The 72089-nt window shown below is 38.5% G+C and overlaps 1 protein-coding gene and 1 non-coding gene across 2 annotated transcripts; both read left to right on the top strand.

Moving 5' to 3' along the window:
- Positions 1-27629: 27629 nt before the first annotated feature.
- On the top strand, positions 27630-54491 carry LOC121986538. The gene is made up of 3 exons (XM_042540504.1): positions 27630-27845; positions 53339-54418; positions 54465-54491. Exons 1-3 carry the CDS (start codon positions 27630-27632, stop codon positions 54489-54491), a joined length of 1323 nt encoding a protein of 440 aa, XP_042396438.1.
- Positions 47296-47401, top strand: LOC121988196. The gene has a single exon (XR_006113933.1). It is a non-coding gene; the product is annotated as a small nucleolar RNA R71 (small nucleolar RNA).
- Positions 54492-72089: the final 17598 nt, after the last annotated feature.

The raw sequence follows: 72089 nt of genomic DNA, 5'->3' as shown, positions 1-72089 counted from the left end.
TTGCTCTGATACTAAATAAATTGGTATCAGATAAATCTCGAAAATCTTGAACACATAGCAAGTATCGTATACCTGCTCTGATACCACTTAAATTGTCACGCCCCGGAGGAGTCCCTGTCCGAAGAAATTTCAGCAGCATCTCCCCTGTATGGCGGACAATCTGAAACTTTCTACAATGCCCTCTGGGCCACACATACCTCGGCCAACACGACCGGAACAATAACAGATAATAAAATAATCACCCACGCAGTTAATAATTTAACAAACTGTAACAGTGATAATATGACTCAAAAACAACCCTACTCAACTACACCCATAAAGCTCAAAACATATTCCTACTCCACTACACTCATAAATCTCAAATCCGACGATAAGATCAACTTACCTCTTCTGCCGTCCAGGCAGGCATGTAGTAAAACAAATACAAATAAAAACTCATCGACAATGTCCATATAAGATCCAAGTGTATGAAAATAAAACAAGTCTCAACATAGTCTAATAAAAGACTCCAAAAGACAAATAAACATCCTCTTGGACTGCAGGGGACTAGTGACTGGAACTCTCTGGACAACATCAACCTGAAAATAACAACGGAGGAGGGTGTGAGTCCAACACTCAGCGGGTAACAACTGATATGCATAATAAAGAAAATAACATCCAACACTAATCATGCGTACAGTCTCCTGATACAAGAAGGATAAATGCAACTGAAACAAAATATGAGAAAACTGTACTAATCAGGACCAAGGTATAAGTACAATAGGTCGTCAGACCGATATTCTCATAAATCCTGTATGCTTGTCAATCATATGCATCCATATAAATGCAGCAAGTAAAAGCAGCAAACACAAGCAATAAATGCATTATGTATATGATGCAAATGTCATGGTCACCCCTGACGCCAGTCAGTCATCTCACACACAATGGTGAGACCGAGTGGGTAGGGCTGTGACAACCGTGTACTCTGACGTCACTGCTTCTGATGAGTGACCGAGTGGACGGGATGTTGTCGGAGTACACCTATCCTCCTACCCCAAATCATAAATGGGGGAGCTCAATGCTCTCATCTCCTGGTACACGATGACGGGGAGGAATCTCTACCGGCTACCACGCTCCGTCACACTACCCATGAGCGGACCAACGGAGCCAAACAAAGTCCACCGCCTGCCGGCTACCACGCTGCTACACTAAACCAGCCGAGCCAAACAGAGCAGAACTGTCTGCCGGCTACCACGCTGAGTCACCAGACCAACGGAGCCAAACAGCAGAACTGCCATACACTTTTCTGATCTACCACTAACCCATGAGTGGTGGTGTGTACAGATATATGTAACTGGCGATGTGCTCGACAATAACGGAGCAGACTATCGCACAGCATGCAATCATGCAAGATGATGCATGACACTAAACATGACAATATCATGAATAGCATAGCAAGATCCATATATAAATATAAAATGTGTACCACAGGACAATGTATCAAATGAATGGTACATAGATCAGATAGGGTATCAAATAAACCCTAGGTCCTGAACATAATATATAACATGGTTGTGTCACTACCTCTATAAGCATGTATGATCATGTAATACTAACATGATGTGCATAACAATAAACAAACAAGCATATAATAGGTCGGGTAGTGATCAACCGAAGCAAATGAGAAACATAATCATTGCTATATGTTAAAAATATTATTATGCATATCAAAAGACATAAAGTCAAAGTACCCGCCTCCAATCGAAAAGTCTAAACTGATCCAAATACGACGTCGAGATACTCGTCTCGTGTCAAAGTCCTGTGTCACGAATAAAAATACATTTTATTTAACTACAATTCTTCTAAATAGCTAAATAAAAATCTCAAACCTAAATTAGGGCAAAACCCTAATTAACACATGTACCTAGGTTAACGTTAATATTAACCTATCTATCAATCATCGACAACATGATCAAAACCCTATACCTTACCTCACTTCTCATAGCAAGGATGTTGCTGGAAATTATGGCCGAAAGAATCACAGCTGCAGTGGAAAAATAATGAAAGCACCACAGTGATCAGCCCCACAATTCAACACAAACATTCTAATCAAAATTCGAATACCCAAACTTGCCTTACCTTGATTCCTAGCACTGTTGTTGCTGGATGAATTTGCTGCCGTAACAAAAAGTCTACAGAACAGCCTTTCTTGGTGGAATCCTTCACCGAATAGAACTAGATGAGATCACAAATCACCACTGCAATCCAACAACAAAAATAGGTTCCCTTACCTCTCCAATCACTGCTAGGGCACGGTACAGCAAAACAGGACCACAGGAATGACTTCGATGCTCTTCTTCTGTCCACAACCCTAAGAGAAAGGATCGGTGGTTGTTAGCATCGGGTGTAGGGCGTTGGCTGAGGCTATGGCAATGGAAAGCAACGCAATGGCCGCCGGAGAGATCGAACCGTGGTCGTCGGCTTCAAGCTAGAGCACAGCAAGGACAGCAACGCCCTTGCTTCGGCATCGACAGTGGCACTAGGGCTTCGGCTGGTGATTCAGAGAAGGAGACGGGCTAAGTAGGAGTGGCACCGACAATCAGTGGCGTATGACTGGGGTGGTCGACAATCGGCTCACAGTGGTGCGGCCTCAAGTGGCGGCAACGACGTTAGCTATGATCGGCGTCGGCGCTGCTCCGTGCGACGGACTCTAGGGAGATTAGGGCAGAGCTCGGGAAGAAGAAATGAAGAGGAGGATAAGAAGTGGCCGAGGGATTTCAAGTTCGGCGAAGAGATGAAAATCGCATCGTAGCGGTTAGGGCAGATCGGTGTCGCGAGAAGGGCTCGGGACGAAAGGCACGGGGTGCGTGGGTTCGGCGGGGAAGGAAAGACCGAGAAAAGAAATGAGAAAAGGAAAATAAATAAAGAAAATCAACTTTCCTCGCTTAAATGGGTAGCCTAAACAGGTTTTTCCCGGGTCCCGTTTTTATCCACGTAAACTCGTCCATACGATCTCCGAAAAATTCCAGAAAAATTTCTAAAATTTTTGAAAAATTACCTTATCATTATTCACCATTTTTCAGTATTTTACATCTAGTCTGGTGAAGGATGGAGCATTCGAAGGACCGTGGACAAGGCAGCAAGTACAAGGGGCGAGGGAAACAACTTCGAGGCATATGCGAAGGATAACATTGGGGATGAGCCGCGCGCTTGGATGCATCCGAGGGACGAGAGCAAAAGGAAGTAGACTTGAAGGTAAGAGTTCAAGACTGCAATGAAGAAGAGTCAAGTGAGTCGTAAGGTTGAGGGTCCAAGTGCTGAGAGACTGTACTCGGCGTACTAGTCGACTGATGGAAATGGCAGTCTACTGGTATAGTCGATTGGGAGCAAACAGAATGCTTCTATTCACTCGGTCAGTGTAGAGCAGTCAATTGGTACTTTCACCAGTCGACTGGTATCGTGCCGTTGGGCTGTAACAATCTAATCTCCACAGAGAGCAGTCGACTGGCACTTTCACCAGTTAACTTGTAGGCAGGGTTTTCCAACCCGTGGCCTATATAACCAAGGCTTGGAAGCTTAGTTAAGGATGACAAAATTAGTGGTGATTAACCCTAATTAGTAGTCAACTAATGCCCTTGCAATCCGAGTGCTCTTGGTCGAATTGTGGTGATGTTTCTCCACCGACAAGGAGGATTGTGCTAGCTGGAGTTTCCGGGGATTAATCCATCGATGGATTGAGGGATCATCCACCTTACGGATAGTTGTGGATTAGGAGCAAGTTATTTCCGAACCACATAAATTGTATGTTAGCGGTTTGCTTGTTTTCTGTCTTTAGCTTTCTTTGTATTCATATTAGTTTGTATTTCTGCTGCTAGCCACACAAGATCCCCTACAAGTGGTATCAGAGCCAAGGTTGCATTTCATTGGACTAATTGCCGAGAAGAGCAACATTTAAAAAGATGACAGGCTTGATAGAACCGCCATAGTATTGATGTGCGTAGATTATATACTCTTTTATGCATGTTTTTACGCACATTTACATATTTTGAGCATGCGTGGTCTATGCATTTTTATACTTCCAGCTTTCCTTTCAGCATATTTACTCTTTTGGTTCGGAGATCTACTTTTTGTGCATTTTCTGTACACAGGAGTCGATTTGGTGAAGAATCTACATCTTTGGGCAAGCCTTGGAGGAAACGAAGGTAGAAAGCACCGGGCCGTGTACCCCACACGGCCCTGCACTGGTATGGAGCTCGGGCCGTGTGGAGTTTGGCACCAACAGAAGAGGAAGATGACATGGCCGTGTGAACCTCGCACGGCCGTGGCAAGATTTAAAGCCAACCAGAGCAGAAGCCTTACATGGCCGTGTGGATCTACACGGCCATGTGAGTTTTCCAGAGACCAAGCAGGCTGTGGCCGTGTGCACCACACGGCCGTGTAGTATTTCCAGTGAGCAGAAGGGTTCTGGCCGTGTGGAGTCACACGGCCGTGCAGCTTTGGCAGAGAAGGAACTGGACATGGCCGTGTGAATCTCACACGGCCGTGTCACGGGGCCGTGTGGCGCCCGATTCCCTCCTCTATTTAAACCCTCCTTCATGAATTGAAAGGGGATCTCTCCCCCTTTGGGAGAAGGCAAGATTTGGTGGTTTCCTCCCAATCTTGGGAGGATTTCTGGGCGATTCAAGGGGAGCTCTTGACGATTTCGGCTCCGGAGCGAGGATTGGATCCGAAGACGAAGCTTCTTCGTAGATAAGTTTTCTCTTTCCCCCTTTTCATGGTTTCTTGGATTGGGGATTTAAGAAATGCTTGTATTCTTTATTTCTTCGGGTTTTCTTCCTCGATTCATGGAGTAGATCTTGTATTCTAGGATGAAGGGAGTATTTGTATGATGGATTGATGTAATCTCTTATGAATTTGCCATTTTCTTGTTTCAATGACATTATCTTGCTTGTATCGATTAGATCTTGAATGATTAATGGTGATTCGTGCTGAATTCTCATTCTTGACTAATTGTTTGGATTTCTTATGGACTTTGTAAAGATAAACTCTCACTCGATCATCCGAGGGATCCACGTGACAGGTGCAAGCCCGTGTAAGGACGTTTGAGCGATAATCTTGAAGAGGAAATAGGAATATTCAAGAGAGTAGGATGGATTTTGTGATTAGTTTCTTGTATCTTGATAGATTAATAAGTCGTGGGCTTCTACGTTGATATTCGAGGAAGGCATAGTAATAGGTGCACTTCTGTGTAAGGACAACATAGGTTCATGTCTAATTAATCCTATTTAGATACATTTCTCAGTCCTTAGCCGGTTGTCTATTGCAAGAGAGAACCGGCAACTTTCTACATGTTAGGCAATTGAGGGATAAGAATTGGTGAACCATTTACATTCGAGAAATCCTACAAAGAAACCGAAACTCCTAGAATCTCCTTTTATCATAACCCAAAACACTAAATTCTTGTTTGTTGATCTTTAAGATTAGATTTGTTTACCTTTACTTTGCTTTTGAAACGGTTGGATAGTTGTTTAGCTAATTCGCATTGAGACATTTCTAGTACTTATTCCAGTCCCTGTGGATACGATAATCTTTTATATTACTTGCGACATTTCCGTACACTTGCGGAGAGCGAACAAGTTTTTGGCACCGTTGCCGGGGACTGCGCTATAACATTAGGAATTATCAATTGAGTTAGACTAAACATAACATTTGTTTTCCTTTCATATTGCATAGTTGTAACTAATCATTAGATTTCTATTTTTACTTTCTTGTATAACTTTCACTTCTTGTTAATTCTTTTTGTACAAATTCAATTCTGCATTTTTGATTCTTCTATTTTTCTTTTTCTGTCGAATTGCTATCTGCTATCTTGTTCTTGTGTATGCGAAGATCTAACTTTGCAGGGGAATTCTTTCCTTTTGACCCTGAGATTGATAAGACTTTCCATAAAAGAAAAATTCTGCAAAGGCGGATCAAAGAACAAGAATATCTAAACATGGTGTGCAAGTCACTAGGAGATTATGGAGCTCCGAAGTCTGCAAAACAAATGGGAGCAATTGTTTACCCTAACATACAAGCAAGAAGTTTTATACTCAAACCATCTTCTGTTTCCATGGTTCAGAAAACTCAGTTTGGAGGATTGGAGATTGAAAATCCTTATTCCCATTTGATGGAGTTTTATAGATATTGTTGTACTTTGAAATATGAAGAAGTTTCATCTGATATTATTCAGCTGCTTGCTTTTCCTTTTAGTCTGAAGGGTGCTGCAAAAAGATGGTACAATTCTCTAAAGTCTCAAAGTATCAGAACATGGGATGAGTTAGAGCAAAAATTCCTTGACCAATATTTCCCTCCAAGGAGAACTACTTATTTGAGAAGTCAAATTTTAAATTTTAAGCAATTGGATGGAGAAAAATTGTACCAAGCCTGGGAAAGATATTCTTCTCTTCTGCAGTTATGTCCACATCATGGAATTGAGAAATGGTTAATTATGCATTTGTTCTATGTTGGGCTTTCTTTCTCAAATAAGAATCAACTGGATTTAGCATCTGGAGGATCATTTTTGAAAAAAAGTCTAGAAGAAGCTTTTGAGATAGTTGGCAGAATTACGCAAAATTCCAATGATTGGGCAGAGCAAGATAGTTCATTCTTGACAATGGATATCATTAGAGAAAAGGATGATGTTGAAAAGGGGCTTATCTTGAATCAAAATGATTTCCAAACATTATTTCCTTGGTGTAGTGCATCATTATCAAAAATGTTTGGTAAAAAAGCATTTTCAACAGAAAAGGGGGTATGTCTTGGTGATCATAAGGAGGAAGATCTGTCTTTAGACAGTGAAGAGTTGTTAGAAGAAAGCTTGGCTGAGGAGGAGACTATGTTGATAGAACAAGAGCCAGTTTTTCCAGAAATAGTACCACCTCAACTTGAACTTAAACCATTACCCCCAAATCTTAAGTATGAATTTCTTGGACCGAATTCTACTTATCCAGTTATAATTAATGCTCAGTTAAATGAGTTTGAAACAAAGAGACTGTTGGATGAGTTAAGGTTGCATAGAAAGGCCATTGGATATACAATAGATGATATAAAAGGGATTAGTCCATCTCTCTGTATGCATAGAATTTTACTTGAAGAGGGGTACAAGAACTCAATTGAGCATCAAAGGAGACTAAATCCAAATTTAAAAGAGGTAGTAAAGAAGGAAGTGATCAAACTACTTGATGCAGGAATTATTTACCCAATTTCGGATAGTGAATGGGTGAGTCCAGTCCACGTGGTTCCAAAAAAAGAAGGAATGACTGTTATCAAGAATGAAGAAGATAAGCTAATTTCAACACGAACAGTGACGGGGTGGCGAATGTGCATTGAATATCGGAAGTTGAATAAAGAAACAAGGAAGGATCATTTCCCTTTACCATTTATTGATGAAATGCTTGAAAGATTGGCTAAACATTCTTACTTTTGTTACTTGGACGGATATTCTGGATTTTTTCAAATTTTGATTCATCCTCAAGACCAGGAGAAGACTACTTTTACTTGTCCTTATGGTACCTTTGCCTATCGTCGGATGCCATTTGGGCTTTGTAATGCTCCAGCCACTTTTCAGAGGTGCATGATGGCGGTTTTTTCAGATTTAATAGAAAAAATTATGGAGGTTTTCATGGATGACTTCTCCGTTTATGGGAATGACTTTGATTCTTGTTTGCCAAATCTTTCTACTGTTCTAAAAAGGTGTGAAGATACAAACCTAGTGTTGAACTGGGAAAAATGTCATTTTATGGTTAAGGAAGGAATAAGTTTGGGGCATAAAATTTCAGAGCGTGGTATTGAGGTAGATCCAGCAAAAGTGGAAGTAATAGACAAATTACTCCCACCCATCAATATAAAAGGAGTTAGGAGTTTTTTAGGACATGCTGGCTTTATAGACGCTTTATTAAGGACTTTTCAAAGATTTCCAAGCCATTAACTAATCTGTTGATTAAAGATGTTGAGTTTTGTTTTGATAGCAAATGTATTGAAGCCTTCAATAAAATCAAGAGTGCTCTTACAACAGCTCTAGTCATTTAAGCACCTGATTGAGATCTTCCTTTTGAAATAATGTGTGATGCTAGTGATTTCGCTGTAGGAGCAGTTTTGGGACAGCGAAGAAATAAGATTTTGCATGCGATCCATTATGCAAGTAAAACACTTGATGCAGCCCAAGTAAACTATTCCACTACAGAAAAAGAATTATTGGCAGTGGTATTTGCTATTGATAAATTTAGATCTTATCTAGTGGGATCAAGAGTAATAATATATACTGATCATGCAGCTATCCGGTATCTACTTGGAAAGAAGGACGCTAAACCTAGGTTAATCAAGTGGATTTTACTTTTGCAGGAGTTCAACCTTGAGATTAGGGATAAGAAAGGAGCTGAAAATGTAGTAGCGGATCATTTGTCTAGAATATCTCAAAAGTCAGAAAATGAGGTGGATGTTGATTTGCCTATTGATGACATATTTCCGGATGAACACTTACTAGCTTTATCGAGTGTGAAAACTCCTTGGTACGCAGATTTTGTGAATTTCCTTGCTAGTGGAGTGTTACCTCCGGATTTTTCTCATCAACAAAGGAAGAAGTTTTGTTCAGAAGTTAAGAATTATGTTTGGGATGAACCTCTCCTGTACAAGAAATGCAATGATGTGATTTATCGAAGATGTATACATGAAGAAGAGGTGAGAGATATCCTGTTTCATTGCCATTCTTCGTCCTATGGAGGACATTTGGGTAGTTCAAAAACGATTACGAAAATTCTTCAAGCAGGATTTTATTGGCCAACCTTATTCAAGGATGCTAAGTTGTTTGTTCAATCTTGTGACCAATGTTAGAGAACTGGGAATATAACTAGAAGAAATGAAACGATGTTAAATTACATTCTTGAGGTTGAGTTATTTGATGTTTGGGGAATTGATTTCATGGGACCTTTCCCTCTTTCATATGGGAATAGGTATATTCTTGTGGCAGTAGATTATGTGTCCAAATGGGTAGAAGCTGTGGCATCTCCTACGTGCGATGCGAGGACAGTTATCAAATTATTTAGGAGTATTATTTTTCCAAGATTTGGGGTGCCAAAGGCAGTCATTAGTGATGGAGGATCACATTTTATAGAGAAACAGTTTGAAAACTTACTTAGAAGATATGGAGTGAAGCATAAAGTAGCAACACCTTATCACCCTCAAACTAATGGGCAAGCTGAGATATCTAACCGGGAAATTAAGTCCATATTGGAAAAGACTGTATCTACTTCAAGGAAGGATTGAGCGTTGAAACTAGATGATGCTTTATGGGCATATCGAATTGCTTATAAAACTCCTATTGGGATGACCCCATTTCGATTAGTTTATGGTAAGCCTTGCCATCTTCCAGTTGAACTAGAACATAAGGCTTATTGGGCAATTGCAAATTTGAATATGGATTTAAAAGAAGCAGGGGAGAAAAGGAAGTTTCAGTTGAACGAACTTGATGAATTAAGGATGGATGCATATGAGCATGCTAAATCTTACAAAGAAAGGACAAAGAAATGGCACGATCAACACATTCTTCGTAAAGACTTTAATGTGGGAGATTTGGTTTTGTTGTTCAATTCAAAATTAAAACTTTTTCCTGGGAAGCTTAAGTCGAGGTGGACGGGTCCATATGAGGTAAAGAAGGTTTATCCTTTTGGAGCTGTAGATATTTGGAACAAAGATTTTGGGATAATTAAGGTAAATGGTCAATGACTGAAAAAATATATTCATGGCACGAAAATAGAAGAGGTACAAAAGTTGTATTTTTCTGAACCTCGCCCTCCAGATTGAATTCTTTTAGCTAGTATAAGTTCATTTTGTTGGTTTTTACTTGTTTTTGATTTTGTTTTCAGGATTAGGTGCAAAACAAAGCCCGACCGTGTTCTATACACGGCCAGGCAAAGGTTGCAGAGAAGGGAAGTGCTTGGGCCGTGCCACCCAAACACGGTCGTGTAAAGAATCCCGAGGAGAAAGATAAAGAGGCCGTGTCCCAGACACGGCCGTGCGAAGAAACCCGTGAAAGAAGAGGTTTAGGCCGTGTCTCAGACACGGCCCGTGTCTGGAATCCAGAGAAGAAAGGGAAGGGGGCCGTGTCACAGACACGGCCGTGCAATGAGAAATGATCATGGCCGTGTGATATCACACGGCCTGATCCACATCTTCTTAAGGAATTAGGGCATGGGGTGGGGGGCGGCACACGACCGTGTACCGCCGTGTGTTCCTTTTCCCTATCTCCCCATTTCTAAAGGATTGAATTACTTCTTCCAATTTTTCCTTCTCTTTCTTCTTTAGGAGATTTGATTTTCTTCCATGGAAAACGTGATTGAGGAGACTTCGGTCACAGGAAAAGGGAAGGAGAAGGTGGTTGCAAGAAAGGAGAGGAATGTTTGCTTTAAAGGTATTTCTAATGACTTTGGTATTGATTTCTCTAGTGATGAGCAACGGTATAGATATTCGTCTTTATGTAAACGACCTCTTTTAGGCACTAGGTTTCTTGATGTTGAAACTTTAGAAACTTTGGGGTTTAAGGATGATTTAGTTTGGCTATTTGAAAGGATAGGATGGAGTGGTTTAGTGAACATGAAATATCCTACTTATCCTAGAATTGTTTTTGAATTTTTAAGCTCAATAGAAGTTGATAATGTTCAAGGTGGGGGGAAGTGTAAATTTTGGTTGTTTAATGAAAATTATGAATGGACGTTGGGAGATTTTAATACTTGTTATGAGTTGCCAAAGAATGATGTGTGTGTGATTTTGCCCCAATTTGAGAATTCACATTTTTGGCAACAAATTTCTGAACAACCGTTATTTGATCCTCATAATTCCAGAGTTTTCCAAATTATCAATCCTATTTTTAAATATGCTTATTTGGTCATGAAAAACACTATATTTGGAAGGGAGGACAAAGAGGGATCGGTAAGACTTGTAGATTTGTATTGTTTGTGGGCAATGGTAAAAAATGTTCCAATTAATTCTGGATATTTCTTTCTTGGATATTTGGCAAAATTAGGGAAATCAAATTCTACCACACCTATTATTTTGGGGGGATTACTCACTCAATTGGCCTTAGTATTAGGATGTGATTTGAGTGAATTAGAGGTGGTGGAGAGTTCTTGTACGTTGGATTTCAATTCATGTTTAGCAATGAAGATGATTAAGCATGAAGAGCATGGATTTAGTTTAGTCATTAAAAATGGTTTCCCTTTAAAATTGCCCAATCATGATTTTACTACAATTCATAATAAAGAGAATTGGTGTTTAAAGTTAGCTAGGCAACAATCTAGAGCTTTGTCAACTTTTACTCCAAAAAATGTTTCTAAGGGTAACCAGGAGATTCATAGTTTTATGTTTCAAGAACTTAATTCTGCTTTAAAGAATATTCATAGTGATTTAGATTCAACTAATGAATTTCTTGAAGATAAGAAGCTTATGGAGGAGGAACTATTTAAAAAGCTGCAAGATTGTTTCAAGAGTGAAAGAGAATTGTGTGATAAGATTTCTAAAATGATGAATGCTTATAGGGCTAAAATGGAATTTCATGAAGATCTTAGAGGTTGTATGAGATTTGTGCAGGATGATATTGATAAATTGTTTGAATATCATAATTTTTTCAGAAACGAAGTTAGATGGTTTGTTGAAGATTTTGCATCTTCCTTCCCTGATTTTCCTGATCTTCCACCTCCTCCACCATACTGATTTCATCGGGACGATGAAAAGTTTAAGTCTGGGGGGGGGGGTGTCATGTATTGTTTAGTTTGGTTTTCAGTTTTTAGTTTTTGTTAGTTTTTCATGTTGGTTCTTATTTTCATTGCTTGTTGCTTTATTTTGCTTGTTTTTGAAATAATCATGGCAAACATTTTTTTTTTGAGAACATCAAATCTTCACTTATATGCTTTCTTGGATTCAAGTGAAATGTTAGCACGATTATTGTCTTGATCCATGATGTTCGAATGATGCTAGTAGTAAACTTTGTGTAGTTCTTTTTTCTATCTTAGGAAGCATTAATAAGCTAAGAATCTTATGGTGATGAGTTTTAGTTTTGGTTCAACCATAAGGATTTTATCTTCACTGCACTTGTGCTTGATGCTTGAATAGTTGATGTCATTGAAATAGTCATGATTCATCTTGTTTGCTTAGTACTTGGTTTCCATGGTGATTTCTCAACTTTCATTTTGGTTACTGGATGAGGCTCAAATCATTAAAGCTCATTTGGAAAAATCAAAATATCCCAACATGTGTGCTAAAAGTACATTTGTGAATAAGTTTTGCACAATGCAAACACGTAAAAAAAAAAAAAAAAAAGGGATATAAAAAATAGTTGTCATGAGTGGAATCTAGCAAGTCACCCCTTTGAGACCGAGTTAGGTTACTGGGGAAATGACTGCTTAGCTTCTCTTGAGATTGAGCACACCTTTGAGACCTTGGGTTAGTTGAGAAATATGAACCAAGTGAATGGTGAGTAAGTGCCTATCAATGGTTACTTGTCTTTCACTGGAAACATTAGGAATTCAAATTTGATGACGACTTGACTAGGACATGGATTGAAACTTGAAGGGTGTTGAGTTACTTTTACACTGTGCACAAGATTCTTATGCTTGAACCATACTATACTTGTTTCCATGATCATGCTTGTTAATGAAACTTTTTGATAGAGTTAGGAAAGTGCACTGGGTTTTATGAATGTGTTGTAGAACATATGAATTTAGACTGCAGCATTTTGCTTGAGGACAAGCAAAGGTTTAAGTCTGAGGGTGTGATGTGCGTAGATTATATACTCTTTTATGCATGATTTTACGCACATTTACATATTTTGAGCATGCGTGGTCTATGCATTTTTATACTTCCAGCTTTCCTTTCAGCATATTTACTCTTTTGGTTCGGAGATCTACTTTTTGTGCATTTTCTGTACACAGGAGTCGATTTGGTGAAGAATCTACATCTTTGGGCAAGCCTTGGAGGAAACGAAGGGAGAAAGCACCGGGCCGTGTACCCTGCACTGGTATGGAGCTCGGGCCGTGTGGAGTTTGGCACCAACAGAAGAGGAAGATGACATGGCCGTGTGAACCTCGCACGGCCGTGTCAAGATTTGAAGCCAACCAGAGCAGAAGCCTTACATGGCCGTGTGGATCTACACGGCCGTGTGGATCTACACGGCCATGTGAGTTTTCCAGAGACCAAGCAGGCTGTGGCCGTGTGCACCACACGGCCGTGTAGTATTTCCAGTGACTAGAAGGGTTCTGGCCATGTGGAGTCACACGGCCGTGCAACTTTGGCAGAGAAGGAACTGGGCATGGCCGTGTGAATCTCACACGGCCGTGTCACGGGGCCGTGTGGCGCCCGATTCCCTCCTCTATTTAAACCCTCCTTCATGAATTGAAAGGGGATCTCTCCCCCTTTGGGAGAAGGCAAGATTTGGTGGTTTCCTCCCAATCTTGGAAGGATTTCTGGGCGATTCAAGGGGAGCTCTTGACGATTTCGGCTCCGGAGCGAGGATTGGATCCGAAGACGAAGCTTCTTCGTAGATAAGTTTTCTCTTCCCCCTTTTCATGGTTTCTTGGATTGGGGATTTAAGAAATGCTTGTATTCTTTATTTCTTCGGGTTTTCTTCCTCGATTCATGGAGTAGATCTTGTATTCTAGGATGAAGGGAGTATTTGTATGATGGATTGATGTAATCTCTTATGGATTTGCCATTTTCTTGTTTCAATGACATTATCTTGCTTGTATCGATTAGATCTTGAATGATTAATGGTGATTCGTGCTTAATTCTCATTCTTGACTAATTGTTTGGATTTCTTATGGACTTTGTAAAGATAAACTCTCACTCGATCATCCGAGGGATCCACGTGATAGGTGCAAGCCCGTGTAAGGAGGTTTGAGAGATAATCTTGAAGAGGAAATAGGAATATTCAAGAGAGTAGGATGAATTTTGTGATTAGTTTCTTGTATCTTGATAGATAAATAAGTCGTGGGCTTCTACGTTGATATCCGAGGAAGGCATAGTAATAGGTGCACTTCTGTGCAAGGACAACATAGGTTCATGTCTAATTAATCCTATTTAGATACATTTCTCAGTCCTTAGCCGGTTGTCTATTGCAAGAGAGAACCGACAACTTTCTACATGTTAGGCAATTGAGGGATAAGAATTGGTGAACCATTTACATTCGAGAAATCATACAAAGAAACCGAAACTCCTAGAATCTCCTTTTATCATAACCCAAAATACTAAATTCTTGTTTGTTGATCTTTAAGATTAGATTTGTTTACCTTTACTTTGCTTTTGAAACGGTTGGATAGTTGTTTAGCTAATTCGCATTGAGACATTTCTAGTGCTTATTCCAGTTCCTGTGGATACGATAATCTTTTATATTACTTGCGACATTTCCATACACTTGCGGAGAGCGAACAAGTATGAAGGAGGAAGCCTAGGGGACATCACATTTTGGATGGTGAAAATGAAGAACTTTTTCGAGATAGATTGGGACACCATGTTGGTCGTCGAGGAACCATTTGAAGTCCCAAAAGATAAGAAAGGGATGAAACTCTAACCACGATATTGGACGGAAGGGAAACCTCATGATCAGAGGTAAACTCAAAGGTAATATGAGAATGCCCACGAGTTGTCAAGCAAGGTGAAGATGGTTTTATGAGAAGAACCTAAATCTACACAAGAAGAAGAAGAACCCAAGGAGATGGGTTTAATTGCTCAAGTAGAGGAGGAGCAAATGGAAGTTGAGCCATGCTCAACATCCGAGGAGGAAAAGAAGCTGCTCCTCCAAAAGTAGTAAGAAACATCCGACATTTGACTCCATCAGTGAATTATTAGAGAAGCGTCACATGCTTAAATTGAGAAGATGATCTTTGAGATCAGTTGTTCCCAAATACTCTCCAACATTTAAATTCTGATAATGCTTCGGCAATGGATCATCCAATACTCGTTGAGAGAATGGAGTAATAATTCTTTCCGGAGAACTATCACTAGCTACTAGCTTCCCCTTTCGTTCTCCCTTACAGGGGTTTCTCGAGAGGATTCCTGAAGGGTTGCTCTTCTACCCCCTTGTTCTAGAGGTGTTTGAAAATAGGCTTTAGGATGTCGAGTTGGAGAGAGAGGAGCAAAGAATAGATGAATCAGATCTCCTCCTTTGATATCCTTTTCTCGGTGATGAGAGGTTGCAGACATTGCCGGAGGTGACACTACTGGCAACGTACCACCAGTATTGACTTGTTGTTATTATTGTTGTAGTATCTTTTGTACTCTGGCATTGATAAGAAACTCCAGATCATCTTGTGAGATAGTGATGGTATTGAGTTTTCCAACTTCCTCCATCTTCGTAGTCTCAGATCCAGGTGAATAGTTACCACAGACAGTGCCAAATTTGATCCTGTATGAAATCTACGAAGATGAGCACTGGTTATGATGAATGATGATGACCTCCGATGAAGACCAACTCCATAGATCTGAAGAAACTCCTCAACGCTCTTGCGCAAAGTGAGACGAGCCAACAAAGCATTAGTGACCTAAGACCGGGGTGGGGATCCTTGGCTAGGTCCTCCGACGCTCAAGTCAGTTCCTCTCATAGATGGAAGAAGAAGAAGAAGCAAAGTAACTGAAATGAAAACAGAGTTTAGATGCTATAACTTGCGTACCTTGCCAACGGAGAAGATCCCCCTTTTTAAACCATCTCACGTGATCTCTGTAGTCATGAGGTGATCCCTGGTTCGTTAGAGTTTGTTAGGAGATGAAGTCATTTCCTATGCTTCATACAATAATCCTTTAAGGAGTCTTTTTAATACCCTAAATGTACCCATTTTGTCATTTATGACTTGTATTAATAATGGGGACATGTCATCATATTTGAAGAAGCTTATAGAAGATGTTTCCTGCCAAATATTCTGTTAAGCATGTTTCGACCGGTCGTTCGAGCCAGCTATATAGACTGTGGAGAATGCTTTCTGTTAAATATGTTTCAATCGGTCATTCAAGCTGGCCGTATATATTGTTCAAACCATCTCCTGTCAACCGGTCGTTCAAGCCGATCATATATGCTGTTAAGAATACCTCTTGCTGAATATGTCTCGACCTGTCATTCAAGCCGACCGTATATATTGTTAAGAGTGCTTCTTCTTAAATATGTCTCGGTCGGTCGTTCAAGCCGGTCATATATACTGTTAAGAATATCTCGTGTTGCATGTGTCTCGACCGATCGTTCAAGTCGGTCATATATACTGTTAAGAGTGCTTCCTACTGAATATATCTTAGCCGATCATTCAAGCCGGTCATATATACTATTAAGAGTATTTTCTGTTGAATATATCTCGGCCGGTTGTTCAAGACGGTCATATATACTATTACGACTGCCTCCTGTTAAATATGTGTTTATGCTCGAGCGGGCTTTGCCTGACCGAGCATATATGAGCACGTGGGTACTTGTTCAGCTTATGATCGGCCGATTATATGCTGAAAGTTGTGTATAAGGCTAAATGCTTTTATGTTCGGGTAGGCTTTGCTCGGTTGAGCATATATGAGCGCTGGGGCATTCACTTGGCCTGCGATAGACCGGTCGTATGTTAAGAATCTTATATAAGTCTAAATACCTTTATGCTCGGGCGGGTTTTGCTCAACCCAACATATATGAGCATGTGGGCACTCTCTCGGACTGCAGTCGGCTGATTATGTGCCGAGAATCTTATATAAGGCTAAATGCCTTTATGCTCGGGCGGGCTTTGCCCTGCTGAATATATATGAGCATGTGGGCACTCTATCGGCCTGCGGTCGGTCGGTTATAAGCTGAGAATCTTATATAAGGCTAAATGCCTTAATGCTCGGGCGGGCTTTGCCTGACCAATCATATATGAGCACGTGGGTGCTTTCTCATCCTGCGGTCGACCAGTTATATACTGAGAATTATACATAAGGCTAAATTCCTTTTTGCTCGAGCGGGCTTCACTTGACCGAGCATATATGAGCACGTGGATGCTCTCTCGGCTTGCGGTCGGCCGGTTATATGCTGAGAATTATACATAAGGCTAAATGCCATTATGCTCGGGTGGGCTTCACCTGACCAAGCATATATGAGCATGTGGATGCTCTCTCGGCCTTCAATCAATCGGTTATATGTTGAGAATCTTATATAAGGCTAGATGCCTTTATGCTCGGGCGGGCTTTGCCCGATAGAGCATATATGAGCACGTGGGTGCTCTCTCAACCTGCGATTGGCCGATTATATGTTGAGAATTATACATAAGTCTAAATGCCTTTACGCTCGAGCAGGCTTTAACCGGTCGAGCATATATGAGCATATGGGTGCTATCTCGGCCTGTGATCGGTCGGTTATATGCTAAGAATTATTGTAACACCCATGGAGTACTTAGAAAAATTTTAGATATTTTTATCATGAATAAAAATAGGCCTTATGTGGAATTTGCAAAAATAATAAAAAAATAAAAATAGAACCAAAAAGAGAGATGACCAAGCCTTGAACCTTGGATCTCCTACTAGATATATACATGTGTTAACCAATAGACCAAGAGAAATTATTGTTAAAGAAAGAAGTGACAATATAGTTAAGGGTAAGAAAAGAGATTTTGTTTCATTGAGAAGGAGAAGTTAGAGTTGCCCTCTCCCTCTCAAAAGAAAAGAGGATTTTTACTTCCTCTTTTCATTAAGGAAAAGTAAAAGAAAGGAGAAGGAAAAATACATTTTCCCTTCCTCCTCTCATGATGAATAAAAGGGGAAATTAAGAAGAAACTTCATTTTTTCTTCTCTTCCTCCTCCCTCCTCTTCCTCACCGTGACCAAGGAGCCTCCCCTACCTCTCCTTGCCGAAACCCAAAAACAAGGAAGACCCCTCTCTAGGAAGGCTCCACAAGCAAGATCTCTCTTTCCTTAAGCGAATAAGGATGTAAGTATTCCCTCACCTGTGGTACAAGTTGCTTACGATTTTCTCGAAAGACTCGAACTCTTAGAATTTGAAATAAAAGAAGAGAAGAAACCATGCTTATGAACTTGATAGGTTATGATATGATTTTAGTTAGAAAGGAAATTATGTGTGTGATGTTAAGCTTGATCTTCTTATTGAGATGTTTATTAACTTTTTCTCCTTTTTATAAGTTTCGGCCATGATAAAAAATATAGGGTTCATGAGGCTTAAAACCTAATCTAACTTGCTCTTAGATTTACTTATGATGTGTTATAAAAGTTGCTAGAGATTCATGTTCATATGTTATCTAGAGATTTTGTTCTTGCTTGAAGAAGGGTTCGGCCATGATAGAAATATAGGGTTCATGAGGCTTAAAACCTAATCTAACTTTCTCTTAGGTTTATTTATGATGTGTTATAAAAGTTGCTAGAGATTTATGTTCATATGTTATCTAGAGATTTTGTTCTTGTTGAAGAAGGGTTCGACCATAATAAAAAATATAGGGTTCATGAGGCTTAAAACCTAATCTAACTTGCTCTTAGATTTACTTATGATGTGTTATAAAAGTTGCTAGAGATTCATGTTCATATGTTATCTAGAGATTTTGTTCTTGTTGAAGAAGGGTTCGGCCATTATCAAAAATATAGGCTTCATGAGGCTTAAAACCTAATCTAACTTGCTCTTAGATTTACTTATGATGTGTTATAAAAGTTGCTAGAGATTCATGTTCATATGTTATCTAGAGATTTTGTTCTTGCTTGAAGAAGAGTTCGACCATGATAGAAATATAGGGTTCATGAGGCTTAAAACCTAATCTAACTTGCTCTTAGGTTTATTTATGATGTGTTATGAAAGTTGCTAGAGATTCATGTTCATATGTTATCTAGAGATTTTGTTCTTGTTGAAGAAGGGTTCGGCCATGTTAGTTAGAGCCCTAGAGCCAATCATTTGATGATTGTATGGACTCATGTATATCATATTCTTGTATATTAATAAAGGCATTTGTTTGGTTATTATACTTATTTGTATTAGTGCCAAATAGACTAAGTATAATAGCGTCCTTGAGTAGAGGGTTCATACCTATATCAATCGATTAGTTGAATCGATAGTGAGATGATATAGGGAACACTACTCTAAATCATTCCTAGTCGAGTATTAACATTCAGGGACAATGTTAATGCAATAAGACTAGCATGTAGGTCAGTTCGATGACTTGATCTCACAAGTCATGGATATAGAGATATCAAGCTGACACATGGGTATACATTGGAGAATGTATACTGAATGACCCGCCATGAGAAAGTATCATGGATCGTTATATGAGTGTCATATACTTTCTCATGTGGCTATTAGTATGACTATTAGTCCTTAGACCTGAAGTCACCATGGATCCTTACATAAGGAGTTATGTACTTTAGTTTCGTCAAACGTCACCCGTAACTGGGTGGACTATAAAGGTGATTACTGGGTATGTAACGAATTATGCAGAGGGATGTGAGTGATGTAGATGGGATCTATCCCTCCCATATGAAGGGAGCGACATCGCTATTCTTGATAGAGTGAGACCACTAAGTGCATGGCCATGCCCAAATGAGTCAACATTAGATGTTGAGCTCATTTGATCAAGTGAGTCTACTTGGAGTTCAAGATTTAGATTGATTAGAGGATGACACGGTCTATGCCTCACATTGATCAATCTAGATGTCTAGGATAGAAGGACAATGTCACATATTGTGAGGAGTCACAATTAGTAGTCACAAGGTAATGTCGGATCTTGACATTCTTGTAACTTGGGTAGTAATAATGTGTTGCTAGATACCGCTCATTACTTATGCTCCTAAATGGGTTTAGGGCATTGCCAACGTTACAAGAACCTATAGGGTCACACACTTAGGACAATTAGATGGAGATTAGGTTCATATGATGAACCAAGAGGATTAGATTCATTTGATGAATCAAATTGGATTAAGAGTAATCCTAATTGGGCTAACTTGAGTTCGACTCAAGTTGATTCATGTATTTAATGAGTCTAATTTAGATTATGACTTATTAAATCAATTTAATTTAATGAATTAGATTCATTATATTAAGTTGGCTCGAATCAAATGGTTGGATTAGATCAACCATGGTAGAGATTGGGTCAAGTTGGACTTGACTAGAGAAGGAAGACCAAAGGTCAATTTTGACTTGACCTTTTGCCACCTCATTGGTGAGTTGACATTAGGTGGACCAATGATGATGTTCCACATCATCATGGTGTGCCACCTCATGGAAGTTACAAAGCCATTTTCTTATTAACTCCACATTAATTGCATTTAATGGGGAGTTACTCTTGTGGAGAAAGTGGCCGGCCACTTTGTGAATGGATGTGAATTCATTTTCATTCAAGTGTGGTGTATCTTCCTCCTCCTTCCTCTCAAGCTCTCCCTCTTCCTCTCCTCCTTGCTTAGCCAAATCTCACCAAGGTGCTAGCACACCTTTGTGTGAGGTTTTCTCCACCTACGTGTCCGTGTGGATACTTCTAGAGGACCGGCGCTTGACCGTCTAGAGATCCGGCAACTCCTTGGACGAGCGGGATAAGCGAAAGGCACGCTTCGAAGGTATAACCCTTATCTAGTGTAGATCTAAAGGTTTTACAAACTCGTACAAGAAAAGGTTTTTCGAAAAGTTTTTGTTTACGAATCTTTGCACGGATCTACGGCTTTGGGTGACTCGGGGTTTCCGCGACGTGAAAAAGAGGTTTTCGCGGCCCGAAGAACCCAACAGGCCATAATAAAAAATATAGGGTTCATGAGGCTTAAAACCTAATCTAACTTGCTCTTAGATTTACTTATGATGTGTTATAAAAGTTGCTAGAGATTCATGTTCATATGTTATCTAGAGATTTTGTTCTTGCTTGAAGAAGGGTTCGGCCATGATAGAAATATAGGGTTCATGAGGCTTAAAACCTAATCTAACTTGCTCATAGATTTATTTATGATATGTTATGAAATTTGTTAGAGATTCATGTTCATATGTTGTTAGAAGCTATGTTTTGCTTGAAGAAGTTTCGGCCATGATGGAAACATTAGGGGTTATGAAACTCAAAACCTAATTTAGTATGATCATAGACCTCCATGTGATATGTTATGAAATTAACTAAAAAGATTTATGTCTACATGTTGTTCATAAGTTTATTTCCTAGTTGTGAAGTTTCGGCCAAGATAGTGATTTAGGGTTTCATAAAGCTCTAAACCTAATTTAGCATGTTTATAAGTTTCCTTGTGATATGTTATCAAATTGGCTAAGTATTCATGTTAAGAGATTTATTAGAAGTCCACTTCTTGTTGCATGATGTTTTGGCTATGATAATTTTTAGGGTTCATGAAGCCCAAAAACCTAAGTTAGTATGCTCATAGGTTCCTTGATGATATGTTATAAAATGGGATAGAAACTTGTACTTATATGTTGCTTAGGAGTTCATTTTCTACATGATGGAGTTTCGGCCATGATGAATCCTTAGGGTTCATGAAGCTCCAAAACCTAATTTAGTGTACTTATGGACTTCTTTATGATATATGATGGAATTAGCTAGGTGTTCATGCTACATGTTGTTTAGAAGTGTATATCCTTGGCTTATGAAGTTTCGGCCATGATAATAATGTAGGGTTTCACAAAGCTCAAAACCTAATCTAGCATGCTCATAGACTTCCTTATGATATGTTAACAATGTGGCTAAGTATTTATGTTCATGTGTTGCTTAGAAGTTTACTTCTTGTTACGATGTTTCGGCTATGATAAGGTGTTAGGGTTCATGAAACTCAAAACCAAACTTAGTATGTTCATAGACTCCTTATGATATGTTATAAGATTTGCTAAGTATTCATGTTGTATGTGGCTTTGGAGTATTCCTTTGTTATGAACTTTCGGCCATGACTATAACTTAGAATTCAAGAAAGTTTTTAACTTAAACTTAGCAAGCCATGAATTTGCTTATGATATGTTTTATGTCAAGTGTGCATGCTTTATGATAAGATCAGTAACATGTTGATTATGTAAGTTATAAATTATGCATGATATGATCCTTATGATGATTATGTGCTCAAGCATGTATGATTTCAACATGTTGCATGCTCATCTATGTAAGTTTATGAACCAAGCATGATAATGGTTTTATATGATGGCCATGTGCCAAGAATGCATGCCTTATGATATGATAAGAAAATGACAAAGAGTTGCTTCCCTTAAGTTGGGATTAAGAGCACTCTTCATGTTAAGACAAGAGCATGACCTTATGATGATATGATATGGCAATTATGATGATATGATATGCATGACATGTACTTTACTTTGTATGGCTTGTACCAAGGGTGGGCTCCATAAGCGCCCCTAGACCGACGGACTATGAACGGGTCTAGTAAAAAGGGATGGGCTCCTTAGTACGCCCCTAGACCGACGGACTATGAACGGGTCTAGATCCCTAGTAGGTACGGGGCTAGCTACCCTGTCCTAGGGATTGCGCGCATTTATGTATGTATGTGGTACAAGCCGGGCCCTCATGATGATGATATTATGTTCAAGTATTAAAAGATATATATAAAGACATTTTGCACTCAACATGACATATGTTTTAAAAAGGCATTTTTCATAATGCACCCATTCTTATATGATATGTTTCTTTCCATGTTCATGATATGTTATGCTTCCCATGGTTCACCTCATATGATTACTTTGTTTATGATATGTTAGAAACATGATTCATAAGAATATGTTATGATAAGAAACCATGCTCACATAGTGATGATTATGTTATTTGTTCATTGATGATATGCTTGTATGATTATGCTTTAGATACAGATTTTTGTGAGTAGGAAAGAATCTTACTGAGCCCGTGTGCTCATAGCTTACTTCCTTGTACCACAGATAAAGGCAAGGGATGGATGACCTAGGGGAGCTACAGGAGAGGCAAGGAGGTGTGTGTGGCAGTGGCTCGGCTGGGACGAATAAGACCTGCTATAATGTTTTGTTATGATTGGCAGGAACCATTGTATTTATGTTACATTCCAGTATAACTCTATGACATTTCCGCTGCTTTAAGTTATAAGAAAGAATTTTTTAATATGTATGTATCCTGGAATGGTTAAGTAAGTAAGTAGCCCCGTCCCTTTGAGTAGCAGGGAGGGCGGGCGTTACAGTTTGGTATCAGAGCGAGGTTAGCCTTTCCACTGCACACACACCGAGTCTCTTTCTGCAGCTCCAAGTAAGAAATTATTTTTATGCTTAGTAAGATTTCGTTACAATGCTTATGCTCAGTCTAATTATTTCTTCTATGTCTATGCTCAGTTTATCTGTTTATTTCTTTATGACACTTATGCTCAGTTTATTTACTTATTTTATGATGCTCATGCTCAGTTTATTTAGTTATTTCTTTTTTGCTTATGCTCAGCTATTTATTTATTTTATTCATAATGTTTATGCTCAGTTTATTTAATTATTTTTATTATGGTACTCTAATAGTATGCATGATTACTTATTCTTTTAAGTCAAAATTTTAGTTTAGGTTGCATGATGGTAGGTTAGGGATGATAATAACACAACAAACTTACAACTAATTAGAAATGACATTGACCTTGTAGGTCCCTTTGGAGGCCGGCAAGAGGGGAGGGGTGAATTGCCCTACAAAATAAAACAAAAACCCTTCTCGGATATTCAACTAACTTAAAAGAACTTGTAATTAAAAAAGCAGAGACAAATTAAAACAGAAAATAGACACAGAGGAATTACTTGGTTTGCAATCAGAGGATTGCTAATCCAAGGCAAAGAAAGCGCACTATCTGATTCTCCTCTGGGCGGAGTAGCCTCTTACAGCGTTGAACGTACAAGAAGAAAAGTAAAGCACACAGAAGTTGATTACAAGTTCGTCGTTCTGATTAATTGATTTGCTTCTGGACCAAGGCTATATTTATAGCCTTGGTCGGGGCGCCTGGAAGGGTTCCGGGCGCCCTGGGGGGATAAAACTTTATCCCCCAACGTTCAGATCGAGTTTGACTCGATCTGGTCAAAAGCCACATTCCGGGCGCCCCGGATGGTTCCGGGCGCCCCGGACCCCAAAAGTCAACTCTGGTTGACTTTTTCCGTCCGGTCGCTCTGCTTCGGTTCAGCTCGTCTCGGTCCGGATCTTCTGTTCCGGCTCCACTAGCTTGGGTGATCTTGGCCATCCGGAATAGGGCTCACCCGAACCCATGTTCCGGCCTTCTCCTCGAGCAGCCTTCCTTCCCGGTTTCTCGTCCCTCGAGCGCCGCGCACGCTCTTCTCGTCCACCGGTGTACTCTTCCGCGGACACCTCGTCCCTCGGACGCACCGAGCCCGTCGGCTCTCTCCCGTGCCGTCCTTCTCGCTAGCCGCGTCTTCCGCTCGACTTCCTGTGTTCCTAAGCTCCTGCACACTTAGACACAGAGTTAAACACAACAGGACCTAGCTTAACTTGTTTGATCACATCAAAATACCTCGGGGTTCCAACAATCTCCCCCTTTTTGATGTGAGCAACCCAAGTTAAGCTAGGGTAACATTTATGCAATAAAAACAATTTATTTGTAATAGGGGTAATAAAAACAAGTTAAGATATTTCATAAAAAGTTTATCTACCTCTCCCTAGACTTAACATACTTCTCCCCCTTTGATCACATTAAAAATAGGGGTTCTTTAAACAAGTCTAAGGTAAAAAAAATTTAAGTGAATTTTCATAAAACTTTCTAAGGCAATGTTTCACAAGAGAATATTTAGTTTTAAAAAAATCTAAGTCAATATTCAGAATATCTTTTATTTAGTTTCATAAAAGATTTCTAAGACAATTTTCAAAGGAAAATGTCTAAGCCAATATTCATAGAAAAATTTATAAGTTAATTTAAAAAAATATCTAAGTCAATAATTTTCAGAAATTTTCTAAGTCAATTAAAAAAAATTATTTTAATTTTAATTTTTTTTAAATTAATTTTAAATATTTTCTAACACAAATTGAATAACTCTTTTAAAGCATTAGGTAAGTTAAATTAATGCTTTTTCAGTTAGTCAATTAAACTTTTCATTTCGATACTTGTCTTCCAGGTCGTGGCGAGGCACTAGGCCTTCTTGGTTATTGGAGCAACAACCACTTCCTTAGACAAAGCCTTATAATGAAATTAGTCGTTTAATTTCCTTGCTGAAAATGCTTAGTCTAATTTTAAATTAAACAGGTTTTTGGAACCCAGTAGAGGTTCCTACCTACAGGGTTAACCAAGTGTTTCCTAGGTACATAGATTTTTGATATATTTCTAATTTGACTTTGATGAAATCTATAGTACCAATTTAAACCTCTATAATTTCTAAAAGTAGAAATATTTGAACTTTTATATTTTTTCAATCTTTCTATTTCTTCTTTTAGTTTTTCATTTTCAATTTTCAATCTATCAAAATCCTCTATAAGACATGATTTTGCTAAAATTCCTTTTGTTTCCAAAATTTCATTTTTTAATTTGGCATTTTCTTTTTCTAATTTATACATGGATTTAGTCATTGCCTTAATGCCAGAGTAAAGTTGATCAGGGGGTAAGAGGCATACCTCACTTACCATGTCAGACTTAAAGCCTGAATCTCCCCCTGCTTCGCTGCCTTCATCCGAGGTCGCTCCCTCTTCATCGTTGCTCGATTCTGATATACTTTGTCCATCGTAGCTTGCCATCAGTGCTATCCCGGCGTATTCTTGAGCTTCTGATTCAGATGAAGAAGTGTCATCCCAAGTTGCTTTTAGGTTGTGTTTCTTGGGAGACTTCCTTTTGTCCTTTTTGAGTTCTGGGCAGTCTTCTCTTATGTGTCCCTCCTTCTGACACTGGTAGCATCGCACCTTTCTTCCTCCTTTTTGATTCTTTTTATTCTGCATTTTAAATTTATTAGACCTAAAGAATTTTTTAAAATTTCTTACCATGTGCGCTTCTTGATCGTCTTCGGAGTCTGACTCGAGTTCATCCTTCTGAGTTGTGTTCAGCGCTATAGTCTGGGTTGTATCCTTTGTCGTTCCTGCACATCTAGTTTCGTGTAATTCAAGAGTGGAAAAACATTCCTCTAATGTACTTACCTCCAGGTCCTTTGAGATGTAGTAGGCGTCGATTATTGACGTCCACTCTGGAGTTCTGGGAAAGGCGTTGAGTGCGTAGCGTAAGGCGTCCCGATTTGTTACCTTTTCACCGAGGTTCTTGAGACCAGTAACTAGTTCTTTTACCTTTGCATGTAGACCGACTACTTTCTCACCTTTCTCCAAGCGGATGTTCATTAGTTTGTTTCGGAGGATGTCCCTTCTAGCGAGCTTCGCTTCGGATGTGCCTTCGTGGAGTTCTAGAAACTTATTCCAAAGTTCTTTAGCTGATGAGTAGCTTCCGATGCGGTTTACTTCCTGAGGCGGTAATACACTTAGCAGGTGATGTTCCGCACGGCTGTTTGCTACGAACTCATTCTGCTCTTTTTTTGTCCAATTGCTTTCTTCTTTTTCTTCACCGTTCTGATTTGTTGGAGCTACAAAACCATATTTCATAATGAAATAAATTTCAATCTCGGTTTTTAGAAATACCTCCATACGACGCTTCCAGTCTGTGAAGTTCCCCTCGAATTTTGGTGGAACGATGCTTGGTCCGGCCATCTTTGTTGCTTCGATCGGCGGTTAGTCCTCCTGAAGCGTCCTGGCTCTGATACCACTTGTAGGTCCCTTTGGAGGCCGGCAAGAGGGGAGGGGTGAATTGCCCTACAAAATAAAACAAAAACCCTTCTCGGATATTCAACTAACTTAAAAGAACTTGTAATTAAAAAAGCAGAGACTAATTAAAACAGAAAATAGACACAGAGGAATTACTTGGTTTGCAATCAGAGGATTGCTAATCCAAGGCAAAGAAAGCGCACTATCTGATTCTCCTCTGGGCGGAGTAGCCTCTTACAGCGTTGAACGTACAAGAAGAAAAGTAAAGCACACAGAAGTTGATTACAAGTTCGTCGTTCTGATTAATTGATTTGCTTCTGGACCAAGGCTATATTTATAGCCTTGGTCGGGGCGCCTGGAAGGGTTCCGGGCGCCCTGGGGGGATAAAACTTTATCCCCCAACGTTCAGATCGAGTTTGACTCGATCTGGTCAAAAACCTCATTCCGGGCGCCCCGGAGGGGTCCGGGCGCCCCGGATGGTTCCGGGCGCCCCGGACCCCAAAAGTCAACTCTGGTTGACTTTTTCCGTCTGGTCGCTCCGCTTCGGTTCAGCTCGTCTCGGTCCGGATCTTCTGTTCCGGCTCCACTAGCTTGGGTGATCTTGGCCATCCGGAATAGGGCTCACCCGAACCCATGTTCCGGCCTTCTCCTCGAGCAGCCTTCCTTCCCGGTTTCTCGTCCCTCGAGCGCCGCGCACGCTCTTCTCGTCCACCGGTGTACTCTTCCGCGGACACCTCGTCCCTCGGACGCACCGAGCCCGTCGGCTCTCTCCCGTGCCGTCCTTCTCGCTAGCCGCGTCTTCCGCTCGACTTCCTGTGTTCCTAAGCTCCTGCACACTTAGACACAGAGTTAAACACAACAGGACCTAGCTTAACTTGTTTGATCACATCAAAATACCTCGGGGTTCCAACAGACCTTTCGTTAGTCCAGTTAGGAATGTTAATAACTTACGCTAGCTATGTTGTCATTAATGAAGATAAGAATGGCTAGAAGACGTAATACCAGAGCAGAGGAAACAGAGCCTCCACCTGATTTGATGCATGTAGTTACCGAGCTCCAGCGTCAAGTTACGGAACAGCAGCAAATGATCACTGCTCTGCTAAATCAACAAGGAAATCCTGTTACTCCACCAGGACACCAGAATGTAGTACCAGTAATACCTACAGCTGTTCCAGTACCACCAGCACCTGCACCACCGGTAGGCCCAGCTCCAGTGGTTCGTCAGGAGGCATATTTGATACAATGGCAGAGACTGAAGCCAGAAACTTTCTCCGGAAACTGTGAACCATGGGACGCACAGGCCTGGTTCAAGACGGTGGAAAGCATAGTAGAGTTACTGGATTGGCCTGAACACGAGAAGGTTAAATGTGCATCATTCTGTCTTACTGGAGATGCCAGAATGTGGTGGGACAGAGTAAAGACAAAAAGACAAGTAATCAGATGATGTGGACATACTTCGAAATAGAATTTTTCAAAGAATTTTTCCATATGCGCGTCACAAATAAACACTATGATGAATTCACAGAGTTCCGGCAAGGTGATCTATCTATTAATGAAGCCGTTAAGAAATTCAACCGCTTAGCACGGCTGTGCCCAGAGTTGGTCAGTACAGAGAGAGAAAGAGTCAGACTTATGCTGAAGATGCTCAGACCTGAGATAGCCTTAAACGTAGCCGGCGGAGTTAATAAACCGCAGACCGCCGAAGAATTAATCAGCAGCGCCCTAATCACGGAACACTATCAGAAGGCAATGAATGAGGGCAAGAATCAGACTCAGTCAGGGGGACAGAAATCACAAAGTAACCGAACCAGCTGGAAAGGAAATCATAGTAGCAAGAGGAAGCAATGGGGTGAATCCAAGAGTGGTCCAGCCAGCAAGCAACTCATGTTCCCCCAGTGTACTACTTGCGGAAAGAAGCACCCAGGGGTATGCCGTATAGGTACAAACAGATGCTACAACTGTGGAATGGAAGGACACATGGCTCAGAACTGCCCTACTCAGATCCAAACATCTATCCCTCCGCAGGTTCAGAATAAAGGAGTGCTTCCACATCTACAGATGATGCAAGCTGCAATAGAAGGCCCGCAGATAAGTCAAGGGAGGCTGGAAGCATCGCTAGTAGCGACGGATGCCAGAATTTTCTCCATCACCAAGGAGGATGCGGCCAATGCTTCCACAGTCGTCACAGGTCAGCTGCCTAACTTTAGTCAGTATACTAAAGTATTATCTAATACTGAAGGCGAATCAATAGTCAAAATTTTTGAGAAGCCGAGGAACATTACGCGTCGCTGGGTCGAAAACATGTCCGGACAACTCTCCACTTTGACCTTAGCACCGACATTGTTCGATAATATATTAGAGAAGCAAACTAGTGACCAAAGTCTCCAAAGAATTAAGCAAGAAACCTTAGAGGGAAAGAATGACGGGTTCCGTATCGCAGATAGTGGAATATTATACCTCAAGGACCGATTATGTTGTTGGTTGCTACTCGGAAAGCCTAGAGGTTCCACTATACAAAAATTTTGTACAAAGGTCTGAACCTTTTCCTAGCTACCATGTGTTCTTTTAAATTAAATTTTGGATCGCCTGCGGAACTTAACACGTTTGATCCAAAACTTAATCTATTTGTTCTTTTAGGTTTTGACTTGGATCTCCTGCGGAACTTAACACGTTCAACCCAAATCACCTTAAGTTATTAATTCCATTAAATATTAATTTCCATAATTGGTTCCCAGTACTGACGTGGCGAGGCACATGACCTTCTTGGATATGGGAGCAACCACCACCGACTAGACAAAACCTTTTATAGAAATCTAATATTTAATTTCCTAAAATAACTTTAGGTTAACCGAAAAGAACAATCAAATCACAAGGAAAAATAAAACAAAAGAACACAACTTCGAAAAACATATTCGAAATACTAGAATCGTAAGCCTCTTGTATTTGGTATTATTTCCAAAAATAACTAGTATGATGCGGAAAGAAAAAATACTAGTTATACCTTTTAGAAAGACTCTTGATCTTCTACCGTATTCCTCTTCTAACCTCGGACGTTGTGTGGGCAACGATCTTCCGAGATGAGAATCCACCAAAGCACCTTCTTCTCCTTTCTTCAAGTTTCGGCCAAGCACAAAGCTTCCAAAAGATGAAGATCTTTTTCCACCAACCAAGCTCCAAGGGATACAAGCTTTCTCTCCTTCTTCTTCTTCTTCTCCAAGTAGTATCCGGCCACCACAAGAGCTCCAAGCAAATAGAGAAGGTTCGGCCACCACCAAGAGGAAGAGAAGAAGAGAGGTTAGCCGGCCACAACACCAAGGAAAAGAGGGAGAGAAATAATAGAGGTTGTTCACCATGAAGCCTTCTCTACCCCCTCTTTTATAATCCTTGGTTTTGGCAAATAAGGAAATTTAATTAAAAACTTCCTTAATTCTTTTGCCATGAAAAGGAAAAATTTATTTAATTAAAAATAATTTTCCTTTTCTCAATTTACATGCCGGCCATTATACAAAGCTACAAGGAAATTTAATTAATTAAAACTTCCTAATTTGTCTCCGGAAATTTATAAAATTTCTCCAATAATTTAATCCCTTCATGATTGGTTTATAAAAAGGAAATTTAATAAATTAAAATCTTTCTTTTAAACATGTGGATAAAAATAAAGTTATCTCTAAAAACTAAAATCTCTTTTAATCTACAAATAAGGAAAGATATCAAATCTTTTCTCAATCTTTTGTAGAAACTAATAAAAGAGAATTATTAATTTTTAAACTTTCTTTTAAATCATAAAGATGGTTAAAAGGAAAGTTTTATTAAAATTTAAAATCCTCCTTTAATCAACAAATAAGGAAAGATTTCAAATTTTAAACTCTCTTTTAAACATGTAGATGATTTACAAATAAGGAAAGTTTTTACCAAAAATTAAAACAATCCTTTTAATCTACAAATAAGGAAAGAGATTAATCTCTTCTCTTAATCTTTTGTAGAAAGTTATAAAAGGAAATTTTTAATTTTTAAACTCTCTTTAAAATCATGATATCCACATAAGAAATAATTTTAATAAAAATCCTTTTAATATTCTAGTGGCCGGCCACCTAAGCTTGGGACCCAAGCTTTGGCCGGCCACCTACATGACTCATCCACTTGATCTTGGCCGGCCCTAGCTTGGGTTCCAAGCTAGCTTGGCCGGCCCCATTGGATGGGTAAGAAGGTGGGTATGCGGTGGGTATAAATCTCTATATACTAGAGGCTACGATAGGGACCGAGAGGAGGAATTGGTTTTGGTCTCCGATGAAATTAAGCATCCCGTCCCCGAACACATAACTTAATTTCATCAATAATAATTCATTCCACTAAAGAACTATTATTGAACGACCGCACCAATCCCAAATTACATTTTGGGCTCCTTCTTATTATGAGCTTGTTAGTCTCCCTGTGTTTAAGATATCGAATGTCCACTAATTAAGTGAGTTACTGACAACTCATTTAATTAATATCTAAGTCCAAGAGTAGTACCACTCAACCTTATTATCATGTCGGACTAAGTCCACCTACAGGGTTTAACATGACAATCCTTATGAGCTCCTCTTGAGGACATTATCAACCTAGTATCTCTAGGACACAGTTTCCTTCTATAATCAACAACACACACTATAAGTGATACCATTTCCCAACTTATCGGGTTTATTGATTTATCGAACTAAATCTCACCCATTGATAAATTAAAGAAATAAATATCAAATATATGTGCTTGTTATTATATTAGGATTAAGAGCACACACTTCCATAATAACTGAGGTCTTTATTCTTTTATAAAGTCAGTATAAAAGGAACGACCTCAAATGGTCCTACTCAATACACTCTAAGTGTACTAGTGTAATCATATAGTTAAGATAAACTAATACCTAATCACACTACGACCTTCTAATGGTTTGTTCCTTTCCATCTTGGTCGTGAGCTACTGTTTATAATTTATAAGGAACCGATAACATGATCTTCTGTATGTGACACCACACACCATGTTATCTACAATATAAATTAATTGAGCAACTACATTTATCATAAATGTAGACATTTGACCAATGCGATTCTTATTTCTAGATTAATGTTTATACCAAAAGCTAGGCTTTTAGTATACACTCTAACAATCTCCCACTTATACTAAAAGACTAAGCTGCCATATCTGCTTCCATACATCTGATTCCCAACCCTTCAACATGTCCATCAAAAGCTCTTGCCTTAAGGACCTTAGTGAAAAGATCTATAGGTCATCACCTGATGCAATCTAGGCAGCAACAACTTCTCCTCGTTTATACGATTTCTCGTATTGGGTGGTGCTCTATTGTGTTTACTTGCCTTATAGACTTATGGTTTCTTCGAGTTTGATACTGCACCAACATTATTACATTAAATTGTAACAATCTTTGGACAAACCAGAAATCATATCTAAGTCTATCTTGAGGTTATTGAGTCATTCAGCTTTTATGGCTACCTCAGAGGCTTGCCATATCCTAAGCTTCTATGGTGGAGTCCAGAAAAACACCTATGCTTATCACTCTTCCATAGTTATGACTATACCTCCTAAAGTAATCACAAAACCCCGAGGTTGACTTATTATTATCCCTATCCGATTGGAAGCCAAAATCCATGCAACCCACTAGGACCAAATTAACTGCCTTGTAAGCTAGCATATAATCTTTAGCGCCTCTAAGGTACTTTAATATATGCTTTACTGCAGTCCAATGTCCTTGTCAAGGGTTACTTTGATATCTGCTAACTATGCCCTTGGCAAAACAAATTTCAGATCTCGTGCATAGCATACATTAGGTTGTCTAACTGCCGAAGTATAAAGAACTGCCTACATGTCCTCAATCTCCTTTAATGTCATCGGAGACATCTCTTTAGATAAAGACACTCCATGCTTAAAAGGTAAGAAACCTTTTGAGGAGTTTTGCATGCTTAAAATGAGCAAGGATTTTTCCGATGTACCAAGCTTGGAATAAATATATTTTTTTCTTGTGATCCCTTATTACTTTGATCTTAAAAATATATACATTCTCCCAAGTCCTTTATATCGAATTATTTGGACAACCATACCCCTACTTCTGACAACATTTTGATATTGTTTCCAACTACCAAAAATGTTATCTACGTATAGTACAAGAAATACCACCACGTTTCCATCACATCTTTTGTTTACACAAAACATTATCCGTTTACTCAATAAATCCATAGGTGTGGATTACTTTGATAAACTGGATGTTCCAAGACCTTGAAGCTTTGTATCAGTCCATAGACTGATTGAGCTTGCACACAAGATGCTCTTAGCACTTTGCAATGAACCCTTCTGGTTGCTTTATATGGATGCTTTCTTCAAGACTTCCATTAAGGAATGTTGTCTTGTCATCCACTTGCCAAATAGATAAAAGAATCCGGATAGACTTAAGCATGGCTACCAGTGAAAAAGGTTTCCTTTTTCATCAAGCCTTGCTTTGAAGGTTTCTACCTTCCTGTCTATCCCTCTTTTTCTATTATAGACCTTTTACACCCAAAGGCTTTTACACCACTTGGTGGTTCTACAAGCTTCCAGATTTTATTAGAATACATATATTCTAATTCTATTATTCATTACTCTTTGCCAAGATGATTCATATTTATCTTGGAGTGCTTCGTCATATGTCCGGAGATCAGGTTCATGTCCTTCAGGGATCGAGTTCAAAAACTCTCCCAAAACATGAATCTTTTAAGGTTGCTTAACAACCCTCCCACTACGACAAGGCATTTTCTGCAATTGTGTATCATTTGTGATACGTGTTACAGTTTTCTTGTGGTATCTCATCTTGTACAGTTGGTACTAGATTAGACATGTCTTTTATTATTTTCTTAAGAACAAATTTACTTATGAGCATGTGGTTCATTATATAGTCCTTTTCTAAAAATCAGTCATTGATGTTATCAATGACCTTCTGATTTTTAAGACTAGAAACCTACTTTTGTTTATCTAGGATAACTTACAAACAAGTGAACTCCTATCCAACTTATCATTATCTCTCTTTAACATATATGCTGGATTACCTGAATCCGAATATGCTTCAAAATAGGCTTATGCCTATTCAGCAATTCTATATGAGTAGAGAGTTATGACTTGGAAGGCACTATGTTCACTTTCATTTTCAGAGTTTATCCTTAAAACAAATTTGGTAATTTTCTTAATAACTCATCATCTATCTAATTATTCCATAAGAGTTCTTTTCCTTCTTTCTACTACACCATTCTGTTGGGGTGTACCAGATGCAGTTAGTTAGGATTGAAATCCAACTTCTGATAAGTGACTCCTAAAATCTCTCAAAAGGTACTTGCCACTACGATCTTCCATAGTGACTTTGTACTTTATTCCTCCGCATCAACCTTGTACTCTTTGAACTAATCAAAGTACTTAGTCTTGCGGTACATTAAGTAAATTTATTTGTATCTTGAATAGTTGTCTATAAATTAGACAAAATATTCAATACTACCTCTTGTCTGGATAGTCATAGGATCACACAAATCAGAATGAACCGATTTCAACATATCTTTTACTCCATACCCCTTGGACTTAAAAGCTTCTTGGTTATTTTCCTTCCAAGTAAGACTCGCAGGTTGGAAAGATTTCCACTACCAATGAACCCAAAAGTTCATCAGCTACCAATGAATCCTACTCAAGTATAACTTAGCTTTAGATGCCAAAGATATAATTGGTTCAATTCCGAAGGTTGCTTTCTCTTAAAATTAGAAGATGTGTTACTAATTTCCATTTGTTGCATCGTGGGAGTTATTGGATTATAAATTGTCAACCATCATACCAGAATAGATAACTTCCCTATTTTTCTTGATAACAACTTTGTTATCAAAATAGACACAATATCTATAATAGTTTAGAAACTGAAATCAGGTTCTTTCTAAACTTGGTACGTAAAGACAATTACTTAAAATCCATATTTTATTCTTATCAAAGGATAAACATCTCCCACTGCAACAGCTACCACTTTTACAGTAGTACCCATGTGGACGGTGATTTACCTTTCATTTAGTTGTCGGGTTTCCTGGAACCCTGCAATGAATTGCAGACATGATTAATGGCATCTTGTATCTACACTCCAGGTTCTGGTAGATAACACCACTAGACATGTTTCAACTAATGAATTAAATACACCTAAACTGTTCTTAGTCTTAGAAGATAGTCTACCTTAATGTCCAAGTCCTATTTCCAATCATTACAATTGGGACTACTAAGTCTTTTCTATAGTATGACTACTGGGGATTGACAAACATCCTAAGAATCACAAAAATATTTGGTCAAGATCAACTCCTTAAAATCTCCATGAATTTTGTGTATACAAAATCGAAGAGGAGATTTTATTCATTAATTTTATTATCTCGTCAACTTTACTTTATGACGAATAAAATTAATAGTCGATCTGTCTTTGATCAAATATTTGGTCAAAACTCTTTGAATTTAAAATAACATTGATTCCTCAAACAATATTATTTAAATTCACTAACACCTCAAACACCGTGAATTTTGCATGCCACGTTAGTGTGGACGTATACAAATTCATCATTTGTAAGAGGAGGGTTTTACCCATTGACTATCTTGTCAATATAACTTTTTGACAAATAAAATTACCTCAAACACCATGAATCTTGTATGCCACGTTAGTGTGGACGTATACAAATTCAAACATTTGTAAGAGGGGTTTATTAATTTTATTATATTGTCAATCTAATTTTATGACAAATCAATAGTTGGTTTCCCTTTGGTCACACAAGTGATAGTAGTGACTCCGTTGGGGAGGATACTATTAAATGTGTCTAAGTGTATACCATTACTTGACACTAAGTCCATTAATAAGATTATGCCCCTTCCGTTGGGGAAGATCACACGCTCTTAATTAACTTCCTATAGTCATCCAAAAATGGAAGTCTGTTCTAGTGATCCGCAAACAAGCTCATCCGTTATGGAGGAAGGCACTCAGAGCCAACGCGCAAGCTTGTTTGCATCACTTACAAACCAGTAATGGAGACCATGGGATTTACTTAAAAATCCCTCTCCCACTTAGTTATTTATAAATGAGGAATTTTAACTATGCTAGCCTACTAAATATGTAAACCAACATGCACACACAACACAATATAAAAGCAATAAATAGAAAATCTAATTTTCAACTATTATGGCTTTTATCTCTAGTTGTCCTCCATGTGTTGTCATCCCAAGCTTCTGCCATATTTGGCCACTGCCTAGCCGTCGCATCCATCTTGCTCCTAGTTCCGCTGCGCCTCTGGTCCTTAGAAGGTTCCACGCTTTGCAAGATTCGATCCGCGACATAAATAGAATTTTACATTTTTGATCCTATATTCCATAAAAGGAATGTACATGTATCTAGATCAAAATAAAATCCTAATAAAACTAAATACAGCTCCTGCTGTATTTTAAAATACAATCATGCACACACATATAAATGCCCTTGACATGTCCAAGGGTCCAATCACACACATAATAACTATAAGCCATAATAGTTGGATCCTGCATCCACAAAGTTAGCACATCCTACTATTAACCTGCCTAAATTATGCATGACATGTGCATAATTAAACTAATACCAAATACACAGAGGCAAAACCCTAGCTCTGATACCAATTGTTGGTTGCTACTCGGAAAGCCTAGAGGTTCCACTATACAAAAATTTTGTACAAAGGTCTGAACCTTTTCCTAGCTACCATGTGTTCTTTTAAATTAAATTTTGGATCGCCTGCGGAACTTAACACGTTTGATCCAAAACTTAATCTATTTGTTCTTTTAGGTTTTGACTTGGATCTCCTGCGGAACTTAACACGTTCAACCCAAATCACCTTAAGTTATTAATTCCATTAAATATTAATTTCCATAATTGGTTCCCAGTACTGACGTGGCGAGGCACATGACCTTCTTGGATATGGGAGCAACCACCACCGACTAGACAAAACCTTTTATAGAAATCTAATATTTAATTTCCTAAAATAACTTTAGGTTAACCGAAAAGAACAATCAAATCACAAGGAAAAATAAAACAAAAGAACACAACTTCGAAAAATATATTCGAAATACTAGAATCGTAAGCCTCTTGTATTTGGTATTATTTCCAAAAATAACTAGTATGATGCGGAAAGAAAAATACTAGTTATACCTTTTAGAAAGACCTCTTGATCTTCTACCGTATTCCTCTTCTAACCTCGGACGTTGTGTGGGCAACGATCTTCCGAGATGAGAATCCACCAGCCACCTTCTTCTCCTTCTATCAAGTTTCGGCCACACAAAGCTTCCCAAAGATGAAGATCTTTCCACCAACCAAGCTCCAAGGGATACAAGCTTTCTCTCCTTCTTCTTCTTCTTCTCCTAGTAGTATCCGACCACCACAAGAGCTCCAAGCAAATAGAGAAGGTTCGGCCACCACCAAGAGGAAGAGAAGAAGAGAGGTTGGCCGGCCACAACACCAAGGAAAAGAGGGAGAGAAATAATAGAGGTTGTTCACCATGAAGCCTTCTCTACCCCCTCTTTTATAATCCTTGGTTTTGGCAAATAAGGAAATTTAATTAAAAACTTCCTTAATTCTTTTGCCATGAAAAGGAAAAATTTATTTAATTAAAAATAATTTTCCTTTTCTCAATTTACATGGCCGACCACACCAAAGCTACAAACAAGGAGAGTTTTAATTAATTAAAACTTCCTAATTTGTCTCCAGAAATTTATAAAATTTCTCCAATAATTTAATCCCTTCATTATTGGTTTATAAAAAGAAAATTTAATAAATTAAAATCTTTCTTTTAAACATGTGGATAAAAATAAAGTTATCTCTAAAAATTAAAATCTCTTTTAATCTACAAATAAGGAAAGATATCAAATCTTTTCTCAATCTTTTGTAGAAACTAATAAAAGAGAATTATTAATTTTTAAACTTTCTTTTAAATCATAAAGATGGTTAAAAGGAAAGTTTTCTTAAAATTTAAAATCCTCCTTTAGTCAACAAATAAGGAAAGATTTCAAATTTTAAACTCTCTTTTAAACATGTAGATGATTTACAAATAAGGAAAGTTTTTACAAAAAATTAAAACAATCCTTTTAATCTACAAATAAGGAAAGAGATTAATCTCTTCTCTTAATCTTTTGTAGAAAGTTATAAAAGGAAATTTTTAATTTTTAAACTCTCTTTAAAAATCATGATATCCACATAAGAAATAATTTTAATAAAAATCCTTTTAATATTCTAGTGGCCGGCCACCTAAGCTTGGGACCCAAGCTTTGGCCGGCCACCTACATGACTCATCCACTTGATCTTGGCCGGCCCTAGCTTGGGTTCCAAGCTAGCTTGGCCGGCCCCATTGGATGGGTAAGAAGGTGGGTATGTGGTGGGTATAAATCTCTATATACTAGAGGCTACGATAGGGACCGAGAGGAGGAATTGGTTTTGGTCTCCCGATGAAATTAAGCATCCCGTGTTCGCCCCGAACACATAACTTAATTTCATCAATAATAATTCATTCCACTAAAGAACTATTATTGAACTACCGCACCAATCCCAAATTACATTTTGGGCTCCTTCTTATTATGAGCTTGTTAGTCTCCCTGTGTTTAAGATATCGAATGTCCACTAATTAAGTGAGTTACTGACAACTCATTTAATTAATATCTAAGTCCAAGAGTAGTACCACTCAACCTTATTATCATGTCGGACTAAGTCCACCTGCAGGGTTTAACATGACAATCTTTATGAGCTCCTCTTGAGGACATTATCAACCTAGTATCTCTAGGACACCGTTTCCTTCTATAATCAACAACACACACTATAAGTGATACCATTTCCCAACTTATCGGGTTTATTGATTTATCGAACTAAATCTCACCCATTGATAAATTAAAGAAATAAATATCAAATATATGTGCTTGTTATTATATTAGGATTAAGAGCACACACTTCCATAATAACTGAGGTCTTTATTCTTTTATAAAGTCAGTATAAAAGGAACGACCTCAAATGGTCCTACTCAATACACTCTAAGTGTACTAGTGTAATCATATAGTTAAGATAAACTAATACCTAATCACACTACGACCTTCTAATGGTTTGTTCCTTTCCATCTTGGTCGTGAGCTACTGTTTATAATTTATAAGGAACCGATAACATGATCTTCTGTATGTGACACCACACACCATGTTATCTACAATATAAATTAATTGAGCAACTACATTTATCATAAATGTAGACATTTGACCAATGCGATTCTTATTTCTAGATTAATGTTTATACCAAAAGCTAGGTTTTTAGTATACACTCTAACATATGTATCCCTGAGGATCCCGAGCTGCGAAAGAAAATACTGGAAGAAGCCCATACAACACCCTACGTGATGCATCCGGGTTCCACTAAGATGTACCAAGATCTGAAAAAGAAATTCTGGTGGTCCGGTATGAAAAGAGATGTGGCTCAGTATGTCAGTACCTGTTTGACTTGCCAGCAGGTTAAAGCAGAACACCAGAGACTTGGAGGATTACTGCAGCCAATCCGAATTCCAGAATGGAAATGGGAAGATATATCTATGGATTTCATCTCGGGTTTACCCAAGATAACAAATGGCTACAATGCTATATGGGTAATTGTGGACAGATTGACAAAATCTAGCCACTTTCTAGCAATTAAGATGACCTATTCTGTTGAGCAATTAGCTCAATTATACGTCAAAGAAATTGTCATATTACATGGGATTCCTAAGACCATTATTTCTGACCGAGATGGTCGTTTTGTTTCACATTTCTGGGAATGTGTTCAAAAAGCCCTTGGCACCAAGCTATTGTTCAGCACTGCCTTCCACCCCCAGACGGACGGACAAACAGAAAGGGTAAATCAAGTACTAGAAGACATGCTACGGGCTTGCGCCTTAGATTTCAAAGGGAGTTGGTGTCGATATTTAAGTTTAGCGGAATTTGCCTACAACAATAGTTATCAAGCTACTATTGGAATGACACCCTACGAGGCCCTGTATGGAAGGAAATGTAGGTCCCCTATATGCTGGTACGAGGGTGGTGAAAAGAAGGAGATGGGAGTTCAAACAGAATTTATTGACAACACCACCCGTGCTATACAGAACATCTGCAAAAGAATAGAAACAACTCAGAGTCGACAAAAGAGTTATGCAGATAAGAGATGAAGGCCATTAGAGTTCAGTGTCGGAGATGCAGTGTTTCTCAAGGTAGCTCCTATGAAAGGAGTGATGAGGTTCGGAAAGAAAGGAAAACTAAGCCCACGTATTGTAGGCCCATATCAAGTTCTGAAAAGGGTGGGCAAAGTGGCCTACGAACTAGCGCTACCTCAGGAGATGTCTGCTATCCACAATGTGTTCCATGTTTCGATGTTAAAGAAATATATTCCGAGTATGGACCAGGTGATTGAACCGCAAACCGTACAAGTACAAGAGGATCTAAGTTACGTAAGTCGACCGGTACAGATATTGGATCGAAGTATCAAAAGACTAAGGAACAAAGAAGTACAATTAGTAAATGTTTTGTGGCAAAATCAACGGTTCGAAGAAGCCACATGGGAGCGAGAAGATGATATGAAGCAGAAGTATCCGGAATTATTTTAAGTTCGAGTGCGAACTCTTATGAGGTATGGGGGACTGTAACACCCATGGAGTACTTAGAAAAATTTTAGATATTTTTATCATGAATAAAAATAGGCCTTATGTGGAATTTGCAAAAATAATAAAAAAATAAAAATAGAACCAAAAAGAGAGATGACCAAGGCTTGAACCTTGGATCTCCTACTAGATATATACATGTGTTAACCAATAGACCAAGAGAAATTATTGTTAAAGAAAGAAGTGACAATATAGTTAAGGGTAAGAAAAGATATTTTGTTTCATTGAGAAGGAGAAGTTAGAGTTGCCCTCTCCCTCTCAAAAGAAAAGAGGTTTTTTACTTCCTCTTTTCATTAAGGAAAAGTAAAAGAAAGGAGAAGGAAAAATACATTTTCCCTTCCTCCTCTCATGATGAATAAAAGGGGAAATTAAGAAGAAACTTCATTTTTTCTTCTCTTCCTCCTCCCTCCTCTTCCTCACCGTGACCAAGGAGCCTCCCCTACCTCTCCTTGCCGAAACCCAAAAACAAGGAAGACCCCTCTCTAGGAAGGCTCCACAAGCAAGATCTCTCTTTCCTTAAGCGAATAAGGATGTAAGTATTCCCTCACCTGTGGTACAAGTTGCTTATGGTTTTCTCGAAAGACTCGAACTCTTAGAATTTGAAATAAAAGAAGAGAAGAAACCATGCTTATGAACTTGATAGGTTATGATATGATTTTAGTTAGAAAGGAAATTATGTGTGTGATGTTAAGCTTGATCTTCTTATTGAGATGTTTATTAACATTTTCTCCTTTTTATAAGTTTCGGCCATGATAAAAAATATAGGGTTCATGAGGCTTAAAACCTAATCTAACTTGCTCTTAGATTTACTTATGATGTGTTATAAAAGTTGCTAGAGATTCATGTTCATATGTTATCTAGAGATTTTGTTCTTGCTTGAAGAAGGGTTCGGCCATGATAGAAATATAGGGTTCATGAGGCTTAAAACCTAATCTAACTTGCTCTTAGGTTTATTTATGATGTGTTATGAAAGTTGCTAGAGATTCATGTTCATATGTTATCTAGAGATTTTGTTCTTGTTGAAGAAGGGTTCGGCCATAATAAAAAATATAGGGTTCATGAGGCTTAAAACCTAATCTAACTTGCTCTTAGATTTACTTATGATGTGTTATAAAAGTTGCTAGAGATTCATGTTCATATGTTATCTAGAGATTTTGTTCTTGCTTGAAGAAGGGTTCGGCCATGATAGAAATATAGGGTTCATGAGGCTTAAAACCTAATCTAACTTGCTCATAGATTTATTTATGATATGTTATGAAATTTGTTAGAGATTCATGTTCATATGTTGTTAGAAGCTATGTTTTGCTTGAAGAAGTTTCGGCCATGATGGAAACATTAGGGGTTATGAAACTCAAAACCTAACTTAGTATGATCATAGACCTCCATGTGATATGTTATGAATTTAACTAAAAAGATTTATGTCTACATGTTGTTCATAAGTTTATTTCCTAGTTGTGAGGTTTCGGCCAAGATAGTGATTTAGGGTTTCATAAAGCTCTAAACCTAATTTAGCATGTTTATAAGTTTCCTTGTGATATGTTATCAAATTGGCTAAGTATTCGTGTTAAGAGATTTATTAGAAGTCCACTTCTTGTTGCAAGATGTTTTGGCTATGATAATTTTTAGGGTTCATGAAGCCCAAAAACCTAAGTTAGTATGCTCATAGGTTCCTTGATGATATGTTATAAATTGGGATAGAAACTTGTACTTATATGTTGCTTAGGAGTTCATTTTCTACATGATGGAGTTTCGGCCATGATGAATCCTTAGGGTTCATGAAGCTCCAAAACCTAATTTAGTGTACTTATGGACTTCTTTATGATATATGATGGAATTAGCTAGGTGTTCATGCTACATGTTGTTTAGAAGTGTACATCCTTGGCTTATGAAGTTTCGGCCATGATAATAATGTAGGGTTTCCCATAGCTCAAAACCTAATCTAGCATGCTCATAGACTTCCTTATGATATGTTAATAATGTGGCTAAGTATTTATGTTCATGTGTTGCTTAGAAGTTTACTTTTTGTTATGATGTTTCGGCTATGATAAGGTGTTAGGGTTCATGAAACTCAAAACCTAACTTGGTATGTTCATAGACTCCTTATGATATGTTATAAGATTTGCTAAGTATTCATGTTGTATGTGGCTTTGGAGTATTCTTTTGTTATGAACTTTCGGCCATGACTATAACTTAGAATTCAAGAAAGTTTTTAACTTAAACTTAGCAAGCCATGAATTTGCTTATGATATGTTTTATGTTAAGTGTGCATGCTTTATGATAAGATCAGTAACATGTTGATTATGTATGTTATGAATTATGCATGATATGATCCTTATGATGATTATGTGCTCAAGCATGTAAGATTTCAACATGTTGCATGCTCATCTATGTAAGTTTATGAACGAAGCATGATAATGGTTTTATATGATGACCATGTGCCAAGAATGCATGCCTTATGATATGATAAAAAAATAACAAAGAGTTGCTTCCCTTAAGTTGGGATTAAGAGCACTCTTCATGTTAAGACAAGAGCATGACCTTATGATGATATGATATGGCAATTATGATGATATGATATGCATGACATGTACTTTACTTTGTATGGCTTGTACCAAGGGTGGGCTCCATAAGCGCCCCTAGACCGACGGACTATGAACGGGTCTAGTAAAAAGGGATGGGCTCCTTTGTACACCGGACCAACGGACTATGAACGGGTCTAGATCCCTAGTAGGTTCGGGGCTAGCTACCCTGTCCTAGGGATTGCGCGCATTTATGTATGTATGTGGTACAAGCCGGGCCCTCATGATGATGATATTATGTTCAAGTATTAAAAGATATGTATAAAGACATTTTGCACTCAACATGGCATATGTTTTAAAAAGGCATTTTGCATAATGCACCCATTCTTATATGATATGTTTCTTTCCATGTTCATGATATGTTATGCTTCCCATGGTTCACCTCATATGATTACTTTGTTTATGATATGTTAGAAACATGATTCATAAGAATATGTTATGATAAGAAACCATGCTCACATAGTGATGATTATGTTATTTGTTCATTGATGATATGCTTGTATGATTATGCTTGAGATACGAATTTTTGTGAGTAGGAAAGAATCTTACTGAGCCCGTGTGCTCATAGCTTACTTCCTTGTACCACAGATAAAGGCAAGGGATGGATGACCTAGGGGAGCTACAGGAGAGGCAAGGAGGTGTGTGTGGCAGTTGCTCGGCTGGGACGAATAAGACCTGCTATAATGTTTTGTTATGATTGACAGGAACCATTGTATTTATGTTACATTCCAGTATAACTCTATGACATTTCCGCTGCTTTAAGTTATAAGAAAGAATTTTTGAATATGTATGTATCCTGGAATGGTTAAGTAAGTAAGTAGCCCCGTCCCTCTGAGTAGCAGGGAGGGCTGGCGTTACAGTTATAAATAAGGCTAAACGCCATTATGCTTGGGCGGCCTTTGCCTGACCGAGCATATATGAGCACAGAGGCGATCACTCGGCCTTTTTTCGATCGGCGATATATCTCTCCTATCTTTCAAGACTTAAATCACTCCTTCACTTGCTCGACCCATCTAACATAACTGTATCAAACGCGATTAAGTAGAAGAGGTAATTTAGGAAGTCCAATTATAGGGCTATCCTTCAATCACAAGAGCCCTCGGTCCACGTTCTTAGATTATACAAGTCACTTCCTAACGGTAGATTAATGTAATTAAATAGAAGAGGTAATTTAGGAAGTCCGATTATAGGGCTATCCTTCTGTCACCATGGTCCTCAGTCCATGTTCTTAGATTACTCATATCACTTCCTTACATTAATTTGGGAGAACCCTATAAACTCTAATTAATTTTTCTAACAAGGATCAATCCCTATGTTAAGATCTTTTGGCTCTAGAAATTAGATAAGTATCGATGCCCTCTGTCACGAAGGGCATAATATGTCTGGTTGAATGGGTATCCTTCTGTCCCAAGGATCCCCCAGTTATCCAATCTAGTAGCAACCTTAACATAAAGACAAATCCCTTATATCTACATGAATTGTCCTCACAAATATTTCGTCAAATATATACAAGGAACAATACACAATAGAGTATTATATAAACACTTCATTGCATGGGAAAATGTCCAATTACATAGTTCATACATCACAACACATCACAACTACTTCCTACATCCTAGATCTGGAGATCTACTCCATTACAAAGGAATTACAACCAAAGACAATAAGTAAAGCAATCTACAACTTAATACATGGAGATAGAGAGAAGAGAATGCTTATTTTTGAGGCGTAGCATCCTTGGAAGCGCTCCCTTACTCCGGAGAAGGACAAATCAGTGATGATGAAAGATCTAGGGCCTCCCCAAAGGGGAGAACCCATCCCCAAGCAATGGCGAAGAGCCCCAAGACAAAGATGGATTAAAAGGGGTGAAAAATCCCTTTTATAGGCTTAGACACGGGTCATGACATGGCCCGTCCACACGACCATGTATCCCCCATGACCATGTCTTGTTTCTTCTTTGGACTAGTGACATGGCCATGTGGTTCACACGACCATGTTTTGCTTTAGTTCTGGATGGGCTACACGGTCGTGTGGCTCACATGGCCTAGCGCTTTTTGACCTCTGGAAATACTGCACGATCGTGTGGCTCACACGGCCTAGCTGTTCTCGCTCTCTGGAAATGTCGCACGGTCGCGTGGCTCACATGGCCTAGCTCTGGTTGTGCTGGTGAGGTGACATGACCGTGTGACTCACATAGCCTAGCTTTGTAAGCCATTTTAGCACCTCTTATCGTGATATTATTGAGTTGAGATCTTCATTAAAGTTGTATATCTTGAGGTTAGCTACAATTTGGTATAAAGAACATCCCAAAAATCCAATGGAGGACAAAGTTATGCCTATTTTACTCTTGGTGTACAGTGTAAAAAATGTAGGATTTGACATGGCCATGTGCTAAGGCCGTGTCTCATAGAAACGCATTCTAGACATTCAAGATGTAGTTTTCTCTAGTTGAAGTCTTCATAACAGTTGTAGATCTTGAAGTTATCTACATTTTGATATTATGAAAAACCCATAACTCCAACCGAGCATAATGTTATGGCCATTTTAGTTTTAGTCTGCAATGTTGAAAATTCCACACGGCCTTCACACGGACGTGTGGATTCCACACAGCCTCCACACAACCCCCACATAGCCTCCACACGGTCAGAACATGGAAAAACTTGATTTTCGCATGCCCGTGTGAGTTCCACATGACCTAGACACTTTGGAAGCTTTAGACTCCATTTAAGCATTATATTTGCTCCAAATCACGTCCTATCAATCAAAACAAGCAAAGAGTAGATCTCCAAACAAAAGGAGTAGAAATATGACATTATAATGAAAAGGGTGCAATAAACATAGATTATACTAATAAAATATAAGTAGATGTGCATTAAAGAATGTATAAAAGTGTACATAATCTACGCACATCAGGATGATACAACCTCCTACTTCCACTAGCACGTTTTCAATGATACTCATTGGATATCTACATGAATGGTTAGTGAGTTGCAATGCCATAGTGGTTAACTTAAAGTTTTCGAGTCCCAGATTATTACAAATTGAAAAATAAATGAGACTAACACTAGCTCCCAAATCATATAAATCCCTACTAATGATTGTAGTTCCTATCTTGTAAGAGATAGAAAAACTTCCTGGGTCTTGAAGCTTAGGAGGCAAGGTGTCTAGCAGTAGAGCACTGCACTCCTCAGTCAATGGCACAGTGTCATAGTTTCCCTTCTTTCTTTTGTTGGACATTATGTCTTTCAAAAATTTTATAAATTTTGGCATTTGATACAATGCATCTATTATAGGAATTTTGATGTAGAGTGCTTTGATTTTCTCCAAAAAATTTACCCAATTCTTCATCTTTCTTGGTATTGGCAAGTCTTTGGGGGAAAAGGAATTGCTTGACTTTGAATTATTGGTGGATGAAGCTCTTCACCCTGAATGGTACTCTCCTCCTCTTCTTGAGTATTTCCAAAGTGAGATGAGGAAGGAGAGGGCTTTCCATGAGTGTCAATCCCTTTGTTGGAAGCAAATACTTGGGGATCTCCCAAGGTCTGTCTGCTTCGAAGCTCAATCCTATTATAATGCTCAACAGAATTTGCATCTGACTTTCTTCGAAAAAATCTTGGTGCTCTTGAGGATGATGAAGCTATCTATTCCACCTGTCTATTAATCATTTTCATATTCTTTTTAGAATATTTCATCCTTTGATTAAGTTTCTTGAGGTCATTTTTCATCTCCAACTGTGTAGAATCGGCTCAAGCAATTTATATGTTTGGGATGGTTGATAGCTTTGTTGTTGTTGTTGTTGTTATGGTGGATAACTTTGTTGTTGCCCTGGTTGATAACTTTATCTTTGACCAATTGGTTGCCCCTAATCTTGATTATTTTTGTAGGAGATGTCCAGGTGATTATTCCAACCTGGATTGTATGTGTTGGAGTATGAGTTATTCTTCCTTGTATTGAAGTTGCCTATAGAATCACATTGTTCAATTTGAGCTAATAGAGCAGAAATAGCTCAAAGTAGGCAAACTTCTTGTACATGTTTTGTAGTTCCACATGATTCACATACTCCTACAATTGCATTCACATTATTGGTCCCCGTAGATTCAAAAAATTTTATTAGGGCATCCATTTTTGCCGATATTAGACTCAAAACATCAATGTCATATTTACTAGAAATTTAATTGGATTTCCAAGGAATGAACTTCCACTTCTTTCTGATGCCTGCTAATGATGATTAAGAGCCACATTTCTATTATTTCTTTGGCTTCATCAAGACTTTTGTTCATAAGTGCTCCCCCAGCCGTAGAATCAAGAGATACCTTAGTATACTTAATTTCGTTATAAAATGTGTGGATTACTAACCATTTTTCTAAGCCATGGTGTGGGCATAATTTGATCATGTTTTTAAATTTATCCCATTCTTCATAGAGAGATTCAGTGTCAGTTAGTCTGAGGCTGGCAATTAAATTCTGTATATGTGTTGTCTTGCCAGGTGGGTAGAACTTATGAAAAAATAATTACTCACACTATTTCCAAGATGTAATGTTATTTGTATGTAATGAAGAGAGCCACAATTGTTCTCTATCTCTTAAAGAAAAGCCAAATAAGAGCAATCTAATCGCTTCAGCAGGTATTCCATTCATCTTCATGGTTTCACATATTTCATAGAAAACCTCTAAGTGCTAATTAGGATCCTCATGCGGTACTCCTCCAAACTGATATTGTTGCACCATAGTTATTACTGCAGACTTTATCTCAAAATTGTTGGGTTCAATAGATGTTCTTGTGATGCTAAACCGAAGCCCTCGAGCATAAGGTGTTGCATAATCTTTGAGAAGTTTGTTTCTATTTCTGTTCTTGCTTGCTCTTCTTATTGCATCTACAAGTTTTTTCTTTTCAGAAAGTCCTATCCATTTCAGGATCAAGAGATAACAAATCTCCTGTAGGTTTAGATCTACTCATACAAGAGGAAGACTTAATCAAATCAAATGCAGAATTTCAAAGTGCAGAAATTAAATTGCAAGACAAATAGAATGTGGAAATCAAAATAAATGCAAAAAGCTAAGCATAGAAAAGAAAATGTAGAAATTAAAATAAGAAAGTGCAAGATATATACAAAAATAAAATGCAAAAATATTTATAAAAATAAAAAGAAGATAATATTTAGACTAACTCAAGTGTTCGTCAACTAATATTAAACGCATAATCCCCGACAACTGTTAGGACCATTAGTGGCCGGCTAGAGGAGGGGGGGGGGGTGAATAACCCCTGCACAAATAAAAAAAAAATACCTTTCTCAGACAAATAACTTAATTAAAGAACACTTGCATTAAATAATAAATAAACTGAAAAGCAGAGGGTTAGAGGTTTTACTTGGTTACAACCGGGGAGGTTGTTCATCCAAGGAATATAGTAGCACTAGTTTTTCCTTTAGGCGGAGAAGCCTCTTTACAGCAGTGAAAGAACAGAAAATAAAAAGTTAAACAAAAACTGAGATGTGTACAAGTGTTGTTGCAAGAATGCTTGTTGTATTGAGCTTCTTGGACCAAGGTTTATTTATAGCCTTGGTCGGGCCACCTAGAAGAGTTCTAGGTACCTAGAGGGGGATAAAGTTTTATCCCCTTTGCAATGGATCATGGTCAAATGCGATCCAGATAAAACTCCGTTCCGAGTGCCTGGACCAGAAAAGTCAACCATGTTGACTTTTTCCAGTCCGGACCTTCCTCTCTAGCTCTGCTTGCTTGGGTGATTTCGGCCATCTGGAATAGGGCTCATCCGAACCCAACTTTTGGCCTTCTCCTCGTGCAAGATTTCGTTCTGGCTTCTCGTCCCTCGGGAATGCCGCCGCCTCCTTCTCGTCCACCCACGTACTCTTTTACAGCACCTCGTTCCTCAGACGCACCGAGCCCGTCGGCTCTCTCCTATGCCGTCCTTCTCGCTAGCTACGTCTTTTGCTCGACTCTCTGTGCTCCTAAGTTCCTGCACACTTAGACACAAGGTTAAACACAACAGGACCTAACTTAACTTATTTGATCACATCAAAATAACCTTGGGATACCAACAATCTCTCCCTTTTTGATGTGAGTAACCCAAGTTAAGTTAGGGTAAACCAACATAAAATAAAAACAATAATTTTGTAATTAAAGTGAAAAAAGTGAAATTTGAAATTACTACCTCCCCTTAGACTTAATCTTCCCTTCTCCTCCTTTGATCACATAAAAAATGGGGTACCAAAAAAAATCTAAGGGTTAAATTTTTCAAAAAAAAAAGGAAGTTTTTAAAAAACTCTGAAAATTTTGAAAACTATTTTATAGCACTTAAAATAATTTTAGAAAAAAATTCTAAGTAAAAAAATATTGATATCATAAAAAAATATCAATATTTTTCTAAGTTTGCAAAAACTAATTTTGTAGAAATAATTTTGGAAAAAGTAAAGCTGATACTTAAAAAAACTTTTAAGATAAAATTTCTAAATTAAAAAAAAAGAGTAACTTTTTAAAGTATTTTTTTACTTATAATTAAATGCTTTATCAGTTAGTCAATTAAATATTTTATTTCGTTAATTGGCTTCCAGCCTATGGTGAGGCACTAGACCTTCTTGGTTATTGGATCATCAACCACTTCTAGACAAAGCCTCATAATGAAATCAAATATTTAATGTACTTTCTGAAAGCTCTAAGTCTAATTAAACTTTAATTTAGACAAGTCTTTGGAACCCAATATAGGTTCCTTCCAACTGGGTTAACTAGAAATTTCTTTGGTATATATTTTTGAGAAATTTTTCTAATTTGTCCTTTGTAGTATAAAAATACCAATTTAGACCATTAAATTTTATACTACGTGTATTATACGAGCATGCAAGATTTTTCAAGTTCTTTATTTCTTTTATCAAAATATCATTCTCAAATTTTACTTTGTCAAATTCTTCTAATGGACAAGATTTAGCTAGAATTATTTCAACTCTTTATTTTCTTTTTTAAGTTTGCAACAATCTTTAGTTAATAATTTAATACATTTAAACAACTTATCAGGTGGAAGAGATCGTACCTGACTTACCTTGTCAATCTCGTTGTCCGTAGCTCCCCATGAACTATTGCTTTCTTTTGTTGGAGGTGCCGCGGGTGCAAGCCAAAGCCAGCTGTGAAGAGGAGCTGGAGGTGCCTTCATGGGGACTGAAGGTGCCTTGAACCGTGGCTTGGAGGCACCTTGGAGTGGCGTTGAAGGCGCCTCTAGGCGGATAAGAGGCAACGATCCGAAGCTCATCTCAGCGTTCTATCCGGGATAAAAATTGGGTTTGAGGCGCCTTGGGCGAGCACTGGAGGCGCCTTAAACGTCCAATAAAAGGACATCTCGAGAAGTGACCATCATATCTTCTACCAAGTGACCTTTGTGCTACAAGCTGCTAACAAGGCGATCTTGAAGTGCTGCAACGAGATCTAGACGACCCGAAGCTTTAAAATTGCTCATTCTTGTTGTCGGTATTGTAAGGTCTCCCTAAGCGTTGGTTAAGAAGCTTACTATAGATCATAATTATATATATATATATATATATATATATATATATATATATATATATATATATATATATATATATATATATATATATATATATATATATATATATATATATATATATATATATATATATATATATATATATATATATATATATATATATATATATATATATATTTATATATAACTCGTTAGGATCACACGAGTGTTAATAAAGGGAAATAAAATTATGAAAATTTAGGAATTCTGAGGGTTTTTTCAGAATTTAAATGTACTTGTCCAATATGATTAAGGGGGAAATAGGAAATGAAGTTTAGGGAAAATATATGGTACTTTATGTAATTAGGAGATGATTAACCTTAATTCCCCTACCTAATGTGAACATGACCTAACTATAAGAGCTCACTGTTCATTTCCTCATTACATCTCCTTGCCGATTCCGCCGACCCTTCTCTTCTTTCCATCTTTCCCGAGTCGACAGAGCCACTCGTCGAGCCATTTCGTTGCCTAGCTGAGCTTCGCAGGCGGCGCCACAGCTGACGGGGCACAACGCGAGGACAAGTGGAGGCGAGACGAAGAAGAAAGAGGCAAGTGTATCTGCCTGTGATAATCTGAGATCCGTAAGGTATAGAGACGTGGAAAACCTAAGGGAAATGAGGTTTGGTATGGATTTTTGATTGGGTTCCTTTTTGTAAACGTTCTGATTGTTTTCCCGGAGATTTTCTATTTTGTTTTTCTTGTAGACGCGTTCGATAGTTTTCTTTTCTCTTGTAGATGCTTCCAATTGTGTTTTCTCTTGTGGAAGCATTCGATTGGTTGTTCTTTGTAGACGCTATGGATTTACTTCTCCTCTGAGGAGAAGTGTTCTTGCTGGAGGTTTCGGTCGAAGGCTTCAGCTCGATCCGCATATGATTCTGAAATGTTCGACAGTGATTTCTGTTGTGATGAGGTTGAATTCTACAGTGCGTTCTACTGGAAGTTTTGACTGGAGTCTGATGAATTGGAGTTCGAGTTTGAGTTGTGTATTTTCTTCGTGATGAACAAGTGTTGGTGAGTTGTGCGTTACCTGTTTGCTTTAATGTCAGATAGAGGTAATTGTGTGATTTGAGCTCTGATTGGAGTTTTGGATTCGGCTGAGGTTTTTTCGTGAAGATTCGGAATTGGGTTCGTGAGTTATGTGGCTTGGGTTCCTCTTTGAAATTTTTGGACAAATTTACTCAATACACTGCTCTGTTGCAAATTGTTGTTACAGGTTCTGATTCGAAGATTTGTGAAGAACTTGCGGTACTGTTGGTTCATTCTTATAATGTTGTAGGAAGATCTTTGTTGATTTATTAGTGGAGGTGTTTTGTTTCGTGATGATTATTGGATCTAATAGTTAGTTAGCAAGTTTTCTTTTGAGATTTGATTCTGTTGGGTCTTCTTGTGTGCAAACGGTTTGAAACATTCCATGGGTATCGACTTCTTTTCACTTAAGCTGTTAGTTTTGTAATATAAGCTTAGTTGCCAATTACCAGTCTTGTTGCAAATTAATACCTATTGCCATTTATCAGTTTTGTACAAATTAATATCGGTTTCTGTTCATAAACCCTCCTATGGTATGTGTAGGTTGAACTACGAATGGTTATGGTAAATTGACAAGTTTACAATATATGATGATCTGAATTATTGTTATGTTTATGATATGGGTAGAATAAGTTTTATGTGGCTAGATGGTTGAATATGTGCATATGTGGTAGCAGTACGGGGTGGGTGACCCGGGATGAGCTCCGGGGAAGGCCCATCCAAACTTGACTGATACTGGAATTTATGTTAGCTTCGGCTATATGACTGCATGTTCTCTAGGAGATACCTCTAGGATCATGGGACTGGATTGACTGGCTCTAATTGTGGTTACCGGATATGTGACATATTCATCTTATTTAGCTGTGTAGGAACTTTATTTATCGCATCTTCCTTCTCTATTATACAACCCTTTTAAATATGTTTTTTTATTATTTAACTCCTATCTCTACTACTTTTTGGATATCATGTTCCATCACATGAGATTATACTTGCTGGGTTGTAGACTCATGATGCCTACATTACAGGTGAGGATGTGTCTCCGGACACGGCGGAGGGCCTACGGACGGAGTAGGCGAGGAGGAGAGATGGACGCATGGCGTTGTCCGGATATTAGGAGTGCTGAGTTTATGTGCTTCACGGGAAGGGGCTTTGCTACGGAGAGGTCAAGGGTTTTGATTTGAAATTTTATTTGTCATACTTTGTGAGAGATGTTGGTTTTTATTTTCGATAAAACAGAATGTTTGATTTGGTATCGTGTCATAAGTATACGCTTGGTTTGTGTTCGGTGGGTGATGCACTATATATAAAAAAAAAAAACTTGAGGGTTGGTTACGGGATGTTTCAGTTGGTATCAGAGCGACACTCCTAAGGGACATCATGCGTCAGCCATCTCGTCAGGAACTCGACTACTTCAGCCAACAAGTTTGTAAGATCTACGTTATTTAAGTTTTGTATTTAATGTGATAACTTAGTCATACTATGATTGATATACGGATATGTAATCATGGGATATAAAAGAGATTAAATCGGAAATGTACAGGTTATGGTTGGGAGAAGGAACAACAACAACGGAGAGATGGGTGGTCAGAACAACCAGTTCCTAGAAGGACTTACAGCACTCCTACATGAACAGAACCGCATTCATGGGGAACAAATTCAACAAATACTGCAGGCTAGGGAGTAGGGGAGCACACCCAGACGTTCTGCACCTAGCACGCAACCGGTCTACAAGCAGTTTCGGGAGCTTGGACCGACGGAGTTTAAAGGCACCACGGACCCGATCGCTGCAGAGGGATGGATTCAGTCTCTAGAGACGATATTTGACTTCATGCAGCTCACAGATGCGGACAAAGTCAGGTGTGCGATATTCATGCTCCGGGATGATTCTCGAGTATGGTGGGAGGGTGCGCGGCTGATTGTAGATCTGGCTACTTTGACTTGGACTAATTTTAAGGAGGTATTCTATGGAAAGTATTTCACAGTTGACAACAGGACACGGCTGGCACGGGAATTCTTGGAGCTTCGCCAGGGAGATTTGTCAGTGGCGGAGTATGTTAGGAGATTCGAGAGAGGACGCTATTTCGTACCTATGATTACTAGCCAACCAGTCGAGGAGCTGAAGCACTTTACAGAAGGTTTGAGGCCGGCTATTCGCCATGATGTCAGGCTGAGTCGGGTCACCACATTCCGAGAAGCCGTTGACCAGGCACTGATGTCCGAAAGAGACAGAAATGACATGATCAAGGAAGCTCAGAACAAGAGACTGAGTTTTCAGGGACGGGATCAGCAGGAGCCGGGGAAGAAGAAGACAATTCCTGGTCAGAATTCAGGAAAGCAGCCGTTTAAGCAAGCACAGCCGCGTCAGCAAATTCAGAAGACACAAGCAGCTGAAGGCACTGGTTTCAGGGTCGAAAACAAGGTTCGTTGTTCCAAGTGCGAGAAGATTCATGCTGGGCAATGCTTAACAGGTACAGATGCGTGCTTTATGTGTAAGAAGTCAGGACACTTCGCGAGGGAATGCCCACTGCTCAGGGAGCCAACCAAAGGGAGAGTATTTGCGATGACACAAGAGCAGGTGGATCAGGACACGACTATTATCACAGGTATGATTTATGTTGCCAATATTCCAGCCCATGCATTAATAGATTCCGGAGCTACACATTCCTTTATATCTGAGGTCTATCTCACAAAACTGGGCATTATACCTGAACGAATGGTTGCGGGATATAGTGTTTTATTACCATCGGGGGAGGAATTGCATAGCAACAGGATGGTAAAGAACTATCAGATGATGATGCAAAACCATATGGTGGGCGCAAGGTTCATCGTGTTGGAAATGACAGAGTTTGATGTGATCCTTGGCATGGACTGGCTGGTTCAGCATGAGGCAGTCATAGATTGCAAACAACGGACGGTTAAGTTGAAGCTACCAAATGAAAAACTTCTCATTTTTCAAACAGCTTCACAACTGGCCATTCCCCACATGATCTCCATGTGTAAAGCTCGAAGAATGCTAAGCAAGGGATGTAAGGGTCTTTTAGTCCACATTTCGGTTAAATCGGAGGCACGACGACCAAGTTTGGAGGAAGTGGATATAGCACGAGACTTCCCAGAGGTGTTTCCAGAGGATGTTACAGGACTCCCTCCGAATCAGGAGGTGGAGTTCGGAATAGAACTAGTACCGGGGACTATGCCGGTGTCAAAAGCACCATACAGATTGGCGCCTACCGAAATGAAAGAGTTGAAGGAACAGTTGCAGGAATTGCTGGACAAGGGTTTCATTCGACCAAGCGTGTCACCATGGGGAGCACCGGTGTTATTCGTACGTAAGAAGATGAGACTATGCGTCTGTGCATTGATTATCGGGAGCTGAATCGAGTGACAATCAAAAACAAGTACCCATTGCCCAGGATCGATGACCTGTTTGACCAGTTACAAGGAGCAACAGTGTTTTCAAAAATCGACTTGCGATCAGGGTATCACCAGATGAAGGTAAAGGAGAAGGATGTGCACAAAACAGCATTTAGAACCCGATACGGCCATTATGAGTTCCTAGTTATGCCATTTGGACTTACTAATGCCCCAGCAGCATTCATGGACTTGATGAATCGGGTATTTCACTCTTACTTGGACCAGTTTGTTATCGTCTTCATTGACGATATATTAATTTACTCTCGAAATTACCAAGAACATCGCTTGCATTTGATCACGGTGCTGCAGACATTGAAGGATCATCGGTTGTATGCCAAATTTAGCAAGTGTGACTTTTGGCTGAATCAGATTCCATTTCTAGGGCACATCGTCTCAGGGAACGGGATAGAAGTGGATCCTGCCAAGGTTGAAGCAATCCGGAATTGGGATACGCCAAAGACTGCTTCCGAGATACGGAGTTTCTTGGGTTTGGCAGGTTACTATCGGAGGTTCATCCAGAACTTCTCTCGTATTGCTTTGCCGCTGACCTCGCTAACTAAGAAGGGGGTAAGATATGAATGGACAGGTCAGTGCAAGAAAAGCTTTGAGGAGTTCAAAGAAAGATTGACGACGGCACCAGTGCTTGCATTACCGGACGGTTCTGGACGATTTGTGGTGTACACTGACGCATCCAAAACCGGACTAGGAGCTGTATTGATGCAGAATGGGAAGGTCATTGCGTATGCCTCACGTCAGTTGAAGGTGCACGAGCGAAACTACCCCACCCATGATCTAGAGCTAGCGGCAGTTATATTTGCATTAAAGATTTGGAGACATTTACCTTTATGGAGAACGCTGTGAAGTTTTTACAGACCACCAGAGTTTGAAATATTTCTTCACACAAAAGGAACTGAATATGAGACAAAGGCGGTGGCTGGAGCTGGTGAAGGATTATGACTGTAGTATCAGCTATCATCCGGGCAAGGCTAATGTTGTGGCAGACGCACTGAGTCGCAAATCTGCAATGTTGTCGCAACTAACCACCCAGCAGCAATAGATATCAGAATTTCAACGGTTGAGTCTGGAAGTGGTAGCGTCGGAGGATCACCTTAGATTGTCAGCAATGACCATAAAATCAAACTTACTGGATCAAATTTGGGAAGGACAAATGATGGATCAACAGTTAGCGGAATGGAAGCGGAGAGACGAGGAAAAGGGGAAGGCTGTTTACACAACAATGGGTGGAGTGGTGCGTCACAAGGGCCGCATTTGGGTGCCTGGAACAGGGACTCTCCGAGAGGATCTCATGAAAGAAGCGCACAATACTCCATACTCCACCCATCCTGGAAGCACAAAAATGTACAAGGACATGCAATTACTGTATTGGTGGCCGGGTATGAAAAAAGACATAGTCAATGTAGTGCACGAATGTCTCACCTGTCAACAAGTAAAGACCGAGCATCAGAGACCGGCAGGATTGTTGGAGCCACTCCCGATCCCTATCTGGAAATGGAAAGAGGTTGCCATGGATTTTGTGGTGGGGTTACCCACCACTCCTAGAGGATCAAACGCTGTGTGGGTGATTGTGGATCGATTGACCAAGTCGGCTCACTTTTTACCAGTAAAAACCACCTTCACAATGACACAGTATGTAGAACTATATATAAGGGAGGTAGTACGACTACATGGGGTCCCCATTCAGATTGTGTCAGACAGAGACCCAAAGTTTACCTCTGGATTCTGGGAAAGCTTGCATCGAGGATTGGGTACAAGACTCACTTTTAGCACCGCTTTTCATCCCCAGACAGATGGCCAGTCTGAACGGGTGATCCAAATTTTGGAGGATCTGTTGCGGGCATGTATGATGGACTTTAAAGGGAACTGGGAGGCAAAACTACCTTTAATAGAATTTACCTACAATAATAGTTACCAGGCCACGATCAGAATGGCTCCGTATGAAGCCTTATATGGAAGGAAGTGCCGTACACCCTTGCATTGGGACGAGGTCGGCGAGAGGGCAGTGCTGGGTCCGGATATAGTAAACCATACTGTGGATTTGGTGGTCAAGATCCGAGATAGAATGCAGGCAGCACAAGGCCGTCAAAAGAGTTATGCTGACCTGAGAAGAAGAGACCTGGAATTTGCGGTGGGGGACCATGTATTTCTCAGGGTGTCTCCACTGAAGGGGGTGTTGAGGTTCGGGAAGAAGGGGAAACTCAGTCCGAGATATATTGGACCATTTGAAGTATTGGATCGGGTTGGGACCCGAGCATACCGACTTGCCCTACCACCTAACCTGTCGGGGGTTCATAATGTGTTCCATGTATCCATGCTTAGAAGGTACCTCTCTAACCCTTCTCATATAATTAGGCATGAGACAGTGCAGTGGACGCCAGATCTATCCTACGAAGAACGACCAAAACAAATCCTGGATCGGCAAGTCCGGAATCTAAGGAACAAGGAGATCAAGATGGTGAAGGTTTTATGGGGAAATCAGACGATGGAGGAGGCCACCTGGGAAACCGAACCAGATATGCGTAATCGCTATCCAGAATTATTTGGTAAGTTAAATTTTGAGGACGAAATTTTTTTATAAGGGAGGGAGAATTGTAAGGTCTCCCTAAGTGTTGGTTAAGAAGCTTACTATAGATCATAATATATATATATATATATATATATATATATATATATATATATATATATATATATACATATATATATATATATAACTCGTTAGGATCACACGAGTGTTAATAAAGGGAAATAAAATTATGGAAATTTAGGAATTCTGAGGGTTTATCGGAATTTAAATGTACTTGGCCAATATGATTAAGGGGGAAATAGGAAACGAAGTTTAGGGAAAATATATGGTACTTTATGTAATTAGGAGATGATTAACCTTAATTCCCCTACCTAATGTGAACATGACCTAACTATAAGAGCTCACTGTTCATTTCCTCGTCACATCTCCCTGCCGATTCCGCCGACCCTTCTCTTCTTTCCATCTTTCCCGAGTCGACAGAGCCACTCGTCGAGCCATTTCGCTGCCTAGCTGAGCTTCGCAGGCGGCGCCACAGCTGACGGGGCACAACGCGAGGAGGAGTGGAGGCGAGACGAAGAAGAAAGAGGCAAGTGTATCTGCCTGTGATAATTTGAGATCCGTAAGGTATAGAGACGTGGAAAACCTAAGGGAAATGAGGTTTGGTATGGATTTTTGATTGGGTTCCTTTTTGTAAACATTCTGATTGTTTTCCCGGAGATGTTCTATTTTGTTTTTCATGTAGACGCGTTCGATAGTTTTCTTTTCTCTTGTAGATGCTTCCAATTGTGTTTTCTCTTGTGGAAGCATTCGATTGGTTGTTCTTTGTAGATGCTATGGATTTACTTCTCCTCTGAGGAGAAGTGTTCTTGCTGGAGGTTTCGGTCGAAGGCTTCAGCTCGATCCGCATATGATTCCGAAATGTTCGACAGTGATTTCTGTTGTGATGAGGTTGAATTCTACTGTGCGTTCTACTGGAAGTTTTGACTGGAGTCCGATGAATTGGAGTTCGAGTTTGAGTTGTGTATTTTCTTCGTGATGAACAAGTGTTGGTGAGTTGTGCGTTACCTGTTTGCTTTAATGTCAGATAGAGGTAATTGTGTGATTTGAGCTCTGATTGGAGTTTTGGATTCGGCTGAGGTTTTTTCGTGAAGATTCGGAATTGGTTTCGTGAGTTCTGTGGCTTGGGTTCCTCTTTGAAATTTCTGGACAAATTTACTCAATACACTGCTCTGTTGCAAATTGTTGTTACAGGTTCTGATTCGAAGATTTGTGAAGAACTTGCGGTACTGTTGGTTCATTCTTATAATGTTGTAGGAAGATCTTTGTTGATTTATTAGTGGAGGTGTTTTGTTTCGTGATGATTATTGGATCTAATAGTTAGTTAGCAAGTTTTCTTTTGAGATTTGATTCTGTTGGGTCTTCTTGTGTGCAAACGGTTTGAAACATTCCATGGGTATCGACTTCTTTTCACTTAAGCTGTTAGTTTTGTAATATAAGCTTAGTTGCCAATTACCAGTCTTGTTGTAAATTAATACCTATTGCCATTTATCAGTTTTGTACAAATTAATATCGGTTTCTGTTCATAAACCCTCCTATGGTATGTGTAGGTTGAACTACGAATGGTTATGGTAAATTGACAAGTTTACAATATATGATGATCTGAATTATTGTTATGTTTATGATATGGGTAGAATAAGTTTTATGTGGCTAGATGGTTGAATATGTGCATATGTGGTAGCAGTACGGGGTGGGTGACCCGGGATGAGCTCCGAGGAGGGCCCATCCAAACTTGACTGATACTGGAATTTATGTTAGCTTCGGCTATATGACTGCATGTTCTCTAGGAGGTACCTCTAGGATCATGGGACTGGATTGACTGGCTCTAATTGTGGTTACCGGATATGTGACATATTCATCTTATTTAGCTGTGTAGGAACTTTATTTATCGCATCTTCCTTCTCTATTATACACCCCTTTTAAATATGTTTTTTTATCATTTAACTCCTATCTCTACTACTTTTTGGATATCATGTTCCATCACATGAGATTATACTTGTTGGGTTGTAGACTCATGATGCCTACATTACAGGTGAGGATGTGTCTCCGGACACGGCGGAGGGCCTACGGACGGAGTAGGCGAGGAGGCGAGATGGACGCATGGCGTTGTCCGGATATTTGGAGTGCTGAGTTAATGTGCTTCACGGGAAGGGGATTTGCTACGGAGAGGTCAAGGGTTTTGATTTGAAATTTTATTTGTCATACTTTGTGAGAGATGTTGGTTTTTATTTTCGATAAAACAGAATGTTTGATTTGGTATCGTGTCATAAGTATACGCTTGGTTTGTGTTCGGTGGGTGATGCACTATATATATATATATAAAAAAAAACTTGAGGGTTGTTTACGGGATGTTTCAGGTATACTCTTTCAGTTTAATAGATTGTAATAATTTTGTAACCATTATTTGAGCTTATAGGTGTTGCCCACAGAAAGCGTTCAACGATCGCGGGCCTTGGAGTAGGAGTCGCCACAAACTCCGAACCAAGTAAACCCTTGGTGTCTTTCTGTGTTTGTTGTTTATTTTGTTTTCCGCTACGTATTTACTCGACACGTTTTAAATTGAACGAAATAGGCACGAGCGCTATTCACCCCCCTCTCTAGCGCTTCTCGATCCAACAATTGGTATCAGAGCGAGGACGCTTCGATTTGGTGCAACCACCAATCAAGCAATTTTTTTGTGGTATTTTCAGTTTTTTTCAGAATCGATCGAAATTAGTATAATTACTATATTCCGATCTATTTCTCGCTCGAATTGATTTTTGCTCGAAGTTGGTGCAACACCACTCGAGTTTATTTTTTTTCTTTATATATCCCGCACTACTTATCCAAAACCTAGTCTTGGAACAGATTTTTTTTGTGTGTGTAGGTTTTAAAATGGCACTTCAAGAAGGTTATAGCATCGCTCGACCACCGCTCTTCACCGAAGACGATTTCGGGTACTGGAAGGGCCGGATGGAGGCGTACTTGCAAACCCAGTTCGAAGTCTGGATGATCACTAAGACATGCCTTGAACTTCCACTTGACGGCTCAGGAAAATTAGTATCATACTAGAACTATGACGCATCCTTAATAAAGAAAGTAGAGGCAAACGCAAAGGCAACCTGCATACTCCAGTGTGGTCTAACCAAGGAGGAGCTCAACAGAGTTGGACTGTTCTCCAGCGCAAAAGAGCTATGGGAGAAGCTGATCGAACTCCACGAGGGCACCTCCGACACCAAGGTGAGTAAAAGAGATTTACTGTTTAATAAACTATACAATCTCAAGATGCAGGAAGGAGAGACAGCAAGTCACCTCCACGCACGCATACAAGATATTCTCAACTCCCTCCATGCAATCGGGCAGAAAGTTGAGAATCGGGACGTCATAAGGTACACACTCAACTCTTTTCTGAGGAACATATTGTGGGCATCAATGGTAGATGCCTACAAGGTTTCCAAGGATTTATCTTGTATAAAATTAGATGAATTATTTTGAGTTTGAATTACATGAGCAGACTAATGCGTAACCAATCGAGAAAGGTGTAGCTTTGCTTACAGGTACCAGTAGAACTCGTGAACTGAGATCATGACGAAGAACCGAACCGGAATCTGAAGAAGAACTCGATTCAGATGATGAAGATGACGAATTAACAACAGAACTTGTGAAGAAGCTCTACAAGAAGAAGAAGAGCTTTAACAAGAGAGACCTAAAGAAGGCAGTACAATCCAAGGAGGTTCAACCTAGTTCAAAAGTCAAGTTCGAGGTGATCTGCTACGGGTGCAACCAGAAGGGGCACATCAAGGCCAACTGCCCAAATCAAAAGGAAGCAAAGAAGCAGAGAAAGAAGAAGGTGCTAAAAGCAACTTTTGAGGAATCTTCAAAAGAAGATACTGACGACGAGCTCAACCAGACGAGCCTCCTCGTGCTGATGGCCCGGGATCAAATCAACGTGTCTGAGAGCGAGAACGAATCGGAAAGAAGCCACAGATCCGTATTCATTTTCGAAGGGCCCGATCCCTTTATAAGTATTCCTTGATTACATAATTTAGTGAATTATTTATTACGCAAATTAGCAAAATCAAACATTAGGGCCAAATCACTTCTAAAGGAAATAACTATCCTTAAAGAAGTGACTAACTCCAAAACCTTGCCTGAACCAGTTCAGACTGGAAATTCAACTCAAGTCCAAAAGCATGAGGAAGAAAATTCTAGTCTGAAAATTCAGGTCAAGGATTTGGAGAAGACCCTAGAACGATTTTCTTTGAGGTTCAAGAACCTTGACCTAATTCTTAGGACACAAAGAGCCGTTTACAATAGAATTGGACTAGGTTTTAAATCCAAAAGGAAATATCGATCTTATCTAGCCTTAGTCAACAAACCAAATAGTAAACTAGTCCAAGCATGGGTACCCAAGTCCAACTTAGTCAATCAAGTCGGACTTGGTCAGTATTGGGTCCCCAAGGATCAAGTACATGTTAGATTGTATACTAAAAGCCTAGCTTTTGGTATAAACATTTATCTAGAAATAAGAATCACATTGGTCAAATATCTACATTTATGATAAATGTAGTTGTTCAATTAATTTATATTGTAGATAACATGGTGTGTGGTGCCACACACAGAAGATCATGTTATCAGTTCTTTATAAATTATAAACAGTTGCTCACGATTAAGATGGAAAGGAACAAACCATTGGAATAGTCGTAGTGTAATTAGGTATTAGTTTATCTCGACTAATAAATTACACTAGCACACTCTAAATGTATTGTGTAGGACCATTTTAGGTAAGTTCTTTTTATACTGACTTGATAAAAGAACTAGACCTTAGTTATTATGGAAGTGTGTGCTCTTAATCCTAATATAATAACAAGCACATATATTTGATATTTATTTCTTTAATTTATCAATTGGTGAGATTTAGTTCTATAAATCAATAAGCCCAATAAGTTGGAAATGATATCACTTATAGTGTGTGTTGTTGATTATAGAAGGAATCTGTGTCCTAGTAATCTAGGTTGAGAATGACCCCAAGAGGAGCTCATAAGGATTGTCATGTTAAACCCTGCAGGTGGGCTTAGTCCGACATGACGATAAGGTTGAGTGGTACTACTCTTGGACTAAGATATTAATTAAGTGAGTTGTCAGTAACTCATTTAATTAGTGGACATTCATTATCTTAAACATAGGGAGACTAACACACTCATAATAAGAAGGAGCCCAAAAATGTAATTTGGGATTGGTGCGGTAGTTCAATAATAATTCTTTAGTGGTATGAATTATTATTGATGAAGTTAAGTTGTGTGTTCGGGGCGAACACGGGAAGCTTAATTTCATCGGGAGACCAAAACCAATTCCTCCTCTCGGTCCCTATCGTAGCCTCTTGTATATAGAAAATTATATTCATCCAAGTTCATCTTCTAGTTCATGTTGTTGATGTTGCTTCACATTGCTGAAATTAACGTGAACAGAATAGCAACTCACGGGAAGCTTATGAATATTTTGCTTCCAACATTGATGTGTCAACGTGAGAAACTGTGATGTGTCAACGTGAGAAATTTTGAGATGCCAATGTGAGAAGCTTGAGAAGCTTTGAGATATCAATGTGAGAAGTTTTGTTTAAGCAACTCACGGTTTTTGCTTGCAAATTAAGTCAACATGAGAAGCTTGTTTAAGTAACTCACGTATTTGATTGCAAATTAAGTCAACATGAGAAGCTTGTTTAAGCAAGTCACGTTTTTATTGCAAATTAAGAAACTTGCCAACGTTGATTAATGATAAGGCCGATCACCAACGTTGATCAATGCTAAGGCCGATCATGTGGAATTAAAAGGAGAGGAGTTTTAAATTTCCTTTTTATAAATTCATCATGAAGGGAAAAAATTATTGGAGAAATTTTTATAAATTTCCGAAGATAAATTAGGAAGTTTTAATTCTTGTGTTAATTAAAACTTTCCTTCTTTTGGAGATTAGTGGCCGGCCATTATTTTAATGAGAAGAAAATTATTTTTTAATTAAAATAAATTTTCCTTTTCATGGTAAAAGAATTAAGAAAGTTTTTATTAAAATTTCCTTATTTGCCAAGACCAAGGATTATAAAAGAGATGGTAGAGGTGCCTTCATGGGAAAACGACTCTATTATTCTTCTCCTCTCTTTTCCTCCTTGGTGGCCGGCCCTAGCTTCTCCCTATTCTCTTCTTCTTGTGGCCGGCGGCAACCCCTCTTGGTGCTCTTGATGGTGGCCGGTTCTAGCTAGGGGAAGAAGAAGAGAAAGGAGGTTTTGTTTCTTGCATCCCTTGGAGCTTGGTGGTGGTGGTCGGACCTCTACTTCTCTTGGAGAATTGTGGTGGCCGAAACCTAGAAGGAAGAAGAAGGTGCTTGGTGGTTCTCGTCATGGAAGATCGTTGCCCACACAACGTCCGTGGTTAGAAGAGGAATACGGTAGAAGATCAAGAGGTTATTTTTGCTTACAAAGAAAGGTATAACTAGTAATTGTTTTCCGCATCATACTAGTTTTTCTTTGTATAGTTATTTTTGGAAATACCAAACACAAGAGGCATATGATTCTAGAGTTTTCGAAATAGTTTTTCAAGTTTGTGTTTTCTTCTTTTTTGAATTTGTGATTCGATTGTTCTTTTTGGTTAACCTAGAGTTATTTAAGGAAATAAATATTAGTTTTCCTTAAAAGGCTTTGCCTAGGCGGTGGTGGTTGCTCCCATATCCAAGAAGGCCATGTACCTCGCCATGCAGTCCTGGAAGCCAATTTTGAAAATTAATATTTATGGAATTAATAACTTAGGTAGATTTGATTCAATAGTGTTAAGTTCCGCTTGCGATTCAAATCTAAACCATTAAGAACAGATAAGTTAAATTTGGAATCAATGATGTTAAGTTCCGTCTGCGATTCCTAATTTAACTTCTAAAGAACACAATAGGTTATTTAAGAAAATGTTCGACACTTGTACAAAAATTTTTTGTACAGTGGAACCGTTACGATTTTCCTAGGACTAACCAACAAATGGTATCAGAGCTAGGGTTTGCCTCTGTGTGTTTGGTTTTCAAATTAGGTTATGTACATGTCATACATAATTTAGGCAGGATAATAATAGGATGTGCTAACTTTGTGGTTGCAGGCTCCAACTATTATGGCATATTTTTATTGTGTGTGATTGGACCCTTGGACATGTCAAGGGCATTTAATTGTGTGTGCATGAATGTAAAATTAAATACAGCAGGAGCTGTATTAGTTATTATAATTTTATATTTTTTGTTTCGATCTAGATTACATGTACATTCCCTCGTGGAATATAGGATCGATATATGTAAAATTCTATTTTTGTCGCGGATCGGATTCTTGTGAGGCGTGGTACTTTTGGAGCACCAGAGGCGCAGCGGAATAAGAAGCAAGATGGATGCGACAACTCGACCCGATGGCGGTGGCTAAAGATGGCAGCAGCTAGGGTTGGAGCATATGGACGACAGTAACAGGAAAAGGCCATAATAGTTGGAAAATAATTTCCATATTTATTGCTTTATTTACTGTGATGTGTGTGTATGCATGTGATGTATGCTAGGATAACTTAAAATTCCCCACTTTAAATAACTAAGTGGAAGAGGGATTTATTTTAATTAATTCCACGGTCTCCATTACTGGTTTGTAAGTGATGCAAACAAACTTGCGCGTTGGCTCTGAGTGCCTTCCTCCATATCGGATGAGTTTGTTTGCAGATCACTAGATCAAACTTCCATTTAGGATGACTATAGGAAATTAATTAAGAGCGTGTGATCTTCCCCATCGGAAGGGGCATAATCTTATTAATGGACTTAGTGTCAAGTAATGGTATACACTTAGGCACGTCTAATAGTATCCTCCCCATCGGAGTCACTGCTATTATTTGTGTGACCAAAGGAAAACCAACTATTAATTTGTCAAAAATATAAGTTGACAAGATAATAAAATTAAAACCCCCTCTTACAAATGTCGAGTTTTTGTATACGTCACACTATCGTGGCATACAAAATTCACGGTGTATGAGGTAATTTTATTTGTCAGTTGACAAGGAAATAAAATTAATGGGAAAAACCCCTCTAACAAATGTTTGGTTTTTTATACATCCACACTATCGTGGCATACAAAATTCACGGTGTTTGAGGTAATTTTATTTGTCATAAAGACTTATTGACAAGATAATTAATGGGTAAAACCCTTCTCTTACAAATGTTCAATTTTGTATACGTCCACACTATCGTGGCATGCAAAATTCATGGTGTTTGAGGTGTTGGTGAATTTAAATGATATTATTTTGAGGAATCAATATTATTTCAAATTCAAAGTTTTTGATCAAATATTTAATAGACCAACTATTAATTTTATTTGTCATAAAGTTAGGATAACGAGATAATAAAATTAATGAATAAAATCTCCTCTTTGATTTTGTATACGTCCACACTATCGTGGCATACAAAATTCATGGGGATTTTAAGGTGTTGGTCTTGACCAAATATTTTTGTGATTCTTAGGATTTAAAATGTTTGTCAATCCCCTAGTTGTTATACTATAGAATAGACTTAGTAGTCCCAATTGTAATGATTGGAAATAGGACTTGGACATTTAAGGTAGACTGTCCTCTTAGAGCTAAGAACAAAATAGGTGTATTTCATTCATTAGTTAATACATGATTAGTGATGTTATCTACCCGTACCTGGTGTGTAGATACGGGAGTCATTAATCATGTCTGCAATTCATTGTAGAGGTTCCAGAAAACTCGATAACTATATGAAGGGGAAGTCACCGTCTACATGGGCACTACTGCAAAAATAGTAGCTGTTGCAGTGGGAGATGCTTATCCTCTGATAGGGATAAAATATAGATTTTAAGAAATTATCTTTACGTACCAAGTTTAGAAAGAATTTGATTTCGGTTTCTAAACTATAGAAGAATAGATATTCTATCTATTTTGATAACAAACTTGTTATCAAGAAAATAGGAAAGATATCTGTTCTGGTACGTTGGTTAACAATTTATAAATCCAATAACTCCCATGATGCAATGGAAATTAATAACACATCTTCTAACTATTAAGAGAAAGCAACCTTCAGAAATGACCAATTATATCTTTGGCATCAAAGGCTAGGTTATTTTAACTTAAGTAGGATTCATTGGTAGCTGATGAACTTTTGGGTTCATTGGTAGTGGAAATCTTTCCAACCTGAGAGTCTTACTTGGAAGGAAAAATAACCGAGAAGCTTTTAAGTCTAAGGGATATGAAACTAAAGATATAATGGAATTGGTTCATTCTGATTTGTGTGGTCCTATGACAAGAGGTAGTTTCGAATATTTCGTCTATTTTATAGACAACTATTCGAGACACAGATAGATTTACTTGATACACCGCAAGTCTAAGTGCTTTGATTAGTTCAAAGAATACGAGGCTGATCCAGAGAAATGCCAAAGTAAAAATATCGAGACACTACGGTGAGATCGTAGTAGCAAATACCTCTTGGGAGAATTTAGGAGTCACTTATCAGAAGTAGGGATTCAATCTCAACTAACTGCACTTGGTACATCCCAATAGAATAGTGTATTAGAAAGAAGGTATAAGGCTCTTATGGAATAATTAGATCGATGATGAGTTATTTAGAAAAATTACCAAATTCATTTTAAGGATATACACTGGAAACGGAAGTGAACATAGTACCTTTTATGTCAGAACTCTCTACTCCCACAGAATTGCAGAATGGGCGTAAGCCTAGTCTGAAACATATTCAGATTTGGGTGGTTTAGCACGTGAGAGACACTGAAAAATTGAACATGAGTTCACTTGTTTGTGAGTTATCCTAGAAAAATGAAAAGAGGTTTGTAGTCCTTAAAATCGGAAGGTCATTGTTGGCACCAATGCCCGATTTAAGAAAAGGACTATACTATGAACCATAAGCCCATAAGTAAATTTGTTCTTAAGAAAAGGACACGTCTAATCTAGTACCAACTGTACAAGATGAAATATCACAAGAAACTGTAACACATATCACAATTAATACACAATTATAGACAGTACCTCATCGTAGTGGGAGGGTTGTCAAACAACCTAAAAGATTCATGTTTTGGGAGAGTCTTTGGACTTGATCCCAAATGAACATGAGCTTGATCCCGGACACATGATAAAGCACTCCAAGATAAAGATGCAACATCTTAGTAAAGAGCAATGAATACAGATATTCTGGAAGCTTGTAGAACCACCAGATGGTGTAAAAGCCATTGGGTAAAAATAAGTTTACAAAAGGAAAAGAGGGATAGACAGGAAGGTAGAAACTTTCAAAGCAAGACTTGTTTACCGGTAGCCATGCTTAAGTCTACCCGGATTCTTTTATCTATGAGATTTAGCAAGTGGATGTCAAGACAGCTTTCCTTAATGGAAGTCTTGAAGAAAACATCCATATAAAACAACCAGAAGGGTTCATTGCAAAGAGCAAAGAGCATCTTGTGTGTAAGCTCAAACAGTCTATGGACTGAAGTAAAGCTTTAAGGTCTTGGTACATTCGGTTTAATAAAGTAATCCAGACCTATGGATTTATTTAATAACCGAATAAGTCTTGTGTATACAAAGAGTGTGATGGAAACGTGGTGGTGTTTCTTGTTCTATACGTAGATAACATTTTTGGTAGTTGGAAACAATATCAAAGTGTTGTCAGAAGTAAGGGTATGGTTGTCCAAACAATTTGATATGAAGGACTTGGGAGAATGCATATATTCTTGGGATCAAAGGGATCGCAAGAAAAGAATATATTTTACTTATCCCAAGCTTCATATATCGAAACAATCTTAGCTTGTTTTAGCATGCAGAACTCCAAGAAAGGTTTCTTACCTTTTAGGCATGGAGTAGCTTTATCTAAAGAGATGTCTCAGAAGACATCAAGGACATGAAGGCAATTCCTTATGCTTCGGCTGTAGGAAGTCTAATGTATGCAATGCTGTGTACGAGACTAGATATCTATTTTGCCGTGGGCATGGTTAGAAGATATCAAAGTAACTCTGGACAAGGATATTTTTCTATGGTAAAGCATATATTGAAGTACCTTAGAGGCACTAGAGATTATATGCTAGCTTACAAGGCAAATAATTTGGTCCCTGTGGGTTACATGGATTTTAACATCCAATCAGAAAGGGACAATAGTAAGTCAACCTCGAGGTTTTGTATTTACTTTAGGAGGAAAAGTCATAACTATGGAAGAGTGATAAGCATATGTGCTTTTTCGGACTCCACCATAGAAGTTGAGTATATGGCAGCCTCTGAGGTAGCCATAGAAGCTGTATGATTCAAATACTTCAAGATAGACATAGATATGATTTCTGGTTTGCCCAAAATAATTTGGTGCAGTAGCAAACTCGAAGAAACCATAAGTCCATAAGGCAAGTAAACACAATAGAGCGCAAGTACCACCCAATACGAAAAATCGTATAAACGAGAAGAAGTTGTTGCCGCCTAGATTGCATCAGATGATGACCTATAGATCTTTTCACTAAGGCCCTTAAGGCAAGAGCTTTTGATGGGCATGTTAAAGGGTTGGGAATCAGATGTATGGCAGCAGATATGGCAGCTTAGTCTTTTTGTATAAGTGGGAGATTGTTAGATTGTATACTAAAAGCCTAGCTTTTGGTATAAACATTTATCTAAAAATAAGAATCACATTGGTCAAATATCTACATTTATGATAAATGTAGTTGTTCAATTAATTTATATTGTAGATAACATGGTGTGTGGTGTCACACACAGAAGATCATGTTATCAGTTCTTTATAAATTATAAACAGTTGCTCACGATTAAGATGGAAAGGAACAAACCATTGGAATAGTCGTAGTGTAATTAGGTATTAGTTTATCTCGACTAATAAATTACACTAGTACACTCTAAATGTATTGAGTAGGACCATTTTAGGTAAGTTCTTTTTATACTGACTTGATAAAAAAACTAGACCTTAGTTATTATGGAAGTGTGTGCTCTTAATCCTAATATAATAACAAGCACATATATTTGATATTTATTTTTTAATTTATCAATGGGTGAGATTTAGTTCGATAAATCAATAAGCCTGATAAGTTGGGAAATGTTATCACTTATAGTGTGTGTTGTTGATTATAGAAGGAATCTGTGTCCTAGTAATCTAGGTTGAGAATGACCCAAAGAGGAGCTCATAAGGATTGTCATGTTAAACCCTGCAGGTGGACTTAGTCCGACATGACGATAAGGTTGAGTGGTACTACTCTTGGACTAAGATATTAATTAAGTGAGTTGTCAGTAACTCATTTAATTAGTGGACATTCATTATCTTAAACATAGGGAGACTAACACACTCATAATAAGAAGGAGCCCAAAAATGTAATTTGGATTGGTGCGGTAGTTCAATAATAATTCTTTAGTGGTATGAATTATTATTGATGAAGTTAAGTTGTGTGTTCGGGGCGAACACGGGAAGCTTAATTTCATCGGGAGACCAAAACCAATTCCTCCTCTCGGTCCCTATCGTAACCTCTTGTATATAGAAAATTATATTCATCCAAGTTCATCTTCTAGTTCATGTTGTTGATGTTGCTTCACATTGCTGAAATTAACGTGAACAGAACAGCAACTCACGGGAAGCTTATGAATATTTTGCTTCCCAACGTTGATGTGTCAACGTGAGAAACTGTGATGTGTCAACGTGAGAAATTTTGAGATGCCAATGTGAGAAGCTTGAGAAGCTTTGAGATATCAATGCGAGAAGTTTTGTTTAAGCAACTACGGTTTTTGCTTGCAAATTAAGTCAACATGAGAAGCTTGTTTAAGTAATTCACGTATTTGATTGCAAATTAAGTCAACATGAGAAGCTTGTTTAAGCAAGTCACGTTTTTATTGCAAATTAAGAAACTTGCCAACGTTGATCAATGCTAAGGCCGATCACCAACGTTGATCAATGCTAAGGCCGATCACGTGGAATTAAAAGGAGAGGAGTTTTAAATTTCCTTTTTATAAATTCATCATGAAGGGAAAAAATTATTGGAGAAATTTTTATAAATTTCCGGAGACAAATTAGGAAGTTTTAATTCTTGTGTTAATTAAAATTTTCCTTCTTTTGGAGATTAGTGGCCGGCCATTATTTTAATGAGAAGAAAATTATTTTTTAATTAAAATAAATTTTCCTTTTCATGGCAAAAGAATTAAGGAACTTTTTATTAAAATTTCCTTATTTGCCAAGACCAAGGATTACAAAAGAGAGGGTAGAGGTGTCTTCATGGGAAAACGACTCTATTATTCTTCTCCTCTCTTTTTCTCCTTGGTGGCCGGCCCTAGCTTCTCCCTATTCTCTTCTTCTTGTGGCCGGCGGCAACCCCTCTTGGTGATCTTGATGGTGGCCGGTTCTAGCTAGGAGAATAAGAAGAGAAAGGAGGTTTTGTTTCTTGCATCCCTTGGAGCTTGGTGGGGGTGGCCGGACCTCTACTTCTCTTGGAGAATTGTGGTGGCCGAAACCTAGAAGGAAGAAGAAGGTGCTTAGTGGTTCTCGTCTCGGAAGATCATTGCCAACACAACGTCCGAGGTTAGAAGAGGAATACGGTAGAAGATCAAGAGGTTATTTTTGCTTACAAAGAAAGGTATAACTAGTAATTGTTTTCCGCATCATACTAGTTTTTCTTTGTATAGTTATTTTTGGAAATACCAAACACAAGAGGCATATGATTCTAGAGTTTTCGAAATAGTTTTTCAAGTTTGTGTTTTCTTCTTTTTTGAATTTGTGATTCGATTGTTCTTTTTGGTTAACCTAGAGTTATTTAAGGAAATAAATATTAGCTTTCCTTAAAAGGCTTTGCCTAGGCGGTGGTGGTTGCTCCCATATCCAAGAAGGCCATGTGCCTCGCCATGCAGTCATGGAAGCCAAATTTGGAAATTAATATTTATGGAATTAATAACTTAGGTAGATTTGAATCAATAGTGTTAAGTTCCGCTTGCGATTCAAATCTAAACCATTAAGAACAGATAAGTTAAATTTGGAATCAATGATGTTAAGTTCCATCTGCGATTCCTAATTTAACTTCTAAAGAACACAATAGATTATTTAAGGAAAGGTTCGACACTTGTACAAAATTTTTTTGTACAGTGGAACCGGTACGATTTTCCTAGGACTAACCAACAATACATTACCTTGATAAACCTTATCGAGGCTATGATCCAGGGGGAGCAAAAAGAAAAATTATTTTAATTAATAAATAAATATATAAAAATTATCTTAACAAATAAGTAATTAATTTACAGAAAAATTATTTTAATTAATAAATAAATATATAAAAATTATCTTAACAAATAAATTTTAAGGAATATAATTCAAAATTAAAACTTTAAAAAACAAGTTAAAAGGAAAATCAATAATGGAGGCTCCAGAATAGCTGACACCTCCAAAAAGAAATATACCCAACAGGGTAACCAAATGTAACCTACCCGGCAGGTTAATTAGGGTTAGAATAAAAAGGGCTAAGTTTAACTTGACTCACGGTACTGGTGAAGTATTGGATGATAGTACATTAAGGAAGCTTAGTCTATGCATGTCTAGGAAGATATGGCTTCGACCTGGT

This window comes from Zingiber officinale, chromosome 5B (assembly GCF_018446385.1).
Source record: "Zingiber officinale cultivar Zhangliang chromosome 5B, Zo_v1.1, whole genome shotgun sequence".
NCBI lineage: Eukaryota > Viridiplantae > Streptophyta > Magnoliopsida > Zingiberales > Zingiberaceae > Zingiber > Zingiber officinale.
The sequence above is the reverse complement of the archived record's forward strand: the minus strand, read 5'-3'. Positions and strand labels throughout refer to the sequence as shown.

Coding starts and splice junctions, on each gene's coding strand:
- LOC121986538 (XM_042540504.1), top strand. CDS start 27,630: ATGGCTAGAAGACGTAATACCAGAGCAGAGGAAACAGAGCCTCCACCT. Junction 27,846..53,338: donor CACCAGCACCTGCACCACCG/GTAGGCCCAGCT, acceptor GACTTCATGCAG/CTCACAGATGCGGACAAAGT. Junction 54,419..54,464: donor TAGATTGCAAACAACGGACG/GTTAAGTTGAAG, acceptor TTTTTCAAACAG/CTTCACAACTGGCCATTCCC.